This window comes from Lotus japonicus, chromosome 2, assembly GCF_012489685.1.
Source record: "Lotus japonicus ecotype B-129 chromosome 2, LjGifu_v1.2".
NCBI lineage: Eukaryota > Viridiplantae > Streptophyta > Magnoliopsida > Fabales > Fabaceae > Lotus > Lotus japonicus.
This window is the reverse complement of record NC_080042.1, coordinates 70,410,845-70,482,542: the sequence shown is the minus strand read 5'-3', so window position 1 is coordinate 70,482,542 and position 71,698 is coordinate 70,410,845. Positions and strand designations below refer to the sequence as shown.

The following is a 71,698-nucleotide window of genomic DNA, read 5'->3' as shown; positions in this document are numbered from 1 at the left end:
CCACTTGTAGTTCAAACTATCTTGCCAATGCTTAATGGAGGTGCAAAAGTGTAGGTACTCTGCTAGAAGTATTTGTTTACCTTTTTTTTTAATTACTTTTGTGTCGGTATTGGCTTGTGGTATCTTGTTTTCATAACAAACATTGTACGATTATGTCCCTTTTCTAGCATCCTGACATTGAGTATCACTTAAAACAGTTTATTCAAGTGTTTGAACTCTGAGCTGCTATGGTATTTAGTTGGAAAAAGACTTAAAGGACCATAATGACATTAAAGCCAAGATTTATGTATAATTTTGTTATTCTCTTGTATTATTTTCAGATGTCTTACCGGTTGTAAATATTCCTTGTGAATGATATATCCCATTTGTATTTGTGCTCATAGATATAAAATGTTTCTCTTAGAAATCTGTAGATGTGGCTGTGTAGCCTGAATGTTCCTCTTCGCCTCATTAATTAAAGGATGTTTGTTTTTAAGATAACCAACTTATTTTGGTCCTCAAATGTCATTATGACCTTCCAACTAAAATTTGGCCCTCCTGTATTCTTAGAAATAGTGAATATCAATCCATTTCAGCTTTAAATGTTTTTCCTTGCAAATGCAGCTCATTACATGCCACAGCAACTCGATTACTGTGTCAAACCTGGGAGATCAATGATCGAGCCTTTGGGAGTTTGCAAGTAAGCTTTTCATCCCCCACTTTTCTGTACCTTCCCACATGTTATTTTAAGTGGGCATAAATATTTGAATGGTAATTGATTAAAGAAATGGAATTGTTAACTTAAATAATCAAACCTATAATTGTTTATAAGAGTTTTCTTTGAGGAAGATTGTACACATTGAATTAGTAGTTTAGTACCAATGCTCCGTTCTCCAACTCTTTATTATACCTATTGGGCCATTTCAAGAAATTGTTGATGCATGGAGGAGGACATATGTTGTTTTTAGATGTATTAAATAATTTAGTTTCTAGGCTTATTTGCTTCTTAGCTGACAATTGAAATCTGAGCCTGACAAAGCCTATATAATATATGACATATCCAAGCCCTGCTTTTGAATTTTGATTCAAAAAACTAGCTTGCGGAACTTAGTTATTTTCCTTAAAATCATGTGCAACGCTCTAATTTAAATTTTAAACGTTTTTTTGATATCTAGCCGGTAAGTTAGTAGAAGCAAGAACTATAGTTGCTTTTCAGCCAAAGATGATATAGCATACCTTTATTAACCATAGGAGTATTTTGTTAAACAATTCTTTACAAATGCAAACACACTTTTTTGCAGCTCTATACTTTCTTGTGAATCTGTACAAGGTCACATCAAAAGGTTTTGCCCAAATTTACTTATAATCTGACAGTGATAACTCTTGATTGTCCCATTTTATTTTTCTGAGTTATCCATGCAGTAAATTTCATTGTTGGGGTGCCAAATTGCTTGACTTTTTAATTTTTATGCAGTCCCTCGTTGTTTCTTCAAGGTCTTACTATATAAAAAAAATTCTAATTTATTTTATATTTTCTCCATATCTAGGGCGTCTTGCTCCCTAAAGGTTTTGCTGATTTCAAGTCAGAGAGAGCAATCTGTATCAGTATGGCTGCTTCCATTCGAGATGTTTGCCATAAAAACCCTGATAGGGGTGTTGACCTTATCTTGTCTGTTTCGGTATGCCTGGGTGTTTTCTTGTTTCTCTTTTAGCAGTGCATGCTTTTCTAAGAAATCTGTTTTTGTTTTGGAATAAACAGTCATGCATTGAAAGCCCAGATCCTGTAATTAAAACTCTCGGCTTGCAAAGCCTTGCCCACCTTTGTGAAGCAGATGTGATTGGTAATGGTGGTTACTTTTAAATTATGTATTTAACCGAATAATACTATACATAGTTAATGAAATGTTTTTTTGATGTTAGATTATGATTCGATTTTCTAAAGATGAAATTGAAGCATTCTGATGGGATATGCTGTCTCATTTGTTTAGATTTTTACACTGCATGGGATGTCATTGCAAAGCACGTGCAAGGTTACCACGATGATCCTGTTCTTGCACATAGGTAAGCATGTCTAGGCTCTTATCAGTTGCTTGTATGTTGTGGACATCAACTACAATGAAGGTGTCTGGTAACGTTTGTTTTAGAGATATAATAAGCATAATTTATGTCCTGAACTGAATATTTTAAATCCCTGGACTTTTGCATCCCAGCACTCATCAAGTGGCATTGCTATCTTTGGAGTTTTTTATTCTTGGCGATTTTGATTTTTTTTAATAAATATTGCTTTGGATATGTACATCTTCTTTTGGTTAATGACCTTTGCAGCTGAATAGTATTTTGATTGATTTTTTTTCCTTGATTAGTGCATAATTTCCAAATGTTAATTTTCCATCCTCTTACATATCCATAAAAGACACTTCTTGTCTTATGGCAGCGTTTTCCTTCTGCTAAGGTGGGGTGCAATGGACGCAGAAGCATACCTAGAAACATCAAAGAGCGTGCTGCAAATTATTTGGGATGTAGTTACCTCTAGTGTAGAGACAAAGTGGGCAAAAGCAAGAATTTCAGCCCTGGAGGCACTTACCCAATATGAAGTATATCCATAGATGCATGCCTTGCTCTGCATACATAAAATTTTTAATTTTTAATTTTTTGTGTGTAAAATAAGACAAGTAATTAACTCTTCATATGAATATTATGATGTTACTGATTTCCAGGTATCACATCTTGAAAAAAGCATTCCTGATTTTAAGAGAATGTATTTGGAGCTGTTCTTTTCTGAGACAAATCCCAAAGTACTGCAGGTTATGGAGGATTTTCTTGTCAAGATAATAACATATGAGCACATGTAACCATTATATTCTACAATCAATTTATTGATCTGCTGAATATGATAATATGACTAAATTTGATATTTTTCTGTCCATTTGCTTTAGTAATCGCCGAAGATTGGTCAAAGAAAAAAGAGTTGCAGGAAGTAAAATTGAAAAGTTGGTGGATGTATTTCCACAGGTTATATTCTCTTCAGGTATTGTATTATTGGCTGTCCATGGTTTTGTTTTTCAAGAATGCTTATGAGAAGAAATTCAGTTCTGATAGAATAAAAAAGCTTAAATTGAGTCTTTTATCTGCCATATCTCTTATTTAAGCTCATGTTTTGTTAATGCACAAAATGAAGAAAATTGAATTTGTTCAGATTTCTCTGTAATCTAAATGAAAATGAGTAGGTCTGGTTATATTTACAGGACAAGATGAATATCATAATATCATCTAAAAACTGAATGGTTCCTTCAATGGAATTGTGGAAACTCTGTCACCAATTATTTTTATCGAATTCTGTCTGGTTTAATGTATAAATTTGTTGTGTAATGGAATATGATGTCAGTGTCATGTGTGAGCATTCTATTTGCAGGAAAGATAAGTGAGGCTAGAGAATTACCTGGTGCAGCTCTATTATGTTTTTCTTTCACTCCTAAAAATGTGAATGAGCATCAAGCATCAAAAGTAAGTTATCTCTGGATTGCTTATATTCTCTTTGATTTGACTGCACCTTAAGCTGATAGTATAAGTATTCAGAGGCTAAGGGATGTCCATGCTGGGTATGAGAATGCTCTTGGGGAAATAGCTACTTCTCTTCAGCTCTCAAGAAGTATTTTGCTTGCACTTATGGCACTGCAATCATGGAAAGACTTCATGCATCGTTGGATGAAGGCTTACATTATGTCCTATGATGCTAAGGCACAACTGAGTGTCCTGGATAAAACTTCTAAAGCTGCTAGTGCTATTTTAAAGGTTAAGTTTGGTGTTTTGTCATTACAATATCCTTTTTTTCTCATTAATCAGTTATCTGAAATTACTGTGCAAGTTTATATCATATCTCATGTAGGTTGTTTTGTTATATGCTTTTCATCCAGAGTATGATCGCAATGGCTGATGAGGCTATACCTCGAGCTGCTGAAAACATTGCACTGGCTATTGGTGCACTCTGTGAGGTGAGAAGCTTTTCCATGGATGCATTTTGCACCCATTTTTAATTTTCGTAGGTTCTGATTAACCATCATCTGTGCTACATTCAACATGTAAGACATTGTTGGTATAGAGGAACATGTACTTCAATGGGTATTAACCATGTTTTATGTGAACAATTTTGCAATAAGAATAATCTTGGAAGTAGTTCTGCCTCAGAATATTATGTATCCTCCAATATGATATCTGTTGCAGTAATCAATATCTATGGTTTCTTGAGTTATACTTAACTTAAAGGTTGTCAAATTAGTTAGTCAACTCGAATATTCTGGTTAGTAATGTATCTTTTGTAATTGATTTTTATGATCCCTGGCGATAACTTTGTCAGGTTTTACCTCCATCTGTTCACACTGTTAAATCTGCTGCTTCAAAATTTCTTTTGGAGTGGTTGCTCCAACATGAACATGAACACCGCCAATGGTCTGCTGCGATCTCTCTTGGGTTAATCTCAAGTTGCCTTCATGTAACTGACCATAAACAGAGATATCATAACATCACGGGACTTCTTGAGGTATTTTTGTTCTGTCTTTTTTTGTTTGTGTGCATGTCTATTGTCTCTTTGTATTTTGAGATCAAGATTATCTTCTTTCTATTCTCTGTTTCTATTTAAAAATCTGCTATCCGAACTAGTTTGAAGAAAAGATTTCAAAGATGAAAGTATTGTACTGTCTTAGGGGTGAGGATTGCTCTAACCTTTATAAGAACTTATTTAGCCATATATCTAGTCAATGTGGGACCTTAACACACACCCTTCACGCCCCGGTTGGACATCTGGAGCATGAAGTTTGCAGGGCTGGATATCTGCAAGTGACCCATTTATGGGTGACCCAATAAACGGATCTAAGATAGGCTTTGATAACATCTTAGAATTTGGGTTAGGCCTAACTCTACCCTAAAAGCTAGCTTCGGGTGAGGATTTCTCTACTATTTATAAGAACTTAATTTGCCCTATCTCTAGTGAATGTGGGACATTAACACAATGTTTATGAAATTCTTGCAACATTTTAGATTAAATGAAACAGTTTACACCACCTTCCCCCTTTCCTTAGCTTTTATTAGTCAAGTCAATCATTTTTGGAGATATAAATTCAGATCTCTCTAGGACTATATTAATGTTGTAGCATACTTAGTTTCCAATTACCTTTGTGTTAGGGTAATGGTGAAGGAAAATGAAGAGAGTCATTATGTACTCATGCACGGTGCACCCACGCACTGAGAAGCTAAAACATGAATTTTCAAATGGCTCCTGTCATTTTATTTACTTATATATTTCAATTTGGGTTCAATTTTGAGAGGAGCACGCTGATAAGGTTATCTAGCACTTTATTTCACTGATAATGTGATCTTTCAGGTTCTTTTTGTTAGCAGAAGCTCCCTTGTAAAAGGAGCATGTGGTGTTGGATTGGGATATTCATGCCAAGATCTTCTTACTAGGGTTGAAGCTGCTGATGAATCCACTATTGAAAAGGAGACAGAAAAGGTTCCAGAGTCTCAGTTATTAGGAAGAATTGTTGGGGCCTTGGCTTCAATGATACATGAGAGAACTCGATGTTCTTCTGATGTTTTGGGCAGTCTATGTTCACGCTTTCCACTTGATAATGATGTGAATGCTGAAGCATATGAACTGTCTTCTGAGGATAGTGAAAACTTGGAAGAGGATATATGGGGTGTTGCTGGACTTGTTTTTGGTTTATCCTCCTCCATTAGTGCAATATACAGAGCTGGCGAGTTAGAGGCTGTTATCAAGATAAAAAACTTGGTAATATCATGGCTTCCATTTGTGAATTCACGAGCTCAAGGTATTAGTTTGCAGGGGGAAGACTCTGAGACTGTTTTAGCTCTAGGATCCTGTATTGCACTTCCCACTATAGTGGCTTTTTGCCAGAGAATGGAGTTGATAGATGATATTGAGTTGGACCAAATTGTTGGAGGCTTTAAAGAGTTGATTTCTCAGTTAATTTCTGTAAAAAAGTCTGGCATTTTGCACCATAGTTTGCTGATGGCATCATGCACTGGAGCAGGGACAGTACTTTCTTGTGTATTGAATGAAGGTGTTCATGCTATCGAGGTTGAACAAATTAAGTGTTTACTGGAACTGTTCAGGAAATGTTACTCAAATCCTTTCCCTTTTCTTGTCCATCTCGGTGGTATGCTAGGAGTTGTTAATGTTATGGGAGCAGGTGCAGGGATTTTGGTTCATATGAATTTTCCAAATTATGCTAGGCAATCTGGTTATCAAAAGAAGGTAATTTACCTTATTATAAAATTGGTAAAATCTATCTCTCCATTTTTTGTTTGGTTTCATATTTGAATATCTTGCCATGTAAACAACAGGAGTCTTCTTCTGTCATGGGCCCTCTCCTGCAAAGTTCTGTCTTTGAACCATACTTGACATCACTGGTCCAAGAGATGTTTCTTGTGGCACAAAATTCTGATAACCATCAGCTACAACAGTTCGCTTCCTGGGTACTTGCGTTCCTACGAAATCATTTGTGGTCCAAGGAACCTTTGGCAGTTGATGGTGATAGGAACGTAGCTGGAACTAATTCAAAATCTGTTTCTCAAGGATTTGCTGAGGACAATGTGGTTTTAAAACTCAGCTTATGGCTTATGGATTTCAAATACACTGAGGTAGGTCTCTTGCCCATTTCTTTATCGTTGAGTGAATATATATATATATATATATATATATATATATATATATATATATATATATATATATTCTTTCATTTTCTATTATCTGTCTGTTTCTCTCTCCCTCTGTAGCTCATTTATTCTGTGTAGTTTACCTTCCTTTTCTTGATCGTGTCTGTTTCTGTGCAATTGAATTTCTAAGTTGATGTTTACATTTTATTTTTGAATTATCTAAAAAGATTTATTTTCATGTATGGGAGTTGGAAAACAAGCTAACTACACAAGCATGTTATGTAATTCTGTTAATCATTCACACGGGGCTCTGAAGTTCAGTTTCTTTAAAAATCATATGGCACATCAAATTAGTAGTTAAGTTCATTCCTAAGTAATATGTTTAAAGATGAATAATTTCATCTCCATCCTTTTTGATATGTACTAACCACTTTAACATCATTGAATGCCAATCATTAGTGTTGTTATTTGTTATAACTTATAACTACCAAAAGTTTTTTTTTTTGTTATTATAAAAATGATTAACCCTGTCAAAGTTATCATCATTGTCATTATTATTTTCCTTGGTGGTGTTTGGATTGGGGTCTTTTAATGAACTTAATGTCACATTTTTCTATTGCATGTGTTTTTGGCAACATCTCTGCTTAAGTAACAAAGTAATCTTTTGCTTTTGGTTATTCTATGAAATCCATCTTTTACATGGTCTTGTGCCTTAGTGCTACACGAAGCTATATACAATATGATAATGACTTCTGATTCTCCTAATCAACTGTATTCTAGGTTTTGGTAGGGATAGTTGTATTTGACAGACTTCCAACATTTTCATCCTATACTTAACAAGTTATTACATGAAATAAATATTATTTTTTATTAGTCTCTAATTGTTCTCATATTTTGTCTTATCCAGATACAGCCAGGTACTGCTGCACAAGCCAGCACAGTCGTTGCTATATTAAGGTGCCTTTCTAGAGCTCCCAGGTTACCAAACTTGGATTGGGGGGCAATTATTAGGCGTTGTATGAGATATGAGGCCAAGGTTGCTGAATTGTTACCAGAAGATTCTTCTCGTGAGAAAGGATCTTTAAGGGAGGAAAGCGTAGTGTTTGCAATAGCTCATGCGAATCAATTTGATTCACTGTTAACTTTTCTCGATGAGCTATCTGACTATTCCAGATTCAAGACACTTGAAATAAACCTGCAGTCTTGTTTGCTAATTCATCTAGCGGACCTTGTTAAAGTATTCTCAAGCTCCAGGCTGGAGAAGCTATTCGTTGATGTGAGTAATCACTTGTCTTCATTTACATCACATGAAGAGTCAGGCACCAACCAGAAAAGCTTGTTGTGTATTTCATGCTGGAAGGGTCTCTTTGAGTGCCTAGATGAAGTTTCTGTGGACACTTCTGGCCACATATCCCATGCTGAGAAGTGCATGGAGGTTCTATTTACTTTATTGCCACCTGTACACTCTTCTGGCACTATAGTGTCTGGGGTCGGAAATGCTGTAGATGAATGGTCTGAGGCTATAAGATGCTTAGGGAAGACTCCACATAGCTGGTTATTGGACTTCCTAAAGGTATGCATAAATTAGATTGCATCTCTTCATCTGCTTTTCCCCTTTCAAACACTATTTTGAAATGTTGATGTTTTGCTGCTTACCTTAAGTTCATCCTCCTTGGCACTGATTCAAATTTTTTCAGGCGAAGCTTATTTAGTTAGATACAAAATGCCTGTTAAGACCTTCAACCTAATCGCTCATTTGTAAGCACAGGTTTCGCATGAGGAATTTTCCCAAAGTGCTGACCATTCCGTTGAAGTCCAGAAGAAGGTTTGCGCTAAGATCAAGCTAGTAAAGACCGGTTCTCTTCCACTGATTGAACTCGGAAAAATGAAATCCTACCTATTGAACTCCAAATCACAAGGTTAGTGTTACAGTGGTTTTGCGCACACGAACTCAGATTGATTGGGCTGAATTGAATTATAATTTCTATTCATTCCGTTGATGATAAGTACTAGTAAAATACAACAGAATGGAGAAGTAAAGTGTGTTGTATTGCAAGTTACAGGTCTGAATCAATGAAATCAGATCTAGACATGTTAAAGTGTATAATGTAGACGACCAATTCAAGCCCAAACTTCCCATCTAACCTCTAATTACACTTCCCCTGCGAATATCTTTCCTTCTCTCCAACTGGCACACATGCTCCCCTGCCCACACAATCATTTATCACCCTCTTGATTTCGTGCATCGCACCCCTTTCCCATCCTCACATACACTTCAGATATAGTGCTTTCTGGCCACATCAGTTGAAAACTGTTGGGAGCTTGGAAGCATATTAAGCTGGAAATGCTATGCATATCAAATGTCAATGCTAAAGATTTAGTTTTTACAGGTCTCTGGGATGTGCTCTTTGAAGTTGTGGCGGCTTTACACCCTGCAGAGACAACTGTCAAAAGACAGTGGCTTATTGATGCTCTTGAAATTAGCTGTGTATCCAGTTTTCCTTCCACGGTAGGAACTCTATTGATATCTTATTTACAACTTGTAGGGTAGTAATTATCATGAAGATCTTGCATGCCACATTTCGAAAAGAAAATCTGTAAGAATCAATAATTTAGTACATGTTAAATGGTTGATATTTCCATTTATTGGAAAAGCATATGGATACATCAATTTTGAGACATTTTGATTGAAAACAAAATTATCTTTGTTTACTGTGAAATTTTAGAGCTTGTTGTGCATAATCAAACTGAAATTTCAGTTATGTCATCTTATAGAAAGTATTGTTTTTGGTGTATGATTGATTTACACTAGTATGGAAAGTTGAATTTGTTATGGTGCTTACTCGCGTAAGAAATATATTCATCTCCTTCCTTATTCTGCAGGCACTGCAGTTTATTGGTCTGCTATCTGCTGCCTGCTGCAAATATATGCCCTTAATGATTGTGAACCAACAACTCGTACTGAATGATCTACCAGTCACCCTTGTGTCTCTTCTAGCAGACCGAAGCTGGAATGTTGTTGCAGAAACTGTTGTTTCCCATCTCTTTTCATCAACAGAACGCATATATGACTGGACTACAAAGATAACAGATGGCTCTTACGTTCCAGATTCACAACCCATTGATGAAACTGAGAATCATATGGCTGATTTTCTACTAAAAGTGATGCATCATACTTGTGTATTATTGAAAGGCCACTTGCCATTAGATAAACAGCTTAGGCTCGCAAACATGGTTATTTATTGAGTTGAAGATACAGGATGACAATAAGAAGCCTGTTCTTATAATCATTTGACCAAAGGAATACCAACTCCATGCCATAATAGCATGGTGTTTTTGGGAATTGTGCTTTGCTATTCAGGGAATATGGACAATTCTTTGTGAATTAAGAGGGCACAAAGTGTTGAGCAGAAGCCAACATTGTGGGAAGTCTCTGCTGGGTGCCAAAGCATGTAGCTGTGCACATATTTTTGATTGTAGGGTGCATTAAAATTCAGCAAAAGCCGAAGCATGTTGTAGCTTCTTTTCTTCCTATACAAGCCTGTTGTAAAGTAGTGACATTCTTGGGGTTGCTTGCAAAGATATGTAATGCATGATTGCATGTCCATTACTACAAATTTGTCAAATCGGTATATTGTGTTATAAAATCTTGATTTTGAAGTTCAGAAGATGCTTCCACTAAAATGCCAACTGTTAATATATAATTTACATATATTTTCTCTCTTTTTTTTTTTGAAATTGTACTTCATAAAATATATGATCTAGTCATTTTAGTTTAGGGTTGTATGTGTTTTTATTGGAAAATATATTTTCTTATGAGCTAGTTAAGTAATTTCCTTTTTTTGTAATAAATATTGGATTCAATGAGTAATGCATCATCAATATAAACATTTTTTTACACAAACATCCAATGATGGACCCACAAATTAGAAAATAAGTTTTTTATTTAATTAAAATGAAAAGGAACACTTTGATTCTTAGAAGCGCTGCACTTTGGGGGAGATTTTTTACCTTCATTACACTCGGGTTGAACTGTGAGAGTAATTAAACACAAAAAAAAACATAACTGTTGTTTTTTAATACATGACATTCATTTGATGTTTCAACATTAAACTCATTAGTTTTTTAGATATTAATTTTTTTTTAACTGAAAATTAAAATATAATTCCATTAATCTTATCATTAAATTAGTCTTGTGGACAAATATTATTCAATTATATGGTTTTGCTGGTTTGCATGGTTTTTTTAAGTAAGCGTCGGTTCGTTTGGTAATGGGAATGTTTTCTTGACAGAATTGAGGGTGCTCCAGGAGGGCTTGTGTCATGTGTGGGAGCGAGGCTTCCGCAAAGTGACTTGCTTTTCATATTGGTTGAGGTAATGGCGGTGAAAGAAGGGACGCAATATGTGGATAATTATTGGCACTGTGATGCGATTCAGCAAATTCATGGCATGCTACTTCGCAATTGGCTAGTTTCTATGCATTACCTTCCTTGAGAGCGCAACAAGGTTGTAGATGAGTTAGCTAGATATGCAACTAGAGTTTGATAAGTATGGACACTTTCGGAGAGGGATTTGGAATTCCCACCCTCAACCATTAGAATTCCCACCCCAACCTTTTTAAAAAATGCCAGAAGTGCCCTTCAGTATTTAATTTCCCGAAACTGGTTCGAAAGTTGAATTCCCAAATCACGTGATGGACATCAGTTCATGTACACTGGTTGTGAACCCGTGTTTTGTGTTCTTAAATGAAAGAATCCGGGATATTAACTTTTGTACCAGTTTGATATTTTATTTCCCGGAGTCAAACACCGAGGGGCATTTGTGTATTTCCACACTATTAAGTGGGGTGAGAATTCTAATGGTTGGGGTGCGAATTCCAAATCCCTTTCGCCCGCTAACGTCATTGCTTCAAGATATTCTTATTTATCTTCTTTAATCTTTCATGTAAAAAAAAAAGTAGTTAATAAATGCTATTGGTTCGAAATTAAAGTACCTGCCTGAATGTGAGGAAGCAGTGTCTGTTGCGTGGACATACAGTTCAGGGGCTTGGACCAGTAGGACAGAGTTCCTTGGGGAGACCCTTCGTGAATGGGGTCAAGCTAAGTATGGCCATTTCATGCGTGATATAAAGAGCCTAAAAAAGAAGCTTCTGGATCTCCAGAATCTACCTAACACAGTGGAGACTAGTGCTGCTATTTTTAGTACCGAGCGGGAATTGGATGGCCTGCTACACATGGAAGAGATTTGGTGGAGCCAGCGCTCCCGTGCTTCATGGCTTAAACACGGAGACCGTAACACCCAGTTCTTCCATAGAAAGGCTTCTCAGCGTCAAGCGAGGAATGCTATCTCTAAGATAAGGAATGACGCAGGTGTGTTGGTTAAGGATGTGCTGGGGATTGAGCAGGTGCTGAAGAGCTATTTTCAGGATCTATTTACTTCCTCTAGTCCATCCCGGGTGGAGGAGGCAACCGACCTAGTTCGTGATCGTCTAACTGACGCTCACCAGTGTTCTCTTACTGTTCCTTTCTCAGCAGAGGAAGTTGTTAGTGCTTTACGACAGATGCATCCGACAAAGGCCCCAGGAATGGATGGTCTACCAGCGGTATTCTATCAGAAATTCTGGCATATAGTGGGTGATGATGTGTTGCATTTGGTGCTTGGTATCCTTAATGATGGTGTTTCCCCGGAGTCCATTAATCATACTTTGTTGGTTTTAATTCCAAAAGTGAAAGAGCCTGTGTCTGCTGGTCAGTTCAGGCCGATCAGTTTATGTAATGTGATTTTCAAGTTGGTCACGAAGACGATTGCAAACAGGCTGAAGGATATTTTGCCAGATATTGTGGATGAGACTCAGAGTGCTCTTGTGCCGGGTAGATTGATTACTGATAGTGGACTCATTGCCTATCAGTCCTTCCACTTCATGAAGAAGAAGGCTACAGGCAGGCAGGGCATTATGGCATTGAAGCTTGATATGTCGAAGGCGTATTATCGAGTAGAGTGGGATTTCCTGCAACAAACTCTAGCCAAGATGGGCTTCCCCTCTCATTGGGTCTCCCTTATCATGGGTTGTGTGCGCACAGTTTCTTTCTCTATTATGCTTAACGGGAAGCCTTCCTCTCCGTTTTCCCCACAGCGAGGCCTTCGTCAAGGTGATCCTTTGTCCCCATATTTGTTTATTTTGTGTGCTGAGGTTTTATCTGCAATGCTCTCCAAGGCTAAGGTGGACAATAAAATTCATGGCTTGAAGGTGGCGCCTAGTGCTCCTGTCATTTCTCATCTGTTCTTCGCAGATGACAGTGTCATATTCTCTCATGCCTCTAACGAGGAGGCGAATGTTATTATGTCTATTTTTGGCTTCTATGAGGATTCTTCAGGGCAGAAGATCAATTTGGATAAATCTCAGCTTTCGTTTAGCCGTAATGTGCCTACCACCAGAATTACTCAGCTTTCAGAGCTTTTGGGTGTAAAGGCAGTGGAGAGCTTTGATAGATATCTTGGTCTTCCGACCATTATTGGTCGTTCAAAGACTCAAGTCTTTGCTTTTGTCAAGGAGAGAGTTTGGAAGAAGTTAAAGGGTTGGAAGGAGCGTGTTTTGTCGCGAGCTGGAAGGGAAGTTCTTGTGAAGTCTGTGGCACAAGCTATCCCGACCTATGTCATGAGTTGTTTTGCTCTTCCAACGACACTTTGCGAGGAGATTGAGGTAATGATCAATCGGTTCTTTTGGGGAGGTGATGTGACGAAGCGGGGCATGAGTTGGGTGCGTTGGGGGAAGCTTGCTAAACCCAAGTGTCATGGCGGTCTTGGCTTTCGCTCGTTCAAATCCTTCAACACAGCAATGTTATCTAAGCAGTGGTGGCGGCTCATGCAGAATAATGGGTCCCTTTTGGCTCGGCTATACCAAGCTTGTTATCATAAACACATGCCTCTCTCGACTGCTAAGCTTGGCTCGCGGCCAAGCTACACTTGGTCCAGTATCTTCGGAGCTCGATGGGTTGTTGAGAAGGGTGGGTTCTGGCGTGTCGGCTCCGGACATCATATTCGTATTTGGGATGATCCGTGGGTTCCCTCTGTGGCTGGCTTTAAGCCTATCTCTGGAATGCACCACCAAGGGCAGGTATCTTTGGTTGCTGATCTGATTGATGATGCGCGCCGTTCGTGGAATAGGCTTTTGGTGTCTTCCCTTTTCTCTGCTTATGAGGCCACTCAAATTTATCAGATTCCGTTATCTGCCACAGTGTTATCTTATCGGTATGTATGGGCTGGGTCTGCAGATGGTCACCTTTCCACTAAGTCGGCCTATGCTTTCATTATGCAGTCTTCAGAGGCTTCCACACCGTCCTCCTCAGCTTCTGGGGTTCCTGATGGTTTATGGAATTTTTTGTGGGATTCAAAGGCTGTCCCTCGGTGCAAAGACCTTGTGTGGCGTGCGTGTTCAGACGTCCTACCCGTGAGGGAGGTGCTGGCTCGCAGAGGTATGGAGGTGCCGGTTGAGTGCCCCTTTTGTGAGCTGCATAATGAGTCACTTGTTCATGCGTTGTTGGATTGCCCAGAAGCTAGGTGTATTTGGTTTGGCTCCCCTCTATCCGTTGTGCCTCCTAGCTCCTTGACAGGTACCGGAAACCTCCTCTATTGGTTGTATCAGTTTTTCAAGCTTAAGGATGATGCTCTCACTGAGCAAGTGATCACGATTTTGTGGGCGTTATGGATGCGTCGCAACAAGTGGATTTTTGAGCAGGTTCGGTTATCGTCGGAACAAACTTGGAGGTTGGCGGCGTCGGTGTGTGTTGTGCCTATGATGGAGAGCGGTTGTCGTGTTGCAGCGGATCGCGTGGCGCCTGCAATGACTGGCTGGTGCGCTCCACCTACGGGCACAATAAAGGTTAATACAGATGCCGCAGTCAATTCTGTTGGGACGGGTGGGCTGGGCATGCTCGCGAGGGACTGCCATGGAACTGTTCTTGTATCAGCTGCAGCTAGGGAGTTTCACACTTTGAGTGTTAATGTGGCTGAAGCTCTTGCAGTGAGGTGGGCGTTGCGCATTGCGTTGGACATGGGTTTCAAGGACGTCATCTTTGAGACAGATAATTTACCTGTTGTTAATGCATGGTCTTCTTTTTCCTCAGATTTATCGTACTTAGCATCCGTTATAGCGGATTGTGTAGCTTTATCTTCCAGTTTTACTTCTTTTAGGTTGTGTCATGTCCGTCGTGGTTGTAATAAAGCCGCTGACTTTATGACTAATTATGCTTTCTCGGGTCAATGCTTTGTTTGGATAGGGGAGGCTCCTCCGGGTATCGAAGGAATCCTTTCCACTGATGTAATTTCTCATTGATTTAATGAAATTTGGTTTATGTCAAAAAAAAAAAAAGTTTATTCAGAATTAGAGTTTTTACAAAAAATTGAAACTAAAACCAACTTTTCGTGAAAGTGAAACTTTTTGCGCGCAAGAGTTCTCTCCAGTCTCCCCCGACGGCGGCGACGGCGAACCAGTGAACGCCGGTGAGCCAGCGGCGCAACTCTTCCGTCAATCTCCCTGCAGCAGAGGTTCCAGCCGTACCCCAACGTCGCTGTTACCCAAACCCCTTTTCTCTCTGCTAATTTGGGAGCTAGCTACCCATCACCATGATTCGTCGACCTTCAATCTCTGCTACCACTGTGCCCATTCTCTCAGAATCATTCTCCAACACAACCTTCTCACAGAAAAAATCACCTTCCTTTTCATCTTCTTCTTCTTCTTCCCTAGTCACTATACATGATTCTCAATCCAAACCCATTTCAAGTCCCTTTTACAATCTCCTCCCACCTACCCAGAACCCCCATAACATAGTAAACCTCATTTCTTCACTCCTCAAACAGAAAAGTTTCCATCTTTCCCTTTTTCAAAATGACATCAAAGGCATTCTCCCTCACATGGGTACCCATGAAATTTCTAGGGTTTTGCTCAGGTGCCAATCTGATCACTCTTCAGCTCTCACATTTTTCAATTGGGTTAAGAATGATTTGGGTGTTAAACCAGCTGTGCAGAACTATTGTGTAATTGTTCACATACTTGCTTGGTCTAGAGTGTTCTCTAAGGCCATGAAGTTGTTGTGTGAATTGATACACCTGGTTGAGGTTGAGGGTGTTTTTTCAAATGTGGATATTTATCAGAATTTGGTTTTGAGTACTGAGGATTGTAATTGGAATCCTGCAATATTTGATATGCTTATCAAGGCTTATGTGAAGGTTGGTATGGTTGAGAAGGGTTTGGTAACTTTTAGGAAGAATATTGAGGCTTGTTTTATTCCCAATGTGGTAGCTTGCAATTGTTTGCTGAGTGGTTTGTCTAAGTTTAATTATATTGATCAGTGCTGGGAAGTTTATGAAGAGATGGGAAGACTTGGAATTCACAGGAATGCTTTTACTTTCAACATTTTAACCAATGTTTTGTGTAAATACGGAGATACGGATAAGGTTAATGGATTCTTGGAGAAAATGGAGGAAGAAGGATTTGAACCTGACTTGGTGACATATAACACACTCATTAATAGCTATTGTAAGAAAAGAAGGTTGGAGGATGCGTTTTATTTATACAAGATCATGTACATTAGAGGTGTGACGCCTAATTTGATTTCACACTCAGCCTTGATGAATGGTCTTTGTGAAGAAGGGAAAATCAAGGAGGCTCATCAACTTTTTAACCAGATGGTTCAGAGAGGGATAGATCCAGATGTTGTGTCGTATAATACTCTTATATCTGGTTATTGCAGAGAAGGTAAGGTGCAGATGTCTAGATCGCTATTGCGTGAAATGATAGGAAGTGGAATTCGTCCTGACAGTGTCACTTGTAGGCTTATTGTTCAAGGATATGCAAGGGATGGAAAGCTACTCTCAGCCTTGAATTTGGTTGTGGAGCTTCAGAAATTTGGAATTAAGATTCCTGAAAATTTATATGATTATCTCATAGTTGCATTGTGCAAAGAAGGTCGACCATTTGCTGCTAGAAGTTTTCTGATAAGGATATCTCAGGATGGCTATGTGCCTGAAATCAGTACTTTCAATAGCCTGGTTGAGTCTCTATGTAAATTCAATAATGTGGAAGAGGCACTAATTGTGAAATCTGAGATGCTAAAGAATAGTATGAGGCTGAGTCTCACTGCCTATAGAGCTATTATAAGCGGCTTGTGTAGAGTAAACAGGACTCTGGAAGCTGAAGCCTTGTTGGAGGAAATGGTTAGCTTAGGTATTCTACCTGATCTAGAAACTAAGAGGGCATTAATAAATGGATATTGTAAAGAAAATAATGTTGATAGAGCTGAGTCATTATTGAAATTCTTTGCCAAGGAGTTTCAACTTTACGACACTGAAAGCTACAATTCAGTTGTTAAAGTCTTTTGTGAGGTTGGTGATGTGGCAGAGCTGATGGAGCTTCAGGATAGGCTACTCAAGGTGGGGTATGTTCCAAATAGTTTAACATGCAAGTACGTGATTTGCGGATTGCAGAAAGTTATGGAACTAGATGATGAGATATTGAGACACAACATGCTAGAACCTTGAAAAATAACACACTTCCAATCTAAGACTGTATCCAACATCTCACCTACGCAGAATACCTGAGCATGGCATACTTGAGTATCAAATAAGTTCATGGGCATAAGAGGATCGCTAGTATGTCAAGGATTTCTCTCATCATTGATGCCATGCTTTATTTGGCTGAAGGTGAGCTAAACTGGAAACAACTGAAGAGGGCTCATCCGTCACTATTGAATCATAGAATGACCACTCTTATCCATATGAGTCCATGCTGGTTTTTAAGCTTCTAATGGGATGCCTTAAGTACCTTCTACACGAAACCACTGAAGTAAGTGTTGGGTCAAGTCTGTTCTTGGTTCTGGTCGTTATATTTTATTACTGTGGTGAAATGTTGGATGGAATATTTATGTCATTGTTGTTTCTTTTTGGACCCTCTCGGGACTACAGGAAGTTAGTATTTGTTGTAGAACATGTGGTGGAGGCATATATAGTGGTACTGAAATCTCTGGCTGGATAGAAATTGGTGTGTATGTCCTCTGTGATTTCTTAGCTAAATTTGCATTCACTGCTGTCATGATTTTGCTTCCTTGATTGTCCCTTGCTCTCATGTTGTTGTTGATCTCTGTCAGCAGTTGATTACTGAGGCTCAACTATGTGCTGTTCAATTTCTGGGTACAATTCTTTTTCTGTTCGTGTGTCTGCAACGGAACCGTGGTGGTCATGAGCCCATATTTGAACTCTTAAGGCGCTTGATGTCTGTACAGAAATATCTTGGGTTGCATGGGAGCCTGGTTTGTCATCAACTATAATAACATTATTATTCACAATCCTTGTTCAGTCAGAACTTGAAGATGAACACATTGCTATATTGAAACTTAATCCTGAAGTGGAAATATGATAATGGTGAGTTTTCTATATCTGTCCAGATTTTTTGGTTCATGCATACATTCAAGATGAATACACGTGACCGGGGAAGTATAATATTCTCTATTAAAACTTTAACAATTTTTTTTTGTATTTTCCTCTGATTTCTAAGTCAATCTATGCCAATTGAGTTCATATTTCATAAAAAATTGTAAATTTCAGGATACTGCTTTTGCATGCTCTCTCTTGATGTATTTGCCTAATTGTGATGAACTCAGGTCTTTACTTGTTGGTTTGTTGACTATTGGACAATCATACCATCTTCCAGAAACTTGAATAACCTTACATAGTTTTGACACAACATTATCTTCTGTTGCAACATTTTTTTTCCTGCTTTTTTTTTCTATTGCTCAAATTCATTAAATAACCCAAGAACTTATGCTTGTTTGATGCTCTCTTTAATGTCATCACGCTGAAGTTTATTTATTAGTATTAGTTACTGATGCAGATGATGCTATCACCAGAACTATATCCTCTCCGTTTGAAGAGATTTTGTTTCTACTTCCGGTTGTCAGTCTCATGTGATCTGCTTCCAAATCTGTAAAAGGACTGGCTACCGATTTTCTTTTTCACTTAGAGAAGCTTTTTCAAGACCAAGACATAAACCAGTCATCGAGGGTTAAGCAACTTATTGCAGCGCTGAGGTGGATGGTCGAGGAGATGCAGTCCATAAGGATAAGGTAAATCTTGAGCATAAATGTAATCATTGCATGATGCTTGATTTAATTTGGATCGGGATGGATTGTTCACGAGAAGAAGTTCTAAGCTTTTCTTTACGGAAAATTATATCTGGTGAAAACGTATATCATGTTAGTGCCTAGATAATGAGCACCTCAAAATGTCAGTTTTCTTTGCGTTTAAGGAAGTCTTTTAATAAACCATGGATTCTCAGCCCATGCCTCTTAAATTTGTATGTGTTATTTCCAGCTAAAGTGGCAATAAGCAGGGTCTGAAGAACACTGATTAGAAGTGCAGCACTAACTTATATTCAAAAATATTTAAAGAAGTTTAGATTCTAACTATAAAACAATAATTTGTGTGGCATATGACGATTTTTAGCATTTATACCTACATTTGATGTGTAAAAACCTTTTCCATTGCAGGTGCCCTAGGTACTAGTTGTGTGAAGATCCAATGGTCATTCCTATTTCCCTGATATACATCTGTATATATATTGCAATCCCTATTTCCTTTGTATACATCTGTAGGTAAGTTCTAATAACTTCTGTAGTCAAGTAAGAGTGGCACTTCCACAATTAGGATGCAGCTCAGTGGTGGAGGAGGGTTTAGTTTACGGTAGAATCCGTTGTCAATTGTAAATAAATGAAGTAGATGTTTTTTTTTGTTAGGTTTGAGAGATCCATGGTTTGGATGGGTGGTTGTGAAAACTGTCTGGATGAAATGTTTTACAATGTTAACCAATATAATTTGAAAATTGAAACTAATGATGGTTTTTAAAAACAATTTTTTTGAAATGAAAAATAAGCTTTTAAATTTTTCAAATTCTAAAAGGAGAAATCAATTTTCCAAAATTGCAAGCAAACATGGTCTTACTCATTGGGACAATGTAGTCATTTATGATTGCTTTTGTTACAATTGCAATAAAAGAAAAGTCTAAACTTTAAAAGTTTTGAACTTAGGGTGATGGTGTAACAAACTACACAAGCGATGTTTCTTTTTAAGTGAAACTCTAAAGCAGTCTTCCATTTCTTGTGCTTAAACCCTAGTTGCCACACTCTTTTTAGCAAATTTTTTAAAGTCTGTTTTTCGGCCTTCCCTCAAAGGAGGGATTTTCTCTTAATTGAAGGGCTCTCTACTCATCATAGATGATTTTTCCTCCTTAGGGCAGTTTCCATGTTCCACCTATATACTATCGTTACCTATACACCGCTGTCAACTATTGTCAAGTCACCCCAATCGACCCTGTCGCCAGTTGCCTCTTCCCTTCTACCACCTCCTCCTCCCTCCATGCGCACATTTTCCTTTCCCCATATCATCCACTCTTAATGCTCTCCCACACAATGCAGACTCTATTGCACATCTCGTTTCTCTCCCTTATGGCCACCTCCTCATCACTCTCATCATCGCCCCCCTTATGTTCTCGCCATCATAGCCCCTCATTTGCCTTTATCTCTCCTTTCTCCTCCTACCTTTCTCCACTTCCCTCCGACACACTTTTTTTTTTATCATCTCCAAGTTTTTGGTACGATGTAATTTTGCCTGCACCTTTGTTGATTTATGCTAGCCTCTCACAGTTGAACATTTGTAGCTTCAACACGGCCAAGTAGGCCTGAAAAGATAAATTGACAAAAGAAATATTATCAAATTGCTGCTTTGGAGACAATGTATCATCTAAGATTGCATTTGGTTGTAATTTTTGTTTAAAATTATGAGCACATTTTGATTTGTAATTATGATTTGTAGTCTTCTCACATAAGATTTTCTTCCTCTTAAGTGAGAATCACTTAAAGGATAAATTAAATCACAATTGATTGGCTATTATTTAAATAACACCCTACTTTATTATACACAGGCAAATACATAATTATATAATCATAATCTCAATCTTTGATTTCTTAACCATTGTGGTGATTTACTTTATTTTTTAAAGTGATCCCATCACCTAGGAATGAACTCCTCTCATGGAAATATTATTCGACTCTTTTTTGGGCCTTAATGGATTCTACCGTTGAACAAGCAAAGTGTTTAGTGTGTAAAAAGATTATTATGAGTGACAACTTTAACGGATTACAAATTAATGGACCATGACCCAGATAATTATTTAGTGTATTAGAGACACCCCATGCTAAAAATATGCAATTACTTTTTTTTTTTGAAGAAAAAGATATGCAATTACTCCGCCAACGATTTTTTTTTTAAAAAAAAACTTATGTTCAAAACAAACTGACCTTTAAGAGTTAAAATGCAAAGCACATTATCTCACTATGTTTTGTTAACATGGGCAATGTAAAACAAAGGCTTTCGATATCTTAAAATCTAAAACATTTAATATCATCTATTATAAATTATTAGGATAATGTAGTGAGTGATATGCTTTTTAATATCATAGGGACACACGTTAAGTTAATAACAGTCTTTTTAGTATGTATTTAGAAGTATAAAAAAAATAACAAATTTCAAAACTTCAAACAACCACTCAATAATCATAATTTCCGGTACAAAATTTGTATCATGAATAATTCAAAAAATATTTTTTAAGAAGATATTTAAAATGCCAGCAGGCAACTCTTTGCAAAATTAAGATTTTTTAATGAAAAGATTGGAGGTGATGTCAGGGGGAGTATCCTACCGGATGATCACCATGTTGATCTAGTGTCCCAGTTCATGAGTTTCAAACTACTAATTTAATATTCAAGCTACAATTTTTAGAAGCTAAATTAAAAGAATTTGTAGACATGAACAAACAATTTCAAGGATAATGGAGTCAAACTAAACGATTGCATTATATTTTTACTGTAACTACAAACATAGAGGGACAGGGGTTCCCAAATATTTGTTATGTAACCGTTCCATGGATTTTAACATAATCTTCAACTTCAAAAAATTTATCCTAAAAAGTGAACTATCCATCCAAGCTGAGAAACAACATGATGCACCATTACCACCAAATACAGGAGGCAGCTAAAAGAAGGAAATTTACATGTCTTGAAGCAATAAAAAAGGAACATGGAACAATGAATTTTCATAAAATTAAACAAAAAAATGTTCCTGAAGATTAGAGTTTGATAGATTGTAAGTTTTACCTCGCTGTACAAATCTGACCATCAGTGGATCCTCAACAGACATTGCCCTCTGGTGATTGTTTGGCAGAAGAAACTTGCCTTGGGGAACACTGGAGATCTTCACCTGGTTCCATTTCCATAACCTTCAAACCATTTTCATTTTCAGAATTTTTACGCTCACCATCTGATACAGCTGCTTCTTGGTTTACCGCATTTCCCAATTTTTCTTCAGAATGGTCATCTCTATCTAAGGGCTCCTTGGGAGCGGATAGAGAAGGTTCTCTACTACCAGTTGCATTGCTAGAATTAGCGGAAGCCAGCCACATGAATTCCAGATTGTGGTCCTTCCAGCATTTACCATTAATAAACGCCCTCTCAGCTGCACGGCGAGTAGTGAAATTTATATGTGCCTCTTGTTGACTACTATCATCGACTTGCACATCTACTAGCTCTACAGAAGAAAGTTCTCCATATGGTAAGAAGTGTTCCTTCAAAGAAGCAACCTACAAAACAGCAATTTAGTTAAGCAAAAGTACAACCAAACCAACTGCCACATTTGATAATGGTAAAAGCAAATCAAAGACAAAGTGACCATGTAACATTGACTTCTACTAAATCAACCATAAAAAATCGCCATATCTTCATCTGATACAAAAAGAAGGATAAGAATGGAAATGTTATTCAGAAACCCTAAATTCCAAAGTCTTCACAATGTAGGATAGACCTAAGATAAGAGAATTACAAAAAATTGTGAAATAGACCGAAGATAGCTCAGCCTACTCCTTAAATGCCCAAATCCAAAACTGACTCTCCCTCCTAACTGTCTTATTACACACAATTAGTTGCATAGCTACTTCCCAAAAGTCAGTCAGTTAGTTACATAGCAGAAGAGTCCCCTGCTCCTATACTAGACCTCTCATATACCTTTTTAAAGGGGGTCGATTCCTATGAATACCCCCCCCCCCTTCTTAAAACTACCACCTTGTCATCAAGATGGAGACTAGGAAATGCATCCTGCAAATGGAGCAATGATTCCCAGCTATTCTCAAATTCAGGCAGATGTTGCCATTTGACATGTACTTCTTGTTCTCCTGCTGCATACAATCTGACTGAGAATATTCTCTGGTTGTACTTTCAATTCACAATCCTCAGTCAAAGAGATGAAAGGTGCTGGACTTGCTAGGAAGGAATTGTTGGACCTTTCCATAAGGTTGGAGGATCTTGGCCATAAAGAGCCTTAAGAGGAGTCATCTTGGTGGCTACACTATAATTGGTATTGAACCAATACTCAGTCTAGCTTTGGAAATTGGACCACTATATTGGTTTACAGCCAATTATGCACCTCAAATAATCTTCAATGCAACAGTTTACCACCTCTGTCTCACCATATGTTTGGGGGTGGTAAGCTGAACTAAATTTTAATTAAGTCCCTGCCTTCCTAAATTACTTGAATCCTCCATTTCTACTTCTATTGGCAGTAGATTACCCCGCCCCTCCCTTGTCCCGTTGTTTGGGATTCTTTCTGCTCCACTTAAGTCATTTTAGCTCCATAAGAACACGGAATGTTGTCCTCACCTTTATCACCACTGAAGTCTTCCTTCCATTTTCTTGCTCACCATCTACTTCGATTAGCCCACAGCACCTGGATGGTGATTTCATACTAGTGATAGAAATGGCACCAAAACGATAAGAACCAATCTTATTCAAGAACCCTAAATCCCAAAGTCTTCCCAATGTAGGATAGACCCAAGATAAGGAAGAGAGTTACAAAGAATTGTGAACTCAAATGCCCAAATCCTGAACTTCCCTCCATGTCCTAACTATCTTATTTATACCCACGGCATAACTAACAATTTTCTAACAATCAGCTAGTTAGTTACATAGCTATGTCCCCAAATTCGATCTGTTAGTTACAGGAGAATAATCCCCTGCTCCTCTAATAGACCTCCGCTCAAATACATTTCTAATAGAGGGTCGATTCCTATCAGATTTTTTCTTAGAAGTAGGCCATGTTTACTCAATGAAAAATGACCAACTTCATATGTATGATAACAATTAACAACTTAATATACACACTATAAGTTTCATTAGTTGATTTCCTGGACAAGACTTTGCTGATTTAGTGGAAATTAAGAAGGGGAATATAAAACCAAGGGAGAACCCAAATATTATTGAGTTAAGCAGAACAGATAAGACTGACCCCTTAACCTCAATTTATGCTAGTTCTCCAGCTAAAACACAAAGCTTACACCCTTTAATTAGAGTGTCCCAAGAAACTTAACAGTTGTTCATACTATGGATGTATTATCAGAAACCTCGTGTGATTCCATAAACCTGGTCAAACTTATGAATATGATCAGTCAATACCATTTACTCATTGGCTTATAAACAATTTACATATTGTTATTACCAATCATGAAGGATTAAAGCTTGCTAGGCTGTGTAACAGGTTGCACTAAAACAACAAGTCATATTTGGTTTTTCTCCACCTATTTCTATGTTGCAAACAAAAGAATTAGACAAATAGAAGTTCAATCTATGGTGAGAAACTTTTTCCAAATAAGTAGAGACAGAATGAGAGAAAAGAATACTTACATTTGCTAGACCATCTGGCAAAGGAGTGATGATTCTAAATGCAGTGGGACGATTGTCCAATTTGTACCTATTTACAGGCACAAATGGTTGAATTGGCTGTTTCAAGCCTGTAGGTTCTAGCACTCTCATTGTTGTACTTGCTTTAGGACTTTGGGATACAGTACTGACCAACTGTTTATTCCTATCAGTTGTTGCCTCTGCATGTAGAGATGTCATTCCAGGATCAGCATCAGACGATTGAGGAGAAGTGAGTTTGGCAACATCAGTCGTCATGCTTGTTTTGGGTCTCTTTGCAGCATGTTCGGTAACTATTTCACCCTTGAGTCCTGTAGCCTGTGTATAATTACAGTTCATATGATCAGAAGGTATGTCATTAATACAAGAAACATGATTATAACAAGATGTAACAGGAGAAAAGTGATTACGCGAATTCTACGTCCAATTCTTAATATAGTTAAGTGGAAGATAAAATATGAAATCCATTTTATCAGTAGCTACAGGGTATCCTATACATGGACTGAAAAGGGAAGTGTATGCTTTAATTTACATATCATTACCTCTTACCTAACACCAAACTAATCACATTACTTATTGAAGGTATGGCCTTTTAAGTTTCTTAGAACAAAAAGGTCATATCATATGCATCTAAAGTCTAAACCATAGTATTATCAACTATAAATTAAAGGCAAGGGCATTAGGTTTTACTTGTTTCTCAAGTTTGCTCAGCTGGCGCTTGAACTCATTACGCTTTTGGTCCAACATTTCCTGCTTCTTACGCAGTTCTTCCTTTAGATGTTCTAAGTTTTCATACTTCTTTTGCGAAGGAGGTGGAGCCTTGGGTCCACCTGCAATGATATGCTTAGGTTGATCAGAAGGAGATGGTACTTCAAATATAGTCTTTGAAGCATCAGTTTGATGGATATCTTTTCGCCTATCAGTGACGACTGGATGAGATGGAACAAAAGCAGGTGCTTGCCCACGGGGAGTAACAATTACACCATTCCCACTAGCAGTACAATCATTGCGAACACAATCACGGTTAGCCCAAAATAGCTTGATAAAACGATTGCCCATTACAGCATCCGGTGATTTCAAAGCAGCTTCAGCCTCTTCCCTTTTGGAGAATTGGACAAATGCTCGATCACTGTTCATTGGAATATGAATATCAATAACTTCCCCAAACTTCTTAAAATGAGTAAGAAGAGTCTCCCTCTTGTTACTTCTCTGAGGTATCCCACTTACAAATAGAGTACACAATGCCTTTTGGGATGGTTTGCGTATGTTACGCATATTAAAAGCCTGTGCCTTCAATAATGTTTCCATGCTTCTGGGGTCAGTATCATCTGCTATGATTTGCTTTCCTTGACAGGAAGTACTGCGGGAGCCAACTAATTCATCATTATCTTCCTTCAGTTGATTCTGAGGATAATGAAAAGAACTTATCATAGAGTTAGTTTTTTCTTTCATGTCAAATCTGTTTCTTGAACTATTCATTCTGGCCCAGACAGATGAACTAGAACCCTGCAAATTGACAGAAGTTCTGGTAGTTCCAACTGGATAATCACTATTTAGAGCCTCGCTAGATATGAGCTCAGTTTCATCAATCTTGGATGACTGAATAGATAGGAGTGCATTTGAAGACTCCAGACCACTATTGTTCCAAAGTGGTTGATCAGGATCGTAGAGATCAGCTCCACTTGTGCAACCAAGACCAGGATATGCACTATCCACAGGCATACCATCATCACCAACTACAGATTTTTTTCCAGGTATACATTTGCTGTTCACTGAAGTGGTTGAAGCATTTACTGAATGATGAGATCCAGATCCAGCAGGAGCTCCGATTAGGGGCGCACTTGGAAGAGACACGGGAAGGTTGAACTGTGAAAGACCCTGATTTATGAACAAGTTAATTAGTAAGTTTGACAAAATATAGTATGCATCATTGCGTCTAATCCAAACCAACAGACAGTGTAAAATTATGATCAAGTGCAAAATCTGGGAAAGCACAACATAAGTCAATACAATAATGCAATAAATATTAACATTGAATGTTTTGAAAATCTTGTAAAATGCAAGCTTGTGTTATGAAATTCCATTAGTATAACAACAACAACAAAAACCTTTTCTCATTAGGTGAGATCAGCTAAATGAATCAAACCTCATCATAATATCTTCTCATCAATCACATCTAATGAGAGACTATTTAAAACTAAAACCCTATTAATGATGTGGCCTATAGTTTTCCTAGGTTTCCCCACTACCTCTAACGATTTGAGTATCCTCTGATCTACCCTCCTTAATGGGCTACTATAGGTCTTCTCTACACAAGTACAAACCACCTAACATCCATCTTTTCTAAAGTAGGTGCTAACCTATTCCTTATCTTATCTACTTTAGTGTCAGCTCATCTATCGTAAAATTGCCATCTTTGCAACATCGAGATTAATTCTATAGTTGTCTATTTACCACATAACATTAAGTTCATTCCATTAAAAGTGAGCCATTGGTCTAGTGGTTTCACCACCTAAGCTACATCCTTGAGGACTACAGGCCTACAGTTCGAATTCCACCTCCAGCAAATGGGGAGCCTTTGCGCAACAGTAAAAAGTTGTTTCTAATGTTTAAAGCAATGTCTAATGATTACTGTATGCAATTTACAAAGTAATAATGCATCAATGCTACATATGCTGTTGCTCGTAAGGAATCAACCTTATTTTCCTCTCATAAATAAAACTGTTTGATTAAGATTCAAGAGAAATCAGAGACATGCAAAAGAAAAGGACAACAAAAGCACCTAGAACAGCGAAAGAAAACAAAGAAATGCAACAGTAAGTGAGCAACAAGTTATGTCCCAACAAAGCTAGAAGATAGTGAATTAAAACATCCTCAGTAATTGATTTAGCCTACAGTCAATCTATTATTCATTGAAGTCAAATACAACATAAATATTATTCTATTTTATCGTAGAATTCCTCATGCAATTTAAAACATCGAATTCCTTCATGATAGCTAAACAACAGGAAATATCTTAAGAAAAAAAAAATACCTGAACATCTTCAATGACAATCCGATTAACACCGTGTTCCATGGGGCACATGTCCCCTCTGAGGCAATATCCACGTTCCTCAAAATCTCTACATCGTTGACGAGGAATATTCACATTTAAAGATGAATTCATGGGTTGTCTGAGAGTTCCCTGTAAACCCAATGGATGAAGCATATCCATGCCCCCATTGGGTACTGCTGGAATTAAACCAAATGTGTTCCAGGATGCATTTTGTGCATTTGAAACATTTGGTAATCCCCGTCCAGTATAAAGACTTGAAGGAATGGACCGCTGCTGAACTATTTGTGAAGCAACATCCATTGAGCTCAACCTAGATTCACGTTGATTCCAGAAACCAGATTCTCTGCCTCTTCCCCTGCCAGCACCTGGATCTACAGTAAATGATTGGTTTGTCCGTAGTCTTTGACTCATATCTAAAGGTGTTCGAGGACCTGGAGTAAAGCCAGGACGCCTTCTCTCAAACTTGGAGTAGAACTCTTTGTCTGTAGCGGCATCGCCATAAGCTTTCAGTGTTTCAAAGGATAGAGACTCATTTCCCTTAAACGGAGGCCGATTTCCAAAATTCTTGTTGCGCTTCCTGAATGGCCTGCTAATAACAGGATCTGAAACATCTCTCTCCAAAGACTGAGAACGATCATCCCGCCTCCGATGCTTATGATTCCGATCATCATCATCGTCATCACTCACTTCCTTTTCCTCGGGATCACTGAGACAATCAGAAGGTGCAACAGACTCTAGTTTTGGAGATGAAACTTTCAGCTCCATTAATTCTCTTATAATGCAAGTCTTATGATATCCTCTTTGAAACTCCAATTAGGAATGATATGCCAGCAAATCTTGTCCACAACAGTTCCAGAAATTCAAAGGTAACCTACATCAACAGAAAATTTAGTAGATAAAATATGAGATAATTTGATGTCATTATAAATATAAAGGATTAATAATCTTAAGCATAGTAAATGAACAAGGCACTGGCTAGTTATGTGTTTGTGTGTTGTATTTGCTTTTAAATTGGCCAGTTTCCTAGTCATGTATCCTTACACTCAGTTGCAAGGAATATTTGGCATGGACATGGTTAATTTTTTAAATCTTAAATTACCCATTGAAGAGAATTTGTACTGAAGGATAAACTGAATTTACAGAACACATGAAACAAACATCAAAAGATGATGCCTTATTTGGGAGTCACATGTGCAGCAAGTCATTTGTATTGGTCCTAGAAAGCACCAAAAATCAAGAAAAGGTTCTCAACATTGGAGATCAATTCTTAATTTCATGAAACAATACTCTGGGTAACAGAAAAGAAACCAAAACAGTTTGAAGAGAATAAACCTATTTGAAGAAATCCACAATCTTCTAGTGAGGGAGAAATGCTGGCTAAGGCTATTAAGAAATAAAAGAAGGTGGCATGTCCCAAAGGTTACCGACAGATATGAGAAATATGCAGCATTCTATGCAAAGTAAGATAACAATACCATAACTACTTGCCATCAATCAACCAACCCAAAACTGTATTTGGCTAATTGGTTCATTAACTAACAAGGAAAATCATCCCAGTTTTTAGGACACAACCAAGGTTCATCAAAAAACTCCAAAAAGCCTATCACGAATGTAGCAGCAGGGCAACATAGAACCAAATGTGCAGATGCTACCAAATCAGAACAAGCGAAACAGCACATCACAGTAGCATACAACACATACTATAAGCAACAATAAAAGGAGGCAAGAAATCTCCAGCTACCCAACATCATACAATGCTATACACTATTAGCTAAATACACTCGAAACACAAATCAACAGCTCAAAGACGCTGATCAAATCACACTCTACCCCCTTCCCCTCAAATCAAGGAAACTAATCTCACACACACACACACAAACAACGAACACCCCACGTGTCAAGTTTGATAATTTATCAAAGCTATAGAAAAACACTGATTAACCCAAGTGATTTGCCTAATTTGAAAGATCTCTCACACTATCGTTTACCCTAAACCAAAATTTCTACCCACAACTGATCTCGTTTCACACGTTTCCTCCCTCTCAAACCATCGAATAACAACAACTACACTCTTCATCTACCGCGCAAAGGGCAGCGAAGAAGGGTTATGCTATGCCAACAACGACGGAGAAAAATCACCACCAAAATCCTAAATCCCATTCAAAACCACTGAGAATGAAAGCGAAAGCGATTGCTCATTCATATTGCTGTTCCTCCAATTCGTTCAATTCAGAGAGGGGAAATTCGAAGAACCTATCTTATCCATGAAATTTGAGAGAAAGGGAAGGAGATTGAACCTGAGGAAGAAGGAGTCGAACGCAGCCGTGGAAGGAGGCGATGGTGGTGGTTGGTGGCGGTGGTTTCCGGCGGCGATGATTGGGCGGAGGAGCAGAGAGTACGTGCCTTGAGAGTTGGCAGAGAGAGGGGCTGAAGGAAAACAGCAACACGCAAAACACACCTTTGATCAAATAAATAAAATCTTTTATTTTAATTTCTTTTGTGTTTTTGCCATTTTTTGTAGAAGAAAATATTTTCCATTGTGAATTCATATTTTATTTTAGAGCTAGCTACCATAATTTTTCATGTTTGGGTTGGAGGAGGCTTATTGGGGAGGACAAAGCATGGAAAGTTATAACATGAGTCCATCAACATACACACACTAACTTAAAATTGATTTTGATTGTTAAGTTATAAGCATGTTTGGTTTAGAATGTTTATTGATGAGAATCGCATAAGTGTGGTTAAAACCTACTAATCTCAGTTTCTTAATTACGTGATTGATGCGAATGCATTCACCGCTGATAATAATAATTAAATTTCTCATCGGAAATGTAAAGTGAGTTGTCATCATACCACATATTGTGATTTGTACTAATGTGATTTCCTTACTCTGTCGTGATTGGATTGTCTGTAGTCATCATCTTCTACGAGAAGGGAATGTTGTGGTGGATTACTTAGTCAAGCTCGGAGCGTTGACTACCTCTGCTAGTTTGGTTTGGGATGCCCTTATGGATGGCGTTGCTGATTTGTTGAGGGCTGACCTCATGGGTTCATGAGGGTCTAACCTCTTTTTCATTTTTCTTTCTTTGTATTTGTATAAGAAAAAACTCGTTTAATTACAACATTTTAAATTGATGAGTTCGAATAGAATGACTATGTAAAACTTTTTACACTGTTAATGCATAGTAACTAAACTTCTCAATATTTTATATAAATTATGACATTTTTCATCATGTCAAACACATTGAATTTTCAAAATATGACAAAACCAACAAGTATAGTATAAGAATAAGTACTTGTTTAAGGTAAAGAATAATCTGTTTAAATAATTATGTGCTAAATGCTTATAATATTGGGATGATATGATTTTCTGATAATGATTACATAGAGATATTATCCTCTTTTAAGTCTAGTTTTTCTTTTGGTTGTTTGGCCTCTTGCTTACTTCAAAAAGAAGAGACTCTTTATTTTATTTTTAAACAAATTAAATGACGCATGATTATCTATTTTTCCATATACTCCTACGTACCATTAAAGTGATAGTGAAGTGTGTGTTCTTGGAAGATAAACTTCGGGAAATCCTGCTCTCCACAATAGCAAGCATCAGCTGTTAGTGAACGTATAACCTGTGGTTTAATACACCATGGACATCTTTCCATGTTGCATACTTACCTATTAACTCATCGGATTAGGATTCTCTAGTTTCAGTCGGATTCTTCTTGGAAAGCTCACTAGGATTCTCTAGTTAGTTTCACATTAGTGTCACGTAAAATTTTGTATTTATCACAAACATTTACATTAATCTGTTCATGAAAATTTCTACGTCTTGATCTTGTTAAACAAAAAGGAAAGAATTGACCTTATGCGATCTTGGCTGTGTCAAAAGATTTGGCCCCGCAAAAATAAAATTCATGCAAGGCGTTTATGAAAATAACTGATATTATAGTAATTACTGTACTTCAATCCCTACAAACAATAAATGTGTTTTTTACTTTTTTCGTTAACTGAATTGAAAGCTAAACACAACCGCAAGTTTGTGGCAATTTTAAAGTTCTATAATCATATTTGACCGTATAAAATAAATTGAGGAGGGCTCCGTTTACACCTGTGTAAGCCTAAAACTCTTACACTTATTATTGACCATTGATCTAATTTAAATCTAATGGTCCCAAATAATTTAAATTAGTAGGTCATTTGATTTTCTATTTTTTTTTAACTGTCTTCTACCCTGTCCTCCCGGTGAATTTTCTCTAGCCGCAGTGCCAAACCTCACCTTTCTCTCGTCTCTGTGTTTTGTTGCCCTCACTTCTAGATTTAATTTCGTATCACCTTCTCTTGAATTTCTAATTTCTTATTGTTTTTTGAAAACCTATCTGCACAAGCACTACCCACAAGGGCCACAACGTAACAAATCCATCTATCAATTGTATGTAATATTTCATGGAATGAATAATCAAGAGAGCACCATCTTCATTAAGAATCTGAACACGAAGAAAGAGAAAGAAGCCAAGCACAAAATATGATCGAGACTCGAGAGCAGGACCTCAGCACAAAAAAAAATTGATCGACTAAAAAGAACATGATTGAATTACAATATTGAGATCATCTGATCAAGGCACAGAAAGGGGTGAGGTTTGGCCGTGCGGCTTGGGAAAATGCGCTAGGAGAACCGGGTAGCAGAATATTTCATAAAAAGAGAAGACCTACTAATTTAAATTATTTGGGACCTTTAGATTTAAATTAGATCAATGGTCAATAATAAGTGTAAGAGTTTTAGACTTACACAGGTGTAAACGGAGCCCTCCTCAATAAATTTATATACTTGGGGTGGAACATTACCTTCATTGGTGTCATCACTTACAATTTTCATCTCAAAGGAGTTAAATATGAAAGATTGCACAAGTTTTTTAAAAGGAAAAAAAATGTGTATTCTCACTACTTTGAGTGTACTGGCTATATGCAGCGAAAATGATATTGAGGTGATTTCTATCTTGTTGGAAAACTTTGAAAAAATGTTTACAACAGTTAAGAACTAGTATCCGAACCCGTGCGTCGCACGGATGAAATAATATGGAAAAAGAAATAAAAATGAAGTTAAGAGCAATAAATAATGTTTTTTATATGGTCTTTTTGTTTTAACTGAGTCGAGTTACATTTAAATATGTTTTGGTTATGTTTAATTTTTACTTTAGTTTTAGAGAAGACACTGTTTTACACAGAATCATGTGTGTATTATATTCATAGGTATAATCTTGTATCCGTTGATCACCATGAGTTAAAAACAAAGTAATAAAATATAAGATAAATTTCATCCAAATTGACGTAACGTTGAAATCTGAAATAACCCACATCTAAAATAGTATTTTAATTAGAGGTACAATGAACCAAATTACATAACAAATAGATTCGGAAAGATCCTTAAAATGTGAAAATCACTTGAACTGGAAAATTCATTATAAAATAAATAATAGCAATGTAAAAATGCCTTTGATTTTTTTTTTTTATGAAGTGACATTTTTTCTTTTTATTTTTCATAAGTCTTCACCTGCAAAGAATGAGACACCATAAAAATTACATCACTAACCGGTTATGACTAAAACTATTTATTCAAGAGAAAAAAATATATATTACTAAAATAATAACATATTTGTAGTCAGATGACAGATTAGTGCATATTTAAGTAACTTGAATTTTCATGTATGTAGTGATAGACAATTGTATTCCCAGCACGTAATAGCTTAAGCATCATATGAACATATAATATCATAACATTTGACTAATATGATTCCAAAATAGGATGAAAGTAATATGCACTTCAAATAAATTATCAGAATCAATAGTAGAAATCATCTAACAGCTTTTAAGTAAAACTATTATTACCAACACAGTTATTTGTTGGGTTGAAAGACTCCATGGGTATTTTGCCACACAATATCTCTTGCAAACCTTCAATCATAATATTCAATAACAAAAATAAAAGGAATCACACAATTGAATTGGAATCTCATCATTCAAGTACCAAATAGAAATAGCAACATATTATATGATATATTGAAATTACAAAGTAATTTTAATTGACTAAAAATATTAGATAAAGAACAAACCTCAAATATTTTCAAAGACCTCCATGTAGACAACATTTGTTGTTGAAGTGGTAATTTTTCCTTCATCATCTAGTATTAGGATTCTTAACACTTTTCTACTTTTGACTCTTGATACTGCTACGTAGAACTGACCATGAGTGAATACTGGTATAGGAAGGTATAATCCAACATGGCTCAAAGACTGCCCTTGACTCTTGTTGATGGTCATTGCGTAACAAACAGCCAATGGAAACTGTCGTCTTTCAAATTTGAATGGAAGGCCAGAGTCTTGGGGAATCAAACTCATTATACCAATGTAAATTTTTTGTCAGAATTTGTTCCAGTCACAACAGTCGCACTGATCACATTTGGGCACAAATCCTCTATTAAAAGTCTAGTTCCATTACATAATTCAGAGGATTGGTCTAAGTTTCTTAGAAGCATGACAAGCACCCCTTTCTTTAACACCAATTTGTGATTTGGAATTCCATAACATTTTATTTCATGTAGAAACTCCGGGGTTAACCATGAAACTTCAACATCGTTGTCCTCATAAGACCTGCAAGCAGAATCACAACTCAGATATTCTTTTCTTCCCCTTCAATGCAAGATAAAATATATTGATTGACTTTTTCAATTGATTCAATGTGGGGGCTAATATAGCTCTTTCTTGATAAAAGGTTGGATCTGTAAGATGAGAAACCATATCTGGATAAACAAACTGTATAAGTTGGAGCAACGGTTCAGATGGATCAGTAATCAAAAGATCATGAGGAACATCAATAAGCATTTTGCCGTCATCATTGGGTGTTGATTCACCGTTTCCCAATTTAAGAATCTACTCAGCAAATTCTTTGACATCATCATTATCTTGATGTCCATTCGTATTGAGTAACCTCATATTTTTTGTCAGGGAAAGAACTTTGCAGTTTTCCCATAAATATGAAGAATTTACAGTTGCTGCAACTATATCTTGTCTAGACCCCTTTTGAATAACATGGAGTATTTGTTTGAAATCTCATCCTAATACAACTACCTTACCTCCAAACTGTTTATTGGCATTTGCTCGATTCTTAGATGACATTATATCCTTGAGTGTCATATCAAGAGCTTCAAAGCAAAATATGTTCAACATAGGCACTTCATCCCATGTGATCAAAGAAGATTGCTGCAACAACTTAGCCTTCAAGCTACCCTTGCTAACTTTACAGGTTAATATTTCATTGATATTAAGGGGAATTGAGAATCTTGAATGTGCCGTTCTGCCCCCGGGAATCTTGAATGTGTCGTTCTGCCTACCGTTGATGCAATTCCACTTGAGGCAACATTCAATACAATTTTAACAATTGCTCATAGGCATAGGCGTATCTAGGTAGGGCCTGACAGGGACCATCGCACCCCCCCAAGAATTTTGAAATGTTCACCGACTATAGGTATTTTTATATAGAAGATGTTATAACATTTTTTGATACTCATCAAGTTGAAGTTCCTGACATGAAAGCCTCTTATTTTTTGGGTAATGGTCGTCATAAGAAAAAGGTGAAGATATGGAACATCATTATAGGATATAAGTATTTTATTCTATAATTGATTTGCAACTATCTGAATTAAATAGAAGATTTAATGTAGAGGCAGTGGAACTTCTCATACTTAGTTCAACTTTATATCCTAAGAAAAATTTTAAATCATTTGGTAATGAGAAAATCTATAAGCTTGTTGAGAATTTTTATGCAGATGATTTTTCCGAGCTAGAAAAGAGAAATTTTTCGTTTCAAGTAAGACATTATCATTCAGATATTTCCCGAGATCATAATTTATGAAAAATTTCCAGTTTATCCGAGTTTTACCATAAGTTAGTTGAAACCGGAAAAACAACAATATTTCCACTGGTTTATAGATTAATAGGTCTTGTTTTGACATTCCCTGTTTCAACAACATCTACAAAGCGATCTTTTTATGCAATGAAAGTTGTTTAAACTTCGGCTTTGCAACAAAATTGAAGATGATCTTCTCAGAAATTTATTAGTTGTATATATCGAGAGAGAAATTGCTGAAAAAATATATGTTAATACAATAATAGATAAATTTAGTACTATAAAAGAACGAAGAGTTCTATTTAAATAATCTTTTATAATTTAAAGTTTATATAATATTCAATGAAGATTTTATTAGTCTTATATTTCGCCCCCCAATAAGAAAATCCTGGATACGCCCCTGCTCGTAGGCCAGCTGATAAAGTCTTTCAGATGTAAGTTTTTCTCGCTCCTCAATAGTCGTAGACAAAGTAAAAAATACCTAAATATTTGGTTACTGCACCCATGATTTCATCATGCACTTTTTCTATGTTCATCAGTTAAGGATGACACCAGGTTTGCATGCATGTCTTGCATTTCTTCACTATTGTATGCCATCTCATCCACACCAAATTTATTCTGGTAGTGTTCCACCCCGTATAAGTCATAATTTGAGAAGCATGTAAAATCTGCCAAGGACTTACCATTAGATTGCAAAATGTTGTCAATTTTTAGAAGACACTGTTTCTTCAGTTATGTTTCATCAATTATCAAATCTGCAAAAAAAAAAAAAAAGTATTACGCATATTAATACGCATTAGAAGAATTTTTAATATGCCTTCAGCCAATAACTGCCAAGTACTTTCCCATACATGGTCTAGCCTGCTCATAGAATTTGTTATGAGCAAGGAAACAAATAACCCTCTTAACTGGTTACATGATCCAAGCTCACTGGCCTCTCTGATAGCACCAATGTATTGTTTATCGTCAGACAACAATCCAAGAGCATAACATGCTTTTTGGTAAGTACTGTGAATTTCTCCTTTTACGGTCCTTATGCTCTCAAAGCTAGTGCATCCTCTTTGAACAGCCAATAACATCCTCATGTAATATAATTCTCCGGTACCTGGTGGAATATATGTTAGTCTTCTAATTGAGTATCCTTGTTTCCTCAACTCCCATATTATGTCCTTTTCATTATACACAAATTTACTTGGAAACTCAGAGTAGGTCAAATCCACGCCAAAAACATTGTGGTATAGTCCTTTTTTTCCAGTACATCCGTAATGTCTTCATGATCTCCAAAAAGAACGGATTGTTGATTCTCAAGGTGGAATTTTAATCCTTTTACCGGAGGCCACCTGAGATGAATGTCAAATTCAAAAGAAATAATTAGTAATTTTATGAGGGCATCAAAGATAACTTATGTAAAGTTGAATACAATACTACAATTAAAAGCAACCATGAAAGTATAAGTAGAATCAAAGACTTATTAGGTCTGCGTGTTTTGATGAAATAATCACCTTTCATGGATCTCAAACTTAAAAGTTCTCCAAACTGCTTCACACGGTGAAAGGTAGCGACAATCATAATACTGCTTTATTTCGTCAACAACACGTTTATTTCCAGATGATTCAGCAGTTGTTGTAATCTCAGCAGTGACCCTGTCTGGTCCTTTGTTAACATATTTGAACAAATACTTGATGGAATTTGACTTGTTGCAATACTCGACATTAATATGCGCCTGATACCTCATTAGCAATTTTGGGTTATAAGGTACAACATTCCTGCTATCAAGTTCAATTCCATTCTTCATAACTTTAATGTCAGACTGTCTTCTACGATAATGTGGATACCCATTGTCATCAATAGTTGTAGAATTCTGGAATTTTTTTGGGAAGTACTTAGTACACTTCCCATTCTTCATGCATGCACATGTTGGATTAGCTTTACCACATGGTCCATGCATTATTTAGGTGGAAACAACATCATACAATCTGGGGTATAATTGAGGATCTGGCAATTCTACTGATATCTTTTTGTCAATATCATGAGGTGAGGTAAGCTTGCTTTCACCATGTAACCATAATAGTATATGAGCATGCGGAAGACCTCGCTTCTAGAACTCAATTGTGTACATTCCTATTTTTAATCAAGGAAATTATTTTGTAGCATAAATACTTGAAATAGATATAGCTAAAATTAACTAACATAATTGTAAGTTAATGAAACTTGTAAGTAATCTGACCTGCATCAACTTCTCCAAATATCTTTTCCTTCTTAAGATCTGCAATGAGATTATCAACCTTCATCTTGAACACTCGACATACTATATATGGTCGCTCATCTGGTTTTAGGTTTATGGAACACACAAAATCTGAGATTTCTTTCCGATTAGAATTGCAAGTGATTGTAATAAAAAGGTATGGAAAGCCCATCTTCTTACATATCGCCATAGCATCCTGGCAATTATGGAACATATCAATACTTAGGTTGTGAAGGTGCGAAAAACACTAGAAAGGGGGGGGTTTGAATAGAGTTTTTGAATAAAGGGTATACTTTTATATCTTTTCAAAAACTTAAGGATAAGAACTAAGTGCTGAAGGATAAGAAGTAAAGCACGCAAGTATTTTATCCTGGTTCACTTGAGATAAAAGCTCAAGCTAATCCAGTCCACCTGTGAAGGTGATTTCTTCCTTCTTCTGATGAAGGCAATTCACTAAAATCAATGAGTGTTACAACTGCACTTTTCTACCTGCTAAGTGACTAACAGTACACTGATTTTCTCACTAGTATCCTCTTAAGAAGCTGATCTACCGATCCTCTTAAGACTAGCTAAACACTGAATCAACCTTGATTCAGTCCTCTCAAGATCCGACCAACCTTGGTCTCTTGATGAACTTTACAATGTAGTGTAAAAGGTTTCGGGTTTACAATGAGTGCTTCTAAAAAGCTAATAGTAAACTCAAATGTTTAAGAACAGTGAAGAAATAATGCTAAGAGATTGGTTCGTATGAGTTGAATAATTTCAGCAAAGTTTCTTAGTCTCTTTCTTCTTTCTTCAGCCTTTATATACTCCAAGACTTGTGATGTAGCCGTTGCTAGGGTTTTGTCCGTTGGAGTGGAAATCTTGTAAAATCAGACTGCAAGGCTGCACGAGGTAGGTGGTGAACAGACTGAGACTTGTACGATGTTGTACTATGATAGCGACCTGTCCTTTCACCAGTTGACTTGAGATCTGAAGGCTTCAGATGAACGTTGGTGAAGCTTCTAATCCTCGTCAGATTGAAGCTTGGATTCTTCTGACCTTGCAACTTCTGCTTCTGAACAAGTTCCTCAGAACTTCTGAACGTCAGAGCTAGAATAGCTTGGGTCTTCAGAACCAACTTCTTGCCGGTCTTCAGAACTTGAGTCTTCTCCTTCTGGACCGTTCCACTGGAACATCTGGTCTTCAGAACTTCTGACTCTGGTTCTTCAGAACCTCTTGAAAGCTTGTATCTTCAGAACTTCTGAAGGATTTGCCACTGTTCTGAACGAACATGGTACGCTTTAGAGCTCTCTTTTTAGTATCTCTTGGTTCTTCTTCGTCTGAATAGATAGTCTTGGGTCAGATTCAGAACCTGTTTGTCACAACTAAGAAGACAAACGTTAGGGTACCACAATTGTTCATCATCACAAACCTTAATTGTAATCATCAAAATATAGAGATGTAACCACTGATCAAAACTTGATCTTACAGGTTGATCAGTTGAGAATATGGAATGAATGAGAATCCAAACATCGGGATGTTTGTTTCCTTAATCACAACAGCTGTAGTTTTTTCTTGGAAGTTTAGACGACAGGAGTGACATGTTGATTTGTACTTTCCGATAATACCCGAAACAACTAAACCACTAAATTGGTAGACCTCACCTTCCATGAGTTTGTCATTAAAGATCTCAATGACAGTCGAGCCTTTTATTGATGCTTGTATTTTAGAACTCTGTAAATTATAAATATAAAAAAATATGCTGAAATATTTGAAAATTTTCCAAGAAAAAAATTGTAAAGTTCGTAAATATACCTGATGATCCATCAATACCATGTCAATACTACCTATATTTGATGGATTGTCAAAGGAAGGTAGAGTCCATAGACGTAATATCCTTGCAGCGAAGGAACTTGTTGCTTTTGAAAGACAAACATCTGATATGAGGTCTGTCATGGTTGAAGGGAAGGAGGGGAAGTAGAGATAGTTGTGTGAGAAATTTTGAGATGGAGAACGTGAATTCTGAAATGTGTGATAATGGTTTTTTTATAATGAAGTTTTTATTTTTAAATTATTTTAAATTTTGTATTTTTAATTTGCCTCTTTTTTTATGAGTTAAAGATGAATGAATATAAGATCAGGTGCATTATTAACCTCAAATACTTCTACTTGACTAAATCTAAACTAATCCACGAATTCAAAGTTAGTTAAAAATCAAAATTCTATTCCGAGTTTTTGAAGCATTGATATGTGACTAGGTGCGAGGATGTTTCAAGTTTCTTTTTCACCTTAAATTGTGGGATTTTTAATTCAAAATATAATATTATATTATCAGATTTTTATTCAAAATTCAAAACTTTTGACCACCGAAGTTAAAAAAATCATTCAAAATTTTTTTAGCTGGTTGTTACGTTTGTTTTTTCTTTTCTTTTATATTTTGAATTTCAAATAGTATACAGGTTTACTAGATTCTTAAATTAGGAAACGGTGAATCAACACCAATTGATGACGGCAAAATGCTTATTGATGTTCCTCATGATCTTTTGATTACTGATCCATCTGAACCGTTGCTCCAACTTATACAGTTTGTTTATTCAGATATGGTTTCTCATCTTACAGATCCAACATTTTATCAAGAAAGAGCTATATTATACCCCACATTAGAATCAATTGAAAAAGTCAATCAATATATTTTATCTTGCATTGAAAGGGAAGAAAAGAATACCTGAGTTGTGATTCTGCTTGCAGGTCTTATGAGGACAACGATGTTGAAGTTTCATGGTTAACCCCGGAGTTTCTACATGAAATAAAATGTTATGGAATTCCAAATCACAAATTGGTGTTAAAGAAAGGGGTGCTTGTCATGCTTCTGAGAAACTTAGACCAATCCTCTGAATTATGTAATGGAACTAGACTTTTAATAGAGGATTTGTGCCCAAATGTGATCAGTGCGACTGTTGTGACTGGAACAAATTCCGACAAAAAATTTACATTGGTATAATGAGTTTGATTCCCCAAGACTCTGGTCTTCCATTCAAATTTGAAAGACGACAGTTTCCATTGGCTGTTTGTTACGCAATGACCATCAACAAGAGTCAAGGGCAGTCTTTGAGCCATGTTGGATTATACCTTCCTATACCAGTATTCACTCATGGTCAGTTCTACGTAGCAGTATCAAGAGTCAAAAGTAGAAAAGTGTTAAGAATCCTAATACTAGATGATGAAGGAAAAATTACCACTTCAACAACAAATGTTGTCAACATGGAGGTCTTTGAAAATATTTGAGGTTTGTTCTTTATCTAATATTTTTAGTCAATTGAAATTACTTTGTACTTTCAATATATCATATAATATGTTGCTATTTCTATTTGGTACTTGAATGATGAGATTCCAATTCAATTGTGTGATTCCTTTTATTTTTGTTGTTGAATATTATGCTTGAAGGTTTGCAAGAGATATTGTGTGGCAAAATACCCATGGAGTCTTTCAGCCCAACAAATAACTGTGCTGGTAATAATAGTTTTACTTAAAAGCTGTTAGATGATTTCTACTATTGATTCTGATAATTTATTTGAAGTGCATATTGCTTTCATCCTATTTTGGAATCATATTAGTCAAATGTTATGATATTATATGTTCATATGATGCTTAAGCTATTACGTGTGGGAATACAATTGTCTATCACTACATACCTGAAAATTCAAGTTACTTAAATATGCACTAATCTGTCATCTGACTACAAATATGTTATTATTTTAGTAATATATATTTTTTTCTCTTGAATAAATAGTTTTAGTCATAACCAGTTAGTGCCCTAATTTTTATGGTGTCTCATTCTTTGCAGGTGAAGACTTATGAAAAAGAAAAAGAAAAAATGTCACTTCATCAAAAAAAAATCAAAGGCATTTTTACATTGCTATTATTTATTTTATAATGAATTTTCCAGTTCAAGTGATTTTCACATTTTAAGGATCTTTCCGAATTTATTTGTTATGTAATTTGATTCATTGTACCTCTAATTAAAATACTATTTTAGATGTGGGTTATTTCAGATTTCAACGTTACGTCAATTTGGATGAAATTTATCTTATATTTTATTACTTTGTTTTTAACTCATGGTGATCAACGGATGCAAGATTATACCTATGAATATAATACACACATGATTCTGTGTATGACAGTGTCTTCTCTAAAACCAAAGTAAAAATTAAACATAACCAAAACTTATTTAAATGTAACTCGACTCAGTTAAAACAAAAAGACCATATAAAAAACATTATTTATTGCTCTTAACTTCATTTTTATTTCTTTTTCCATATTATTTCATCCGTGCGACGCACGGGTTCGGATACTAGTTTTTAACTGTTGTAAACATTTTTTCAAAGTTTTCCAACAAGATAGAAATCACCTCAATATCATTTTCGCTGCATATAGCCAGTACACTCAAAGTAGTGAGAATACACATTTTTTTCCTTTTAAAAAACTTGTGCCCAAATGTGATCTGTGCGACTGTTGTGACTGTAACAAATTCCGACAAAAAACTTATTTAATGGAACTAGACTTTTAATAGAGGATTTGTGCCCAAATGTGATCAGTGCGACTGTTGTGACTGGAACAAATTCCGACAAAAAATTTACATTGGTATAATGAGTTTGATTCCCCAATACTCTGGTCTTCCATTCAAATTTGAAAGACGTCAGTTTCCATTGGCTGTTTGTTACGCAATGGCCATCAACAAGAGTCAAGGGCAGTCTTTGAGCCATGTTGGATTATACCTTCCTAGACTAGTATTCACTCATGGTCAGTTCTACGTAGCAGTATCAAGCGTCAAAAGTAGAAAAGTGTTAAGAATCCTAATACTGGATGATGAAGGAAAAATTACCACTTCAACAACAAATGTTGTCTACAGGGAGGTCTTTGAAAATATTTGAGGTTTGTTCTTTATCTAATACTTTTAGTCAATTGAAATTACTTTGTACTTTTAATATATCATATAATATGTTGTTATTTCTATTTGTTACTTGAATGATGAGATTCCAATTCAATTGTGTGATTCCTTTTACTTTTGTTGTTGAATATTATGATTGAAGGTTTGCAAGAGATATTGTGTGGCAAAATACCCATGGAGTCTTTCAGCCCAACAAATAACTGTGTTGGTAATAATAGTTTTACTTAAAAGCTGTTAGATGATTTCTACTATTGATTCTGATAATTTATTTGAAGTGCATATTGCTTTCATCCTATTTTGGAATCATATTAGTCAAATGTTATGATATTATATGTTCATATGATGCTTAAGCTATTACGTGCCGGGAATACAATTGTCTATCACTACATACATGAAATTTCAAGCTACTTAAATCTGACTACAAATATGTTATTATTTTAGTAATATATATTTTTTTCTCTTGAATAAATAGTTTTAGTCCTAACCAGTTAGTGATGTAATTTTTATGGTGTCTCATTCCTTGCAGGTGAAGACTTATGAAAAAGAAAAAGAAAAAATGTCACTTCATCAAAAAAAAAAATCAAAGGCATTTTTACATTGCTATTATTTATTTTATAATGAATTTTCCAGTTCAAGTGATTTTCACATTTTAAGGATCTTTCCGAATCTATTTGTTATGTAATTTGGTTCATTGTACCTCTAATTAAAATACTATTTTAGATGTGGGTTATTTCATATTTCAACGTTACGTCAATTTGGATGAAATTTATCTTATATTTTATTACTTTGTTTTTAACTTATGGTGATCAACGGATGCAAGATTATACCTATGAATATAATACACACATGATTCTGTGTATGACAGTGTCTTCTCTAAAACCAAAGTAAAAATTAAACATAACCAAAACATATTTAAATGTAACTCGACTCATATAAAACAAAAAGACCATACAAATAACATTATTTATTGCTCTTAACTTCATTTTTATTTCTTTTTCCATATTATTTCATCCGTGCGACGCACGGGTTCGGATACTAGTAGTATATAGGTTTATTAGATGAATATTATGAAGCTTGACTATATAATATTTCATGAGTTTTAATAGCTTGACACATATCCCTACAATTGTGGAAGCTGTAGATTGTTGACACATAAGCTTTTAATGACTCTCAAACTATATATTATTAGATATTATGAAGCTTGACTATATAATATTTCATGAGTTTTAATAGCTTGACACATGCTTGATTTTTTTTTCATTATTTATAAATACTATGTATATATTTGGGCCACGTAAAACCTTGCTCTCAACTTTTTCACTTAAGCAATCGCATGATAGATTAACTTCTGCTCTACTTTGCATGCAAATTGAACTGTGTTTCGCCACTCTCTTCTCTACATTCACAGAAAACGTAAACGGTGGCATCGATGACGACGACAATGTGTAAGCGTACATGTCTGCTGGCGGCATGAACGCCAGCTGCGTGAATGTCGGCATGAACCTTTGGCGTTTCAGGTTCACTTCTACTCTTTTCTTTGCATGCAAATCGAATTGGAGTAAAAGTGAACATGGAATGTCAAGGTTGATTTAGGTGTTCACGTCAGCGGCGATCATGCCACCACCAGGGATGCCCGTGTTCACGTTCTCGTCAGCAATCTTGTTCTTTACATTTCCTATGAAGTAGAGCAAAGAGTAGAAGTTGACCTGTAATGCGATGCTTTGAGTGAAAAGTTGAGAGAATGAGTGAATGAATAAAACCATGTACAATTTTATATATCACCACATTTGATTCAATTAGACACTGAACGACGATGGGAGAGAGAACTTTTAGGTGTTGTTTCAAAACCCGGGTTGAAACAGTGAGGCGGTCAGCCATTGCTTAAACCATGGTTGATGTCCATGACAAATTAGAAGAAGAAAAAAAGAACATCAGGATATGAAGCAACCAAAGAAGAAGAGCCAAAATAATTTAGAGGGGTGACATACAACTGTATCTTACAATTTAGGGTTTCACATTGTGTGATATTGATGCCTCACAATGAAAGACCAATTTAAATGGTTAACTAAGCTTTTGGTCCCTGTAAAATATGGTCGATATGAATATAGTCCCCCGTTTGTGTAAAGTTTCTAAACAGCTAATGTTTAGGAAATAGCTAGTTCTGGTCCTCCCAGGAGTTTGAGCTCCAACGACTTTGCCATGTGGTCTCGGTGAACCCGTTTGACATTGACACGTGTTTAATTAGGTTCACGTGGATTTTCTTTTTCTTAATCCTTCTATTTTTTTCAATATATAGCATGTGATTCTTTTTTAATTTTGTTTTTAAGTTGATCCAAATCACATAAAATTAATTCAAAAGTTGATGAAACCTATCTAAGGAAAAAGTTAGGTTACACGAGACTCACCCAAGGAAGACCCACACTACTTGTCCAATATCATTGTATTAGTGGTTTTTCATTTTATTTATATTATTCAAAATTTCCACTACATACAATACAAACCTAACCCTATGTTAGAAAAGAGAAAAAAGACATAATACTCACACTAAGAGAAAAGGACGCATCAAGAAAATAAGGAGAGGTAGAGATAATAAAGAGTGTGAGAAAGGACCAAAGGAACTCGACTGTGGAGGTTTCATTGACTCTAGAAGCGGTTGCGCAACCATGGTTGGGGATGGAAGCAGCGATGCGATTGCGAAAGAGGAGGTGGGTTGCTGCTCGTGTGTGATGGCTGATTGGAATGGCGAATGCTGAAGGGAGAAAATAGAACTCGGTGCGGCTTGATGGTGGTGCTTCGATCTCGGATCTAGTAGTAAGCATTTTGTTTGGGTTTGCTGGATTGTTGGTTGCTGGTGGAAGAGATCAAAAGAGGTTGGCGTGGAGTGATGGTTTCAGTGGGGGGGCAACAATGGTCACTAGTTGCGGTTAGGAGTGTGAGTAGACCTGGCCAGGCTTTACGTGGCCCAAGCTTGGCTTGCATTCTAATTTTGCGGTTCAAACCTAGCATGTGGCTTATCGTAGGCCAAATTTTAAGGTCTCGTTGGGCCTTTTAATTTGTATGACCAACTAGCATGTTTACAGGCCTAACAAGCCTCACGCAAGGTCCAGCCCAAACCTAGGTGTTTGGCCCTGAACCTAAAAGGAGGGGTCTCATCTCGTAGTCTAAGGACCTCAAGGAGTAAGGGGTTGGGATGTCAGCCTTACGGCTTGGCGCACTAGCCAGTTCACATGCCCAATTGTATTAGTGGGTTTCCATTTTATTTATATTATTCAAAATTTCCAAACCTAACCTTATGTTAGTAAAGAAAAGAAATTCAAACGCATAACACTCACACTGAGAGAAAAGGACGCATCAAGAAAATAGGGAGCGGTAGAGAGAATAGAGAGCATGAGAAAGGAGAAAAGGAACTAGACTATGGAGGTTTTAGTGACTCTGGAAGCGGCAACACATCCATGGTTGGGATGCCTTAGGGAGTGGCGCACTAACAAGTTCACATGCCCGCAAGATCTCAAGTCTTAAGCATGAAGACGAAGTGTGTCTTATACCAGCTCGTCGGGTCTCCCTTCCTTTTGTGCGGGTTGCGACGTCCGACGCCTAACCAATTAGGGATAGGGTGCCACACCAATCCACCTTGTTATTACCTTTTTTATTTTTTGATATTTATTTTTATCTTAACTAACTAATTATTTTTTGGCGTTTTTTAATTATATGAAACACACTATAAAATTCGAATTAAAATTAAAAGTAATAAAAATGAGATGGATAAAATTGGGTGCTCATAGGATAAGGTTGAGAAACGACTCATGTTGTGAACAAGAGGGGCGGCTTGAAGATTATAGCAGTCTAGCAGAGTACTCATTAACTACCATTTCTTCATTCTATACAAGAACAAGTAGAAAAACTACCAGAACCATTGACAGATTTCTCAACCAAAATCAAAGATGATAACGTGGGATATAACCAACAAATCTTATTACATTTAGTTAAGTGGCAGAATTGAGCCAATGTAATTTTCCAAATCCAACTCTATTTATTTTGAATATACAGAACAAGATCAAGATAGTCATAAATCTGAACCATAAGAAAGCATACCAGTTTCAACTTTCCAAAAAAACGAGAATAAAAGAAAAAAGAAGTCAAAATATCCAATTTGGCACAATCCAACCACAGAGTCCCTCTGCCTCATAAACCATCATCACGAAACAAAGGGATTCTTCTATACAAAGTTCAATTAATTGTGCCATGCTACCGACCAAACCAACCTCTTGTTGGCTGCATATCACCTTCATTCATAAGCTTATCCAGCACTGCATTTAGATCAACTGATTGACCATTCTCTGTTAGCTTCCTAACTGTTGCCCTCACATGATCTCTAGGGAATCCCATAGTAGCAACTTTGTCGACTACATCATCAATAGAAACTTTGCTTCCAGTTCCAGCAGAACCTGAACCACCACCACTTACTGCAGAAGCTGTAGGTATAGCTTGTGGGAGTACCCGAGCAGTTGGGAGTTGTGGATAACCACTTCCACCACTTACAGCCAATGAAGCAGTGGGTAGTTGCGGTGGTTTACCACCATACTGAGGTGGTCCACCATAACGATATTGCTCAGCCGGCCCGGATGATGAACCATATCCAGAAGAGTAACCTGAGCCAGACCTACTTGGTGGTGGTTCATATGCATGGGGTGCTGTCCCATAGAACTGCTGGGAAGGAGGAGCAGGAGGTCCACTAGGTGGCTGAGATGGTGGCTGGCGGAGATTGGGAGGGTAAGTCTGAGAAGGAACATAAGGTGGTTCCTCTACATGGTGACCCAGTGAAGATTGTAGTTGAGGCGGGTTTATGGAAGGAATTGGTGGCTGATGCTGGGGAGGTGCTGGCTGAGAATACTGGGGATGAGGGGTCTGCTGATATTGCTGATGCGGAGGTGCCCCAGGTTGAGGATGTGGCTGCGGTGCTAAAGGCTGTTGGTATTGCTGATTTGGGGTTTCCTGAGATTGAACAGGTGGTGGGAAGTATGGATCTCTCTGAGGAACAGCTGGGATTTGGGTCTGAGAGAATTGATTTGGAGGTGGAAATGAAGGTGGCAAACCCTGTTGGGGGGGCAGTTGAGGAGGTGCATTAGGGGGAGGAACCACAGGAATAGACTGTGGGAGATTAACAGGGGAAGGAAACTGTTGTTGAGATTGCAGGGGAGCAGATGCAGCTTGCTGGACAGGATCTGTACCTGCACTAGTTTGAGTTTCAGATTGTTGATCTGTCTTGGATACTTGTAGCTTTGCCAATTGCAGCTGAGCCTGCACTATATCTTGCTTGTCCTTGATAGTCTGCACCCCTGATTGCACCTACATATATATTTTTTCAAACAAAATAATAAAAAGAGGATCAGTATGCGAATAAAATATATTAACATAAAATAGTTTAGAGATAAAGTAAAAGTCAGAATAGAACCCCAATTGTAGTACCCGCATACAGCAATTTATTAAAATTACTCTATTGCTTCAAGTAGATATGCTTTACATAACTTTCCGCGTGGAACATTAGTCAAATATTTTGTTTTCCTTGATCTCAGTTAGAATAACTACATGGTTGTCTTCAGTCCTAAGTCCTAACCTTACAACATAAGGGTATGTGTTCCTTTCATGATGATTAAATAATTCAACCCTAACTGCTTTTTCTTAAAGGGCCATGACTCAAATGTCGTATCATCTATGTCTTCTAAAGCGAATGTAAGTATGTAACAGTGAATTGACAAATTTAGTTTAACACTTCTCATAATTAGTTTCTCAATTAGAGAAAATTTTAAATAATATCAAGTTCAAACTTCAATGATGGATGCCAATCACCTTTCCCAAAAGCTTAGGTAAAGAGGCTTAAGATTAAGAATAATCTTGTACAACAAACAATATAAGAGTTGGAAAACCATCCAAATTGGCAAAATTTTCAGTATAACTCAATTTTATACGAAGTGCAAAAACAAAGGTTTACTTTAGAAACTTTACATTATAAATTTACAGCAGAAACAAATACCTCAATTCATAATATCATCATCAGTACGCCTATTTTGTGTGGGAAAACGACAATAGTAAAGAACAGCATCACAGTTGAGAGGAAAGATTCTCCAACTATAAAATTATGCATACATTCTTGATAACCCCTATAGTTCCGTGGTGCAGTAATATTTCAGTTAAAGCCACACAAATTTTAGAGTTTAAACCCCATTTTAAAACCTAAATAGTAAACTACTAAAACACCCCAATGAAAGTCAACTAAGGAAACAACTTAATAATCTGAAAAATATTAAGACCTAGAAACAAGTTGAGACCTAGTTAGGTATATGTTAGAGATCTATATAAGCTTTGGTCATAGTTGGCTTTGGACATATCAAGTCATTTAATTAGTCTACAGCTCAATTTAATTAGTCTACAGCTCAATCCATGTTGTCCCCATTCTTATAAACTAAAGTTAAATTTCAGCATTGCACAAGTGGTCTATGCATTGTTCCAACTTCAAGCCCAAAGGGCTCTTATATGAAGGGGTGCGTTGAAGATATAATGGGCCTTGCATGTGCTTCACTTAATAGTTAAACCTTTTCAGGTAGTTGTTCTTGACTCTACATATAATGTGACAGTCAGCTTCCAATTCAATATCAAATTTGAATCAAGGTAGTGAGATCTTATATTCTACAAGCTTATACGGTTATACCTACACGGCTACACCATTCTGGCATCCTCCCCTATGTGGAGAAGCTCACTTTTTAGCCTTCAAGCATTTAAAATTGCCAGCTACTTAATTTTTTTAAAGAAAAGAAAAATATAACTGGGATAGACTAAAAGCCCACAGAACTAGAAGTCCATTGATGAATTATACACAACTAACCAATCAACTTTATGACCACAATAATATACTATTAAAAAACTTGTCTCTCTCTCTCTCTCTCTCTCTCTCTCTCTCTCTCTCTCTCTCTCTGTACAATTCATTTGATATACCAAATGTTGCTAACTGCAGAAGTTAGAAGGAAGGGGGGTATGATCGATAAAATACCTCTCGAAGAATATTCTCCAGCTGCCTAAATTTTCCATCAGTGCTACCATGATTATTTCCAACAGATACCTTCAAATCATCCATAGAATTCTCAAGATGGCGTGTTCTGGTTTCTAGTTGTGTTAACCGTGCACTAACACCTTCCAGAACATGAAGCAAATTTTCCGTATGTTTCTTCACGGTCTGATCTATCTCAGACAAAATTTGAGGATCAAAAGCATTTCGGTCCTTTTCTACATTGACCTTCAAAGGTTCAATAGAATCCAGAGAACTGTAACTCTGCATATAATACAGATGAATAGTAAACATTCATGAAGGAAACAAAACAATTCCAAGACAGTGCAATATATTATTAATGCCTCCTCCACAACACTACATATGATCACTGGATTATCCAAATGCACAAACATTGATGCAAAAACATAATGATATGTCAATTCAAACTTTAAAGTTGAGAGCATGATTCAAATTCAAGTAAATGGTGAATAAATAAGATAGTACTGGCAAACTCTTTTATTTTCACAACAGCATATGGAACCCAGTCAGGAAGTGAAGTGTCTAAATAGCATCAGTAATTTACACACACAAGATAAAGACATTTCTGGGAAGTGAAGTTTCATCCCGCCACTCGAAACCCACTCCACCAACAGCTATATGGTCAAACACTCAAGCTGAAGACCGAAAATTAAAATATGTTGGACTAAAACTGGGCGTAGCCTAACTTTTCTCACATACTCTTCTTACATTATCCTTAAGCTCTTGCTGGTCTGAACTTGCTTGAATATGCATAACTTTAGAAAGGGTTTTGCTTACGATGTCTTGATTGCACTAGTTAAGAAGTACTAATGCACTTCAATAAATGTTTATAATGAGATATGGGTACATCTGTAATCTCATAATATCGGATATCAATATTATGGGATTACAACATATCTCGTATATACAAATATTCCAATATTATGGGATTACAGCTGTAATGGTAGTCAAAATCCTGATTTAAATCCTACGATTTAGCGATCTGCAACCCCTGGGTGATTTAAATCACTTGCTAAATCTCACCAAAATCGGTAAATCGGATCAAAATCAGGATTAAGGGAGATTTTGCGATGTAGGCAGATCCGAAGTTTAACGAGTTTGACCTGTTTGCATAAACCAGGTGAGAAAAAACTCTAATTTTTACGAGTATGAGACAGCTTCTCATACAACATTAGGAGACACTCACATCCCACCTCCTATCGATGTAGAGGTGACTTCGACAAGGGCGGGCGCCGCAGCCAGCGATGACGGTGACCGCTGGCTGCGACGACTCTTCTTCCTCCCATGTTCTCTGTTTGCCATATTCTCTGCTTTAGTGTGGAGAATTTCCTAACTTAAGTTGGACGTTTCTAAGTTTTATGCTTTCTAACTTTATGGTGTTTGGATTTAGTACCTTATGACTTATGTTTGACATTCCTATGAATTATGAGTTATGTTTTATGACTTGTGTATGACATTCCTAAGAATTTAGGTTATTTATGCTATTTTACATGCATATAAGAATCTATATGCGTAAATATATATAAATAGCAAAATCTTACAATTTAGTTACGATTTAGTGATTTACAACCCCCTCCCCTATTTAGGACGTAATCCTGATTTAGACTACTATCAGTGTTATCAAATAGCGGCTATAGCGGAGCTATGTCGCTATAGCATAGCTGATTTTTGGCTAATCGCGACGCCGCTATTGCCCGCTATAGCGCGCTATTCCCGGCTTCCCGCTATTCGCCGCTAAATAGCGGATTTTTGGCTCACCGCGATGGTCCGCGATCGTGATTTGACAACACTGACTAATATGGCTGTCCCAATATCTCATTAGTTCCAATTACTAAAAGGCAGATGCTAATGAGTACCTTAAGACATTCGCTAAGGATTTTTTTTCTTAAAGTACCAAATGAAAAATAAATAAGTAAAGTTACCAATTTATCAAACCAATGTCCTATAAAGCACTCCCTACCAAAACGATTCCTAATAAAGGAAGTAGTACTAACTTATTTTCAATATCATAAATGCTTTCCTTTTGGTTTATTGAATACTTTCAAAGCACTCTCCTCCACCGACCATTGCCTTCAACTGAGACAATAATTAGCAAACACCACTCACAGGAAGACAACCTCACAGTTAATCACCAAACAAAGCTTAACCTAATTAATTCATCAATCATAACTAACTAATCTAAAAAACAAACATAACATGATAAAAAAAACACAGTCAATTATTCCAATTTGCAACGACAGTAATCAAAATCTAGGGAACACCCAGATCATCAAAATAGGAAAAGATTATAACTTGAAACAAATCAGAAGTAAAAAAGTTTTACTTTAGTGATGGGTTGGTTGGAATCAGAATTCCAAGGCCTGGAAAATGCGGCACTGAGATTAGGGGCAGAATCGTAATTAGAAGCAGCGAGTGGGCGAATCGGTTTGAAATCGTAGCTGGGAACGATGTCATCAGTGTTGATTCCATTGCCGCCACCACGGCCTTCATCTTCAACAACTCGATGATGATTCAGATTCTGATGATGATGGTGATGATGTTGGAATTGTGGTTCTTCTTCTTCTTCTTGTTCTTCGTGTTCTTGTGGATGCTTCATGAGGTCGATGAAGTCGTTGGTGTGTGATTGCTGCTGAGGAGAAGAAGATCCATGAGTGAGATCCATTATCTGCTTGTCCATGAACGGCGTCGTATTCATCGATTACGAAAACCGATGACGCGTGGTTTGGTTTGTGTATAAGAAAGCAAAACCCTCTTCAACAAGACAACAACACACTCTGTTGTTGTTCTGTTACCTTTTCTTCTCTCTCAATCCTCCACCTTCTAGTCCAAATTCAATTTATTTATCAACTTTTTTTATCATTTTTTTGAAAAAAAAAATTAATTGATAGATATACACTATAACCAATCATAACATAACATGTCACTTAGAAAAAACAATAACTTTCATTTTGAATTTTAATTAAATAAAGATATATTTTAAGATATGACATAATTCAATTGGATAACTGTGTTAAATTTGTTTATACTCACAGTATACATTTATTTAAGGGTGATTTATGCTAATAAATAATTTTTTATTTCATAGTTTAAAAGTTAAAGAGATAAGTAATTAAATAGAGAAAAACGATGATGCACTGACGGTGTAAAGTTTTTTTTACACCGTCAACCAATCAGATTTTAAGGATGTGCCACATCATTTAGTGAAATTAAATAAAAAGAGATATTTTCTCACATCTTTGAAATCTGATTGGTTGATGGTGTAAAAAAATTTACACCATCAGTGCATAGAAATTAAACTCAATAAAATAAACCTGACAGTGAAAATAATTTTATATGAACACCCTCATCTTGAATGTTTATGTCAAACATAAAATTTAATCAATTTGTGTTCATCTTGTAAAAAAAATCTAATTTATCGGGTAAAAAGAAAAAGATATTTGATTGGAGGGAAGGGAAATGAAAAGTAAAGAAAACACGAAAATCGAGGAATGAATTTGGTTTTAACTTTAGTCCAAATATATGTCTTGATTTCCGTATTTTCTTTTCTCTTCCTTTCTCCTCCCTCCAACCAAACACAATGATAAGATGGCCTCTTGAGTTGCAAGTTGCAACAGATATATAAAATTGTTCTTCAAAAGTAGGGTTAGAGGTTTGGCTATGATGTCATGAATCATCACAAACCTTCTATAATATCCTATCAAACCCAAGAATCCTCTTAAGCCCTTAATGTACTTAGGAACAAACATGGCGTTATGACTTCCACCTTAGAAGGGTCAGCCATTAATTATCCCTTTATTAGGTATGATGTGCCCCAAATATTTCAGTTGTGATATTTCTAAATTATCCCTTTATTAGATATGATGTGCGCCAAATATTTCAGTTGTGATACTTCTAAAAAATGAGTACTTTCTCTCTGAAAGCTCGTACAACTTGCTTCATTACCAAAATTACACAATACTTTATCCGTCTTCTAGTATAAGTCTATTTTACCAAACTCTATAGGCTTAAAAAGTAGTTACAAGTTCGTTAGTAGCAATAAATGTATATAATTTTTTCTAAATTACTCTCATTTAAAAGTTATCAATTAAATTATTTCCCCTCTTTATTCCCTCTCCATATTAATTTTTCACTATCTTTAAAACCTCCACCCACCAATAAAAAATGATATTTTGAAAGTTTTCAAGTAGATATAAATGATAGTTCCCTTGAAAATAAAGAAAAAAATTGGAAAGTAGAAAAAGTCTTTTAATGTTATAACGGTAAACATGAAGGAAAAAAAAATTAATGTTCAATAGATATTATAAAATGACTTATATTTTGAGAAAAAAAAAACTTAGAAAAAAAGACTTATAACAAAGGAGGGGGAGTATTAATTTTATAGAGATTGAAAACTCATTATAATTGATAGTAACTTTAGTGAAGAATTGCCCTCAATGGATAACTCAAGTGGTAAGAGTTAGAGACATAAGTGTTGAGTGAGATGAAGAGTGAAGGGTTCAGGATTCGAACCCTAAGGATGACTAATTCACTAACATTTGCCTATAAAAAAAACTTTAGTGAAGAATTAGAAAAACAAATACAATAAAATTTTCAGCAAAACTTCAAGCAACAATTAAGATGGTCGTCTTTTAAAGAAATGAGGATAGTACCTCCAAAACTTATTAGAGGCCTCACTTGTGGCAGAGAAATAGCGTGGTTACAAAGGACACTACACGCGAAAACAAAAAGATTGTACCTAAAGCAAACACATAAGTTATCCAAAATAGCAAATACCAAACATACTAAACTAAATTGACATTAGTCCTAAATCACTGCTTCTTCATTAAGGATATTTTGTCTCAAAACTTCGTCTTCCAAGGGAGATATGGTTCCTCATGTTTTGGTGAACCGTATCCTCTTGAGAGCCGACGGTCCTGAGCAAAATGTCACTGGTGAAGATCCAAGAATTTAAGATTAATGTCGATCTAGTTTAGTTTGTTTTATGTTTGCTTTTCTGAATAGCTTTTGTGTTTGCATTTATATACAACTTTTGTGTTTTCTTGTGTAGTACTCTTTGTAAGCACGATATTTCTCCACCATAAATGAGATTTCCATAAATTTTGAAGGACCATCATCCTTTCTTAACAAAAGGTTTATCTCATTCGTCAATCGCGTTGAGATCCACCTTTGACGTTGTGGCATAGCCATGTAGGACCGGTGAGTCCACATAACAAGGTCACCGGACCACCACCTTTAACAAGGACTAAAATTGAGTAATTACATAAACATTAGAGATTAAATCCAAATTTTACTTCAATATATGAGGAACCATTTTTAAACAGAACCTATTATAGTAGGACAACAACTTAGTTAATCCATTAATTAATAAAACTAAGGTGCCACGTGGAGTGTCTTGAAGGAGGCCACGCCGGTGTATAAAATGAAGAAAGGCATGGGTGCTGATTTTTTTTAGAGTATATTAAGAGTGAATAGTGAATACTAAGATATATTAAGTTCAAAAAAAAAAAGAATACTAAGATGTATTGTACTCTTAAAATGTAATCCAACAATATGCATGTGTGAAAATTATTAAGGGTTTGCACTTCAATGATTTCTGGAGTTTAAACATATTTTGGTGATTAATAACTTTTGAAATATTTAAAAACAGATTACATTTTCAATAATAATTTAAAATTGACTTAAACATGCTCTTCTACTTCTAGAAGAATGTGAACATGTTCTTTTATTGAAGAACTCAGTGCTAATGTAGTTCTAACGGATTAAAAGATATTTTTAAAGTTTCTTAATTGGTTGTCTAATAGGTGTTTCTGCTCCTACGTACCCCTACTAAATGGCTCAAGGCTAAAAGAGAGATTTCATCCCTGATATTTTAGTGATAGGATTTTTATGATAAATAAAAACATATTATTTAGAATTTTTTTAATAATCAAGACTAAACAAATTGACAAATAAATTTTCACGGAACATTAAACAAATATCTACAATGATATTAAAGAAAAATTAAGGGTATTAAAGAGTGAAGGGTCCAGGTTCAAACTCTGATGAAAGAACTAATTTACTAACAATTAACAACTAACATTTGCCTATAAAAAAAATACTACAATAATATTAAACTAAGAAAATATTTACATGGTATTTACAAATAATAAATAAAATGTACAAATAATAAAACGAATTGAGATAAAACAAACTTACCTTTTTTATCCTTCAAACCTGAGAATAAGCTCTCTTTATATATGAGAATAAGCAGGGCCGGCCCTGGGCCTGTGCAAGCAGGCCCACAGCCCAGGGCCTCCAAAAATAAGGGGCCTCCAAAAAAAATTCACATTAAACTTTCCCCAAAAAATAATTTAGTTATAATAATTAATGTTCAAGATGTTATTAATGACTTTAGCTGGTCAGAGGTTAGTAACTGTTTATGTTAATTTTTGAAAGAATTTAAAAATTAAAGCAAAAGGTTGCGTTGCTTGGATTCGAACACGTGACCCCTGGGCAGGTTTTGTTGAAATTTCGAACGTTAAATATATAACGGTATCTCGCAGTTGTATCTCCAAGAGATATTTCTCTTTACTAGGGGTCTATTTTTATTATTTGTCCAGGGCCTCCAAAATGTCGGGACCGCCCCTGAAAATAAGAGGGAAATGTGGAGAAGCGTTAACAATGTGGGACTAAAAAGAGTTGACAAATGATTTACTTTCATTTGAATTTTCAATGTTTTATGTCATCTTTGACGTATTTTTTTAACTATCCAAAATTGTAATATGTCTCGGTATGTCTAATCACAGATGTAAATGACAACAACATATTTCAAATTGCACCGACTTCATGCAAAGTGAACACCCACAACTCTATATATGTGTCCTTGAATATACTTCCATGAACATGTTGTAGAAATATCTTGGTTTTATCTTATTTTAAAAAAAATTAATAGACATCTAATTTAGCTCTTGAATTGTTCATAAAAGTTATAGAATATTTTCCTATCTTTCCAACAAGACAAATATCACATCAATGTCATTTTTGTGGCATAAATTAGTAATACACTCAAAATAAAGAAGCTAATACATATTTCTCATGAAAAGGTTAGACCGCCCTAGCTATATGTCAAGCGTTAAGTCGTCATTTGCTGACCATGCTACGCCTCGTTCAGTCTTTTTTTTATAGGCAAATGTTAGTTATTAGTAATGTTGGTAAATTAATCAATCTTTAGGGTTTGAACCCTAGACTCTTCACCCTTCATTCCCCCAAACTCTTATGTTCCCTAACTCTTACCACATGAGCTAACCCTTAGAGATGTCCAACCTTCTTTTAATTGCTTCAAGCACTAGGTCTGGGCGGGTCCTATAGGACCAGGCCCCGCCCAACCCACAATTTTCGCTTATAAAAAAAACTAAACACAATATCTTTTTTGTTTCCCAAGGTATTCTCACAACCAGCAGCCATGATGAGACTAATCTCCCGAAACTCTGAAATCATATTACTTACTTCTACTATTATTAATTATATAAGATTTAGTTTATACAATACAAAATATCATATTCCCTAAAAGTAAACATGACATCTATTTGACGTAAAGAAAACGCCTACAAAAATATGCACTTCATTTCAATCATCAAAATCTCCGTGATTCGTGATTTGATAAAACTCTTCCATAATTTTTTTAATGGTAAATGTCTATGCAAAAATTAATTAAAAAAGAAATATGTACATTTTATTTCCATAGTTACTTTTTGCCATCAAAATAAAAATAAAAATATATATATTCAGAGGTCCAAGCAATCGGTACAAAGGGAATGGGAAGATTTTTTTTTTGTTGGCATCCCATATATGGAAGACAAGAAGAGTAAATGGAATAGTGAATGTTATTGATTTTCAAAAGAAGTTGTCTAAATCACCATGAGAGTAACTTAACCACACCCTAATGTACCAGGATGATTATTTGTAAAAAAAAAAATAAATAAATAATAAAATTTCTTATCCACTTATCTTAAATATGATTGATGTATTTTGAATGATGTTAAGTTACTCTCATGGGTGATTTAGATAACTTTTTTAAAAGGGTTAAAATGAGGCTTTTAAATAAAACATTTCTTACTTTTTTTGAAATTCAACTCATACATAGATTAAGTAGAACTGGGCATAAAAGCCAATACATCAGAGTCCACAAGCGGTAAAACCTCGTTAGGTACTTCCTCTAACCAGACAACCCTCGGAAAAGAGGAAGCGTGACGAGCTAAATAATCCGCAACCGCATTGCCACTACGGCGTACAAAAGAAATAGAAACAGAATAAAATTGAGAAACTAAACGATGACAATCTGCTAATCCAAATAAGAACTACCACCTGAGGAACATTTCTTACTTTGACTGTATAGGAGTTCAGATTATTTATGCGACATGTAAAAGGATAAAATGTAATAGCATAATGCACATAGGGGGTATACATGGTATACTTAAAGCACTTTCACAATTTTGAATTGTTCCAGAGCCACAAGGCAATCGACACACTTGTTTTTGTTATAAACATCACGTATATAATGGGCAAGCACAATTTCGTTTTCGTTCTGTAAGTATTGACTTTTCTCTCACATGAGTGAGTACTATATATGGTCAAAGTATTTTATTTTAATTGAGGAAGGTACGGTCCTATATACTATATACTTGATTTTTTTTCCACTTGTTATTGATCAATGATCATAGTGGTCAATTATTATTTATGGAAAATACTTTCACATAAGAATAAGAATGGATACAATATTCGGCTACAAGCTTGGTTTAATGGGTTTGATATTGTCACTTCCAGCACCTCAAACTTGAACCGGCTTGGATAACATCTAGACAAATAAAAGCGGGGTTTCACGAAAAATGAGCCGGGATGGATAAATATGTTTCCAGATAATTTTTTTTTTATAAACCTGTTAAAGTAATTCTCACCCCCTTTCTATCAAAAAATTCCAAAAAACACATCATTCCTCTTTCTCATTCTCCCCCTCACAACCTCACAGCACATCTACTAAGTTTTCTAAGACCTTGAAGTTGTTAGTGTTTTTGGAAGTTTTCACTACAAGTTAGACTACCAACAAAAAAAATCATAACCCAATACGTAGGAGGAACCCAACCCAGTTGTTCATGAAACTTTCTAAAATGCATAAACACAACACAAATATGTTACCATAATTTAAACATATCAATAGTGTGCTGATTAATAAAATCACAAGCCAAATGCCCTTTGCGAGAATGTTCGAATAATATCAACATCATTAACTGACTTGAATATCTCCCGCTCGGTGTAACATATCATCAAATCATTGAACCACTCATTATTGATCTTGTTGCGCAAATTAGGCTTGATAATCTTCATAGCTGAAAAAGCTCTTTCAACAGACGCTGTCAACACCGGTAATATCAAAGCCAACTCAATAAGTTTGTAGACCAATGGAAATACTAAATGTTTCTCAGTTTCAACATCATCACAAGTAGAAAAGGAAACATGCCTTCTCACATGAAGTACATAAGTGGCAAGTTGCTCCCTTATTGTTCCACGGTCATCATCAGAAAAGTCAGCTTGATAAATATCAGCAAGATGAACAAGCTTATCAACATCAAACCTGGAGAAAGAGTTCTTGGGGTCAAGACATGAGAAACAATTAAGCACAAGATTACTTCTTTCACTAAAGCGGTGATCCATCTCCACACATATTTTGTCAATAGCAACATAAAAAATCTCAGCACGGTAATGGTGAAGATTAGTGATAGTCCTCCCTTCTTTCCTTGAACGACCCAAAACAGGTATTTCTTCATCCATATTTGGCACCGGAATACCTTTATCAACACAAAATTCTTGGACATCACCAAATAAATTATCCCAACCACTCTCTCTCAATGTGGTCAAACGAGCTTTGACATCATCAACTAAATCCATGGCAAGCACAATATTAAGATCATTTCTTTGCAAGACTTTTGAAAGCTCGTTTGTGATACCAAACAACTTTAACATAAGCTTCAAAATAAAAGCAAATTTAAAGCTCTCCATTGTTTCTATCAAATCTGCTGCTCGAGATGGTACACGTCCATCTTCATCAACCATACTAAGCACCTTTAACACGGAGGACCACATGTTATCCAAACGAAGCAAGGTAGTATGATGTGAACCCCATCTAGTATCATCGGGTCTAGCGAGACTAGATTATTGGTGCAAGCCCCTTCCTGTAGATATCTCACCACTCTCAAGGCTATTCAAAATATCTTGGTGTTGTTCCTCCGTCGATGCATCTCGTCTCTTGCAAGATGCACTTGTTGTGGTCACAATCAAGGAGATATACTCAAAGAAATCATGAATAGATGAGCAATTACTAGCAACGGACACAACCACCAATTGCAAACAATGAGTATAACAATGAACATAGAAAGCATAAGGGTTTTCATCTAGAATCTTTCTTTGCAAACCATTAAATTCACCTCTCATATTTGAAGCCCCATCATATCCTTGCCCTCGTATCTTTGAAATAGATAACTTGTAATGATCAAGAATACCATAAAGAGCATCCTTTAGTGCCTCGGATGTAGTATCTTTGACATGATGTAGAGCAATAAATCGTTCCACAACCTTCCCTTTGTCGCTCAAAAACCTAGTAAGAAAAATACAACAAGGTTAGTTGGTGGCATGAAGAATAATAGGTAATGAAAAGTACAACTACTAACCTCACCATCACCGCCATTTGCTCATTGACAGATATATCACGTGACTCATCAATAAGCACGGAGAATTGTTTATCACTAATCTCTTTCATAATCACCTTAGTAACTTCATGTGCACAACACATTACAAGCTCCTTTTGAATGTCACCGGAAGTCATTGTGCAATTTTTTACACCATGGTCAAAAGCATCTTTCACTTGTTCATTGTTAGATTTTACCCAATCTACCAACTCTCTAAAATTCCCCCTGTTTAGAGAAGTAGAGGATTCATCATGGTCACAGAAAGCCATGCCTTGTGTAATGAGATATCTTGAACAATCTACCAAACAAATCAAACGGATCTTATACGATTCTTCTAATTCCCTGGTTGCTCTAGCAAGCAAACTTCCCTCAACTTGTTTGTGATTAATATAATCATCATATTGCTTTACACATGAGTTGTGTCTACTATTATGACCACCAACATGATCTTTCAAGGCTTGAGATGCATGCTTCCAATCTGTAAATCCGTCTTTGGTGAAGACTTCATAACCAAACTGTTCGGCCCTCCCAGGTTGCTTAAAGAGAAAGCAATAGAAACAATAAGCTGCATTCTTGAACTCACTGTATTCTAACCATGTGTACTGCTCATACCATTTCTTAGAAAATGATCTTTTAGCACTTCCAAATTCAGTTTGAGGAAATTTTGCCAAAGTTGGTCGCATTGGACCCTTCGTGACATATGTCATCCTCACATCGTCTTGAATCTTCGGAGCATACTCATCAATTTGTTTCCTACGACCTGGATCACGCTCAATCTCATTTGGATTAAACTCATTGGCAACATTAGGCGGCGGCTCTACTTTGGGTTCCGGTTGCACAACATTCACATTCTCAATAGTTGCTCTACCAACCAAAAACCTCTTCATCTCTGAAATTTAATGATCTAAAGTTAATAATGAAATATAATGCAACATCTAAAATTGTTCTACAAGGCAATTAGATGTAAGATTTGTGACTATAACACAATTATTAGCACTGAATGTTACAATTGCAAAACATAGTAGACTCGACAATGCTTATATGAAAAGTCAAAGTAGTGTTTAGTTACCTTGTTCTTCAGATTGACCAAAACTAGATGATTCTCAGTTCCACCAGAAACAAGCTCATAGCCCCTCTCACTCAGAGCCTGAAACATATTTATGGATAATTAGGCCTGACCTTGCATTTTAAATACAAGTATGACTTCTAACCGAAGCATGATTTTTGGTTTACAATGAAATATATACTACAGTGCTGCATTGGAGAAAAGAAAAACACTCTGACAGTGAAACAAATTCAACAAGGAGAAGATAAATTAATTAATAAACTGCTGCATTGCAGATATTAAAAGTCCTTAATCACTTTGTCTAAGTTCATGTATGAATAACCACTAGGCCTAGTTTCTTCCTCTGCAACACAGTAAATGACGATATCCAATTAAGAAAAAATGCTGAAATTTTCCTTAAAGTCATATAATAAAGCAAGTGAAATTGAACTAGGAAGCAGCATCTAGAGCCGTTTTCTCCATTAGACAAATCCAGATAGATAAGGAAATTGAACCCTTGACACTCTGAAAATATGGCACTGAATTTCACATATACATCCAAAAACAAAACAAAAAACCCTAAAACAAGAGCAATCTCAGAAATCATAAAGAGAAATCTCAGCAGAATCAACATACCTGATAAAGGAAAAAGCTCCTTTTAGAGAGGGAAAGAGAACGAGTGCGAGAGGAAGAAGACGATGTGGGATTCAGAATTTCAAAGAAGGTGTGTGTGAGACTGTGAAAGGAAAACGTGTGCAGTGTGCAAGGGCATAGTCATCTGTGTGCTGTGCTTCACTCCCTCATCTCTTTTTTTTTTTTTTTTCAAAAAAGGGCCTGCGGCCCAAGTAATATTTTTCTGTTCTATTAACAACTCATCTCGTTTCAATTATACAGTCGATAGTTCAAGTGATAGGAGTAGGAGGATATATGAGTTTGATAGAGAGATTGATTCCTGACGAGTGTAATTTATCTTTCCGATAAAAAAAAAGTGTACATAAAATAAATTATACAGTCAAGAGTGTCTTATTTATAGCCACCAACAAAACTAATTTGTTACAAGTTTAGATTACTTCTAACAATATGCTCATAGTCAATGAATTTGGTAAGTTCAGCCCAAAAAATTAAAAACTAGAATTTGGCAAGACAAAGAGAAATCAACAAGAGAAGTAGTAATGTGGTATATGCTGCTGAAAGCTTTTTGTTAGATCAGTTGATGAGATAGTAGCAGCAGCATGGAATAAGCAACAACATATTCTTCTAAACCCTTTCTACCTTTTTATTTTCTTTGTAGTGTAGGTCGACGTTGGAAAAGGTTTTTACTTTTGTTAAACGCACCGGCAATGCGGTTGCTGATTTTTTGGCGAGGAACGCTTCCACCTACGCTGAGTCAGTTTGGGTGGAAGAGGTTCCCTCTGCTGTTTTATCTTTTGTGGATGCTGATGTAATACTTCTTTGCCCGTTTCGATTTAATATATTTCATGTTTACTTTTTAAAAAACCATTAGTTTGTAGTTTTAACAATCAAGATTGTTGCATGAAAAATAAAATAATCGAAAAACTTCTGCAATTATTGATGATAGGTTGTTTTATGTGCGGCAGAGGCAGGAAGGAACACAGTTCATTAGTTATTAAGATATTCACCTACCCTGATTTGTGATACCAAATTATAAAGCTACATAATAAGCCATTTCATTGATCGCCTTGTAACAATTTAAATTCTATTAGTTTCTGATTTTTTGCTTCAATGTTGCAATTGCAAAGGAGCTAATCATGGTAGGATTTGTAGCACAAAGTGTTTGAACGAGAAACAAAGGTACACTTGAAAAACAAATGCCATTCAACCCAAAAGAGAGAAAAAGAAAAAAAATGACATTCATTTAAAAAAGAAAGAAACATGCTTTGAAGTTTGATCATAGATACAATAATCCAATAACTCAGTTGCTTCCCTCTCAGTGAAGAGTAAAACTAGAAAGCAAGTTATCAGTCATGCAAAGCAAATAAGGGATAAAAAAAGACCCTTAACATTGTTCACAATGAAAAAAAAAACTGAATAATAATAATAATTATATATCTGAGTCAATCCCATGCTCAGAATATATACTGAACATATGACAACTTGGAAGAGCTAGGCCAAGGTACTTGAATAATGACCATGGAACCTTCATATTCAAAATCAGCTTCTTTCCCATCAATTCTACAAGCACTTGGTCTCTCTGAAGAAAACACTCTCATCTCTCCTGTGCCTCTTACTCCAACTTGAACCAAATTCTGAGCCTCATCAAAATCCAAGGATTGAATTGCTCCACCAGTGTTGAGCATATTCACCAAACCAACAGGAGCAAACTGCACAGACTTGGAAGCCAAGGAGGCAGTGACAACAGGGGAAACCGTTACGAGCTCGAAATCGAATGGCTCCAATGAGATTTCTTCGCGGTCGGATGGTGATGAGAGGAGGAGCTTCTTTGCTTTGCTGAAATACAAGGCGAAAAGTTGGACTTTTTCAATGGAGATTGGGTTCTTACCACTGTTCCACTCAATGTCTTGGATGCTGATCTTGGTTGATACCAGATGAGAAAACTCAGCAGCACCTTTGTTGGATCTATGCTCACGAGACCAACCTCCTCCTTGGCAGTTAAATACCCCAAGAACTCCAGTGTACTGCATCAGAAAGTAAAATCACAACAATGTTAGATTCTAGCCCAAAATTCTGATCACTTTTTCAAGTAGTATTTGACAATGTTACTCAATTTGCTTTTAAAGAATTCTGCTATTATAGACACATATGTATTTGGAAGTAACTTAGAGTGTGTTTGGTTTGGTTTCCTATTAGGAAACCCCAGAATCTATTATGGTAGGTAGACTAAAATCAATTATGGATGAAAATATTGATGTTAGATAGTCATTTTGGAGACTTGATTTCAGACACAAAATCAATTCTAGTATAAGCTAGAGAGAGTAACTTGTGCGTCTAATATAATCAATTGTGAGATTTTACAACAGAATTTCACAATACTACCTAACAAAAATCACTTTTTCATAAATGTATACAAACATAAATCAATTCACTTTCAACTCACTTATAACGTGGTAAATTTTACAGTGTAGCTTCTGAGTGTAAGAAGGAATAATAAGTCAATTCAAACATACTATTAGTAATATCCCAATTTCCTAGTCTCTTCATTGTTAAGAAAGAAAGAAAAAGGATTCTTATCCTATATGACACAGTTCCTGGATAAATAATGCTCACCAACCTCATAGATATTACAAAATCATATGATTGACAATTGGGACCTATTCAATTATTATGAGATGTGAGGAGGGGAAAGCTCACCTTGTTGAGGTTCCATATCTTGAGCATTGTTTTGCCATCATGGAGAGGATCAGCAAAGAGACAGTCCTTAGTGGGGAGTGCATAGTGCTCACATCTCAGGATGCACCCATCAGGCAAGACCAAAGTCTTGAGGAGTTCAAAGTTGTGACTCCCAACTTTGTCACTGACATAGATTGGTCCACCAGAAATGGCTCTTGAGGCAGCATGAAAAGCAGCACAAGGGTGTGTGGACTGGAACATGTCCCAATCTGGGTGGATGAAGTTCCCCATCCACAAACTGTTGTAGGCACAGTGCACCATGTGACACCCTTGCAGCCAAAATGTGCCATTTGGGTCACCACTGTTGTCACAGGTTGGCCAGAAATCATCACCTGTAGTTCAATCTAAGTCATGAATATTTCAAATAGACGGCAAACCTAGTGTTATAAAGCTCTCGCTATATGCGAGGTCCAGGGAGGGGTCGGACTCATTTTGTGAATCTCATGTCAACCGTCTTACCTTGCATTATTGCAGGAGATTAATTCCCCTGCTCAAACATGTGACCAGAAAGTCACATGGCAACAACCTTACCGTTGCGTCGAGGCTCCCCTCAGAGAAATTTTTAAAACAAAAAGAAAAAAATTGACATGTTTGTGTTGTGTGTTAATTTAGGGTGAGAAAATTGGTTTGTCCCTTACCAACACGACCAAGGGATATGGTTTCAGTTCCTAGCAACATGAAATCATTGCAGTGCTCCATGCTGGCAATGACACCATTGCCTTTGAAATGTTTCCTCACTGAAGCTGCGAAAGCCTTGTGATATGCCTTTGCCAAATCAACTCTGCCACCATATTTCTCAGCCACCAGCTCTAGCAACTGTTTTAACAGTCCAATAAGTAAGCATCCATATAAAGCAAACAACCCAACAAAAAAAAGGAGATCATCAAAGATAACTAATAGAAATTAAAAACACTTCACACATTTGAAACTCCTACAACACTTACCAGTTCAAAGTGATATCAATAATCTATTTTCTAAAGAAAAAAATGTTAAAAAAGAAAACTCAAAAACAAAACAGAAATTGCAAAAAGGGGAACTTTGGTGTTAACCAAGTAATCGCTGGTCTGCATACCAAGTAGGAGTTGGAGTATTTTTTTCAAAGGGGGAAACTTCAATTAAAAAATAAACAGATAACGTGCCGACCAAAAGAAATAAAATGAAATATGCCAAGTGCCAACAGTTATGGTCAAACAAGTCATAAAGACCAAAACAACTCTCCCCCATTGCATAACAAAGAATGGTTGATGACAATGGCTCTACAACATGAACTGTGAATCTGTGATGACACAAACTGGGTCACTTTATGTGTGCCCTTGGTTGTGACACGTAGCTTACTGATTGTTCATAACTCATCACAATAATAAAATAATGGAACACTTCTTTTACACTCAAAATACTCTTTCAATGAAAAATGTACCAGAATAGAAAAATTAACAGATTTGAAAATAGAAATGCTTCAACTATCTGTCAAAAAGAAATGCTTCAACTATATGACAAACAAGAAATTATATAATTTGTCATAAATTTCAGAGGAAAAGTAAAAAAAACTCATGCACCCTTTGATATTTCTTGACAAAAACATAGCTATCATTATCTACATGTTACTGTGAATACAAAATAACACAAAAAAAAGAATAAAATAAAACTTGATTATAAGGGTTATGACTTTTTGCATGAAAAAAACAGAGGTTGTGGTTAGAAACAGAGTGAGAACAGAGAACTTACATGCATGACATCAACCTTGACCCCATCAACCCCAGAAGCTTCCAAGTGTGAGTGAAGTCCTTCATACATCAAATCCACAAACTGAGGCAGGACCACTCCAACCCCATGACTCACCATCTTATCCACCGCCAAATCCTCCATGGTCCCCTTTAACCCCGGCGACAACAGAGGAGTCTCCACCACCGCCTCCGGCAACCCCTCCACACCAGGCCTCACTCCACCCCAATACCCACACATCGCATGCCAAACATACACATACTCCACCGTCTCAAACCCCTCCTTCAACTCCTTCACAAACGCACCCAACCCCTTCTTCTCACCCTCTTTTCCATAGTCTCTGAACTTGTAATTCTCTTCAAACTTTATCAACCGGCACGGCATTTGCTCCCCCGCCACCGTGTGGTTCATCCCTTCCTTCGTCACCGGGTCGGAGTCGTGACCAATGGACTGCCACCCGTCGTCGAGCAGCACCATCCCCGGCGGACAACCACCTTCCACCAACCCCTTCACGCCTTCCAGAACGCCGCGAGGGTGCACCGTGAGGTAGAACGCGTCCCACGTGCACCACCCGAACTTGTCGACGATCCCCGGCGGGGTCTTGTCTTCCAAGAGGTTGAAGCTTCCGAGATGGGTCCGAACCACCTTCATCGCTTCTTTCACCAGCGAAAATGGGTCGTCGCCGGCGTGGAGGTACACCACGGCGGAGTAGGAATCTCCGGTGACCTTGGTCGACCCGCTTTCCACGCAGGCCTCGACGGTGTCGTCGCCGGAGCCTTGGAGTGATGCTCTGAATGAACCTTCGATGATGGGGACGAAGAGAACATAGGGTCGACCCGAACCCGAATCGGAACCCGGTTCAGGGTCCGAATTCTTCAGCATGAGGAACTGGGTTTCGGTTTCGAGGTCTCGGCCGTTTGACCCGACCCAGAGGGTGGTCCACCAGACCTTGAACCGGAAGAGGCTGGTGAAGTTGATGTTTTTGAGTTTCCCCAGAGGTGCCACGTGGCGGCTGTGGGGCTTGGTGGCGTGGAAGCCGAGGAAGCAGCCGGTGGAGGTTGTGGAGGAGGAGTAGGTGCATGGGGTGGTGGTGATGTTTTTGGGAACATCGGAGAGGATGACGTGGCCGTTGACTTTTAGGGTTGACTCTTCAAGGGTGAAGGGTGAAGGGTTGAAGCCATTCATGTGTTTGGTGATGGTGGGGGATTGTTTGCTCAAATTGGGAGCCATTTTTTGGTGTTGAAGGTAAAATGAAAGGTTGAATGTGAATGAATGTTGTATATTGTGAAGTGTTTGTGTGTGAGAATGAAGGAGAAGAATGGTGTTTATATTGTGGGAGAGGAGAGGAAATTAGGGTAGTGATATAGAGATTTGATGTGCTAAAATGATGAAAGAATATGAGTAGATTTTGTTTGGTAATTTGTGCTAGTAGTAAGGGAAGTGTTTGATTTGATTTGGTGTTTGTGATTGTGTTAATGATGAAGTGAATCAAGAGTTGCTGTTTTTGTTTTGATGAACAAAGGAGGGAAGAGTGGTCAATTTATAGGGGATGCGTGCATGGTGTGGGGTCCAAAGGAAGGAGAGGTGAAGGTTGGTTGTGAAATTTTGATTCGGATAAGTTTCTTTCTTTAATTAGGAAAAAGAGTGGAGAACTTTTTATTAGTGTATTTTTTCATTTCTTTATTTGAAAATGTAGTATGAATGATGTATTTATTATTAAAATTCTAGTAATGACATTTCAGAAGAATTTGTGGAGTATATTTGTTGAAGGGTAGCAATTGCAAGTTTTAAGATTTTTTTTTTTTAAATTGTGTGGGTTCAACTATAGTCACCATCGAATATGGATCCTCTCCTGCACCATACTTTCTCCGGCCCCTCCAGCAGATTTTCATCCATTGATTCAATCATCTAATGGTTGAAATTATTTTAATTAAAAAGTAAGTGTTAAATCACATTTAGTTCCTCTAACATTTATGCTTGCTGCACCATTCAGCCGCTGGAGAGGATCCAAATTCAGTCACCATCACAGATTATGATAGGTTTTTAAAAGTAAAATCCATAAAATACGTATAAGAATATCTACAAATCACTCACTAATATAGTTCTAAAAATATTTGATCATCAATTTTCTTAGAGATATTTTCCACAATTTAGTATTAATTTGACATTAATCTAAATCAAAAGGTGTTCTGGATTAACTTGAAATGTAAGTTATACTGATAATTTAAAATTGGATCATAGAAAATATTTTTATGAATTGTGGTGAAGTAGATAACTCGATTTTCACAAGACCAAAAATATATATTCAGCATGTTCTCAATTTTATTTACATCGCAAAAATAAATTGCACTCGTCAGGAATCGATTCATATACCTCTCTCTACCCAACTCATATGTCCCCAGCTCCTACCACTTGAGCTATCTTACATGAACGCATGTTCTCAATTTAACCAATCTTGTGTATCTAAAATCAACTTTGATGTTAAAATACAAAAAATCAACTTTTTCTCAATTTTTATTAAGAAAATTGTGAGAGAATATTCAATTTTCTCCCTGGGATTTTTTTTCAGTAGCTCAAGTTGTAAGAGTTGTGAGACATGTAAGTTGGGAGAAGAAGCTCTAAAGATCAATCACTGAATGATACAAATTTATATTTCGGTTGTACCAAACAAAATGCTTTAAAGTTATGTCATATTTTCTTCATGTGATTTCTTTTAGAAGATGAGAATACACTTTTTTTTACCTAATTTGATGACAACTTTAGGGTATATATTGCTCAATATCCATATAAAAAATGAGGATACAATACTTTTTCAATTTATTTTTTAAAATGTTTAGAATAAAATTAGAAATAAAAAATTACTAAAAAAATAATATATTCACAAAAAAATTAAAAATAATATGATCCATCAAGAAAGTAAAAATATACGAAACTCTTTAATTAAAAATCATCTAACTCATGTAAATAAACAAAAGAAAAAGAAAAATCACCTAACTAATTGATAATCTTAGTATGAATGTGTACCCGTATAATAGCTCAAGTAATAAGAGTTGGAAGAGATATGAATTGAGTAAAAGAAGATCCATGAATCAAAATATGATAACTGCGATTTATTTCGATATAAAAAAAACCTTAGTATGAATATTATGAATATAACATGCATAGATCTTGGTGGCTTGATCCATGGAAAGATCAAGAAGCACACAAAGTTAGACCAAAAAGGGAAACAATAGTAGGATTGTGATAGTAACAGTGAAGTATAAAATTTTATTGCAAACAGAATCAGCATGGGCCTACACTCCTACTTGACTTGTCCCTAATGCATTGTCAAATAAAGAAGGAGGGTCCTACTTTTTCTTTCTCTTTAATTTACTTTATTTTTCTTTTCCTATTTTTCTGGTATTCAGATTATTAGACTTTTTATTCGTATCATTTTTTTTTCTTTGGTCGTTGTTCACCGACATAATCCACGTGTACCATTACGGGTCCCAGCTTACCGACACTCGATACGGTCACTGTTGCTTCTACCATTAATTAATTAATAAGCTAAAGTGACACGTGGAGTGTAACGAAGGTGGCCACGTGTGAATGTAAAAAATGGTTAAATATTTATATAGTGTCAATGTAATTTTTTTACGCAAATATCCAATTAATATATTCGTTACATTATTAAATAAAGGGTTTAGCATCATATTAGTCTCTGTCTTTGAGTCGTCGTCTGATCTAGGTCATTCGTCGGAAAAATTATTGTAAATAGTCCTCGTATTTGAATTTTTTTTTGGAGTGAATCCTCGCCGGAGGCCGGAGCTCCGGCGAGTGCTTAAATGACATGCTGACCGGGATTAAAATGCTTACGTGGATTATTAAAATAAATTAAAAACTAAAAATAAATTCCATCTCATATTAATGACCAAAATTGACCAAAATTAGTTAACTAATCCTACGTTCAAAAAATTAATTAATCCTAATCTAATTAACAAACCCAAATTAACCCCAATTCTCAATTAAAGTAGGGTTCATCTTCTGCATCTCTGCTACCTCATGTCATTCTTCTTCCCCAAAAAATTCATCTCCCAGAAAATTTCTTCTCCAAGATTCAATCACGTTGCAGCTCTTTATGATGGTAAATTCTTTTTCTATTTGGAGGAGCATTGAAATCCAGGACCTTGAATGACTTGTATTCACTTGACAATTTGCAACCCCCACATCGTCATCTTCATCTCCCAGCGACTGCAACCCACAATCTCCATCCACCGTAACTCCATGAACCCATAATCTTTACCCACACCCATCGCAACCCCCATCACTCACGAAACCCATAACCCCACCCACCGTAACCCAGAACTCGAACCCCCACCCACCATACCCATCGCCACTTTGGTGACCAGATAACACAAAAGAGAGGCAAAGGACCAACTTCTTTCTCCACAACCATCTCAAGCCCAGGGAAGGTAGCAGCAGATCTGAGAGATTATGGTTCTTAGGGGTTATGGGTGATGGATTTCCTAGATCTGGTTTGTGATTTTTGGTTTCCTTTCTCCATTTCTTCTTCCCCGTCTCCTTTTTAGTGATTCTGGACAATCCGGTTTTTTATAAGAATATGGGTTTAAAGAATGAGATGGGGTTGTAAGGGTGATCTGAGTTTGATGTAGAATCTAGGAATTTTCTAGGAGAGCTTGAAATACTGTTAAAGAAAAAAAAGGATGATGAAAAGATAAAAATGATTATTCTGGTTTGAGAATAATAAGAATGAATATGATAAGATGATGAAGAATGATGAAGGTTATTTTTTTTTTTTTTTATTTACGCTGATTTGATGATGAAGGATGATGAGGCTTTGCATTTTTTTTTAATTAATTTTCTAATGTGTAATTTATTTTAATTTTTAATTTATTTTTATAATTCACGTAAGCATTTTAATCCCGATCAGCATGTCATTTAAGCACTCGTCGGAGCTCCGGCCTCCGGTGAGGATTCGCTCCAAAAAAAATTCAAAGACGAGGACCATTTACAATAATTTTTCCGACGAGGAACCTAGATCAGACGGCGACTCAAAGACAGGGACTAATATGATGTTTAACCCTTAAATAAATATTAACTATTATTAAGAGTGAATACGAGATTTATTGTATAAATATCACATTTTTTAAATTGTAAACCAACAATACGTATGAAATTTTTTATTTATACGTAGTA

The 71,698-nt window shown here is 36.3% G+C and overlaps 5 protein-coding genes and 1 pseudogene across 8 annotated transcripts in view; 2 read left to right on the top strand and 4 right to left on the bottom strand.

The window, feature by feature from the left end:
* The window catches only part of LOC130739196 (protein RST1), a 14,497-nt gene extending 4,178 nt beyond the window's left edge, over positions 1-10,319 (top strand). For both annotated transcript variants that reach the window (XM_057591436.1, XM_057591437.1), the window contains exons 8-25: positions 1-50; positions 604-679; positions 1,527-1,658; positions 1,739-1,820; positions 1,968-2,040; positions 2,414-2,573; positions 2,697-2,827; positions 2,916-3,007; positions 3,392-3,483; positions 3,556-3,771; positions 3,894-3,971; positions 4,334-4,516; positions 5,357-6,250; positions 6,340-6,636; positions 7,559-8,224; positions 8,420-8,570; positions 9,042-9,160; positions 9,535-10,319. The exon at positions 1-50 is cut by the window's left edge and continues 51 nt beyond it. In XM_057591436.1, the coding sequence (XP_057447419.1) occupies positions 1-50; positions 604-679; positions 1,527-1,658; positions 1,739-1,820; positions 1,968-2,040; positions 2,414-2,573; positions 2,697-2,827; positions 2,916-3,007; positions 3,392-3,483; positions 3,556-3,771; positions 3,894-3,971; positions 4,334-4,516; positions 5,357-6,250; positions 6,340-6,636; positions 7,559-8,224; positions 8,420-8,570; positions 9,042-9,160; positions 9,535-9,897 (3,855 nt within the window). In that variant the 3' untranslated portion in view covers positions 9,898-10,319. The remainder of the gene's footprint in view (positions 51-603; positions 680-1,526; positions 1,659-1,738; positions 1,821-1,967; positions 2,041-2,413; positions 2,574-2,696; positions 2,828-2,915; positions 3,008-3,391; positions 3,484-3,555; positions 3,772-3,893; positions 3,972-4,333; positions 4,517-5,356; positions 6,251-6,339; positions 6,637-7,558; positions 8,225-8,419; positions 8,571-9,041; positions 9,161-9,534) is intronic.
* Positions 10,320-15,042: 4,723 nt separating this feature from the next.
* On the top strand, positions 15,043-19,532 carry LOC130739195 (pentatricopeptide repeat-containing protein At5g40400). 3 transcript variants are annotated; one of them, XM_057591433.1, is made up of 5 exons: positions 15,043-17,491; positions 17,611-17,686; positions 17,796-18,066; positions 18,536-18,767; positions 19,191-19,532. In XM_057591433.1, the coding sequence occupies exon 1, from the start codon at positions 15,274-15,276 to the stop codon at positions 17,185-17,187; it is 1,914 nt and encodes a 637-aa protein (XP_057447416.1). In that variant the 5' UTR covers positions 15,043-15,273; the 3' UTR covers positions 17,188-17,491; positions 17,611-17,686; positions 17,796-18,066; positions 18,536-18,767; positions 19,191-19,532. The 3 variants fall into 3 exon arrangements, with proteins under 3 accessions (XP_057447416.1, XP_057447418.1, XP_057447417.1); XM_057591435.1 differs by having other exon boundaries at positions 18,524-18,767; XM_057591434.1 differs by having other exon boundaries at positions 17,793-18,066.
* An 87-nt stretch (positions 19,533-19,619) lies between these two features.
* LOC130739194 (zinc finger CCCH domain-containing protein 41) lies at positions 19,620-29,970 on the bottom strand. Its single transcript, XM_057591432.1, has 6 exons — positions 29,793-29,970; positions 27,475-28,366; positions 25,131-26,318; positions 24,426-24,758; positions 21,852-22,333; positions 19,620-20,377 (listed from the first exon to the last, which is right to left on the bottom strand). Exons 2-5 carry the CDS (start codon positions 28,258-28,260, stop codon positions 21,884-21,886), a joined length of 2,757 nt encoding a protein of 918 aa, XP_057447415.1. The 5' UTR covers positions 28,261-28,366; positions 29,793-29,970; the 3' UTR covers positions 19,620-20,377; positions 21,852-21,883.
* Positions 29,971-46,517: 16,547 nt separating this feature from the next.
* LOC130739193 (uncharacterized) lies at positions 46,518-52,467 on the bottom strand. Its single transcript, XM_057591430.1, has 3 exons — positions 51,972-52,467; positions 49,613-49,891; positions 46,518-47,913 (listed from the first exon to the last, which is right to left on the bottom strand). Exons 1-3 carry the CDS (start codon positions 52,341-52,343, stop codon positions 46,813-46,815), a joined length of 1,752 nt encoding a protein of 583 aa, XP_057447413.1. The 5' UTR covers positions 52,344-52,467; the 3' UTR covers positions 46,518-46,812.
* A 6,325-nt stretch (positions 52,468-58,792) lies between these two features.
* On the bottom strand, positions 58,793-62,197 carry LOC130739192 (uncharacterized; annotated as a pseudogene).
* A 1,063-nt stretch (positions 62,198-63,260) lies between these two features.
* LOC130739191 (probable galactinol--sucrose galactosyltransferase 5) lies at positions 63,261-68,036 on the bottom strand. The gene is made up of 4 exons (XM_057591429.1): positions 66,506-68,036; positions 65,419-65,596; positions 64,742-65,112; positions 63,261-64,068 (listed from the first exon to the last, which is right to left on the bottom strand). Exons 1-4 carry the CDS (start codon positions 67,730-67,732, stop codon positions 63,499-63,501), a joined length of 2,346 nt encoding a protein of 781 aa, XP_057447412.1. The 5' UTR covers positions 67,733-68,036; the 3' UTR covers positions 63,261-63,498.
* Between the last annotated feature and the right edge of the window lie 3,662 nt (positions 68,037-71,698).

Coding starts and splice junctions, on each gene's coding strand:
- LOC130739195 (XM_057591433.1), top strand. CDS start 15,274: ATGATTCGTCGACCTTCAATCTCTGCTACCACTGTGCCCATTCTCTCA.
- LOC130739194 (XM_057591432.1), bottom strand. CDS start 28,260: ATGGAGCTGAAAGTTTCATCTCCAAAACTAGAGTCTGTTGCACCTTCT. Junction 26,319..27,474: donor TTGTCATTGAAGATGTTCAG/GTATTTTTTTTT, acceptor TTCATAAATCAG/GGTCTTTCACAGTTCAACCT. Junction 22,334..24,425: donor TGCCAGATGGTCTAGCAAAT/GTAAGTATTCTT, acceptor GCTGTTTTGTAG/GTTGCTTCTTTGAAGGAACA.
- LOC130739193 (XM_057591430.1), bottom strand. CDS start 52,343: ATGAATACGACGCCGTTCATGGACAAGCAGATAATGGATCTCACTCAT. Junction 49,892..51,971: donor CCAACCAACCCATCACTAAA/GTAAAACTTTTT, acceptor TATTATATGCAG/AGTTACAGTTCTCTGGATTC. Junction 47,914..49,612: donor TGGAGAATATTCTTCGAGAG/GTATTTTATCGA, acceptor ATATATATGTAG/GTGCAATCAGGGGTGCAGAC.
- LOC130739191 (XM_057591429.1), bottom strand. CDS start 67,732: ATGGCTCCCAATTTGAGCAAACAATCCCCCACCATCACCAAACACATG. Junction 65,597..66,505: donor TCAAGGTTGATGTCATGCAT/GTAAGTTCTCTG, acceptor CTGTTAAAACAG/TTGCTAGAGCTGGTGGCTGA. Junction 64,069..64,741: donor AGATATGGAACCTCAACAAG/GTGAGCTTTCCC, acceptor TTTCTGATGCAG/TACACTGGAGTTCTTGGGGT.